The following is a 57,677-nucleotide window of genomic DNA, read 5'->3' as shown; positions in this document are numbered from 1 at the left end:
TCGGTATTTTTTGTTTTTTTGTTTGTTTTTTCTGGGAAAATATCTTTTCATTGAAAGGTGAATTACTGTGTTTTGTATGATGATTTATCAGTGTTGAAATCATGAAAATGTATATACTTCTGAGATAAGTCTATATTATTGGTTGAAAAAAACACATTATCAATCTAATTTTTTAAACAATGCAAGTTTTAACAATATAAATAGTTATTGAGGACATGAGAGTCATCCACAATCGCTAGATTTGTATGTGCTGATTACGTATGTAATAATTTCTGTGCTAATAAATATTTCTAGTAGATGTTTTATGTTTCACACTTTCTTATATATTTCCCATTGTTTTTATGTGGTATGTGTCGTATACACGGTATATGTCACTACATATATTTTTTTTAAAGAGTAGGTACTGTGTGATCTGTTTCAATTGTTTGAAAGAACGTAAATAATGGTTACTAAGCTGATTTAATTTTCATGTTTGAATTTGATAATATGTAATGATAATTAATCTACATTTTAGGTTGGCGTTAATTCTGAAATCATTTTGACTGACTTCATTGTTTTGATATTTTTTTGAATCTTGTGATTTTTTATTTTTGTGATTTGATTTTTTAAACATAAAATTTGATAAAATTAATCTTGTTTAACATTTCAAACATTTTTATAAAATAAATTCCTTCAAAAGCAATTAATTCAGGTAACACAGATCAATATCGGGGAAAAAAACTTGTCAAAATTAGACATGCGAAGTTATTTTACATGGTGTAATAATGATTAGTGACAGATTGGAATCATACTGTAGGAGGTATAAGAAGTAAAAAGACTTAATTCAGCGTGAATCGGTCATTTCAGTCTGATAACGCCTAAGTCAAGAGATTTTCCCGCTTCAGATACTACTTTTATCTTTACATATTTCGTTGCATGTTTATATCAGTAAAAATTCACAGTGAAAAAAAAAGAAATGTATGAGTCAAGACATTTTGACTTACCTCACACAAAACACAGCTCTTTGTCATGTTTTGACATTATTCAAGTAAACAATATATACATAAAGTTAACTCATCTTTCATAATAGATATCAATTGTACCAGGCTTATAATTTGATACGCTAGACGCACGTTTCGTCTACATAAAACTCATCAGTGACACTCAGATCAAAATAGTTAGAAAGCCAAACAAGTCTTAAGTTAAAGAGAATCGATGACCTAAATTATAAAACGTTGTGCCAAATACGGCTTATTTAATCTATGCCAGGGATAAGAAAACCCATTATTATTTCTATTAATTCATACTTTTGTAAACAGTTGATTTAAATGCAACCATATAGTCAATTTACATGTAAAAAAAAGTAAAATCACAAAAATACTGCACTCCGAGGAAAATTCAAAACGGAAAGTCCCTAATCAAATGGCAAAATCAAATGATAAAACACATGAAACGAATGGACAATAACTGTCATATTACTGACTTGGTACAGGCATTTTCAAATATAGAATTGGATTGAACCTGGTTTTATAGCGCTTAACATCTCACTTGTGTGACAGTCGCATCAAATTACATAATAAATGCGTGAACAAAACAGACATAATATGGTAAAATTGTCAAAATAGGATTACAGAAGTCGTCACCGTGTCACAAATTCAATTAGAACAAAAACAAACAATATTTAACAAAGAAGCACAATAAAAATCTATTAATTTAACAACCACATTCATTTCTTACTTATATATGTATTTTAAATCAACCCATAAAGAATTGAAGTATTTGAAGTCCTGTGACTGAATGGCAATGTTCACATCAACTCTAATCCATGTTAGCTAGGGAAGAATTTATACCCATACGTAGGATCGTAGTGAACGTTATGACAAAGATGACCTACATTGTTCTGTAAACAGCAATGTCAAATTCTTCAAATAAACAAGGTGCTCAAGAGAATCGGAACAAAAATTTGTTTCTCATTGTTGTTTTAGTTTGAAAATGTGAAATTTTAAAAATGTCCTAAAACATGTCAGAACCGAGGCGTTAATTATTAAACTGATGCACACTTAAGGGGAATAACTATCCACAGCTAGTGGTATCGTCCAAATGCAGGTACGTTAAAAATCACTTTATTAATGTTGTTCCTTACCCACATGCTGGTCTATTTGCTCTTAAAAGTCTAACCGACCGAAATTACAAAAAGTTGTGTTACTATTTATCGTTTCTTGTGTAATATTCCATGAAAGAATAAGTGACAGGTGTGTTTAAAGATTATATACTTTATATATTTATATATAAAAAAAAGAGGGAGTTTGAATCTAAGTGCAAGTATAATGAACTTGACGAATTTCGTGCCTCACTGAGATATATGTTCTTAACTACTTGTACTAAACTTTAACCGTGGTGATGTACTGACGTTTTTGTTCCTAATAGTTTTCGTTTCTTGTGTAATCTTTCATGAAAGGATTAATAACAAATGTATGAATTGATGAAGGAAATATCATACGGTGGTGCTCTTCTATTTTTTGCTTCAGTCCTTTAAAAGTACCAAATTTTGATGATTTTCCCATTTCTCATCAGGTTTTACCGATTTTAAGGCTATTATCGTAAAAAAATTACAGTTTCACAATTAAACTTTTTTCATACTTTCAATAAAGATAAACCAATCTGCATAAATTTAACTTAAAAAAAAACTATTGGAAAGGTGTTTATATAACAAAGTTTTATCATATTTTGATGCTTTTTCGTGCTGCCAATTTTGTATATACGTAAATTTGTAATTTTTCTCTGTTTTAAGAACAAATTGCATATTATTTCAACATTTTTGTTATAAATGATTGACAAATATTTATCTAAGAAATTTAAAAAAAGAAAAAAAGTGATATGGGATGTACACCTACCTGGCAAAATCATTTCTTGTACCTCTTCACCATTTTCAAAATATTTTGGCAAAAAAGACTGACTTGATTGGTAAAATAATTTGAAAAATTAATTAATTACTTAAAAACTTTTTGTTGTAAATACATAACTTTTTCGTAGGGTTAAGTTTAATTATCAATTTTTTTTAAATTCATTGATATTTTCCACTTATCATGTATCACATGTTTTGGAAATATTCCAGAACGAGATTTCAACGAGTCAGAAGAATACATCCTTAAGTTAATTTTATATGTTGTAATATATAGTTTTTGTTTCTTTTATTTTCTTTTATCGTCAACCTTTCTGTTTAGTTTTAAGGAATAAAAATGATAAATAAGATCAAATCAAACCCCACTTCTTTTTAAGATACTTATATTGATTTTGTTTTTGAAAAGTTAAACATTACAAAATATATGTTGCCATATATATACAGTTATAAGAACTAATGATCATACATTCTGTCGATATTGTTTACTTATACTTGAGCATTGCACTAGGTAGGACGCTTCTCAAACTTTTCATAGTGTGTTTAATCTATATCTGTTTGGTGTTTAATGATCGATTCTTTATTCTGATAGAACATGGTTTGTATATAATTTGTAATTGCTTTTGAACTAGCTGCTATTACTCTTGTTGCTTTATTGCTATTGTTTTTGTGTCTTTTATCGATCTTTTGCTTTGAGGCAAGTGTAAATGATATTAATACATGTAGTTTGTTCTTATGTTCTTACACCTCTGCCAGTATTCGGGGGGATGGGTGAATGCTCATATACATATTTAATTCACCCATATTCGACATGTGCCTGTCCCAAGTCCGAGGCTTGTAGTGCAATGGTTGTCGTATATTCATGTCTGATATATTTGTTTTCTTTTATAAATTATGTCATATGTTTTTTCGTTCAAATTTGATTCACTTTTATTGGGCTTTACAGTGTGTGTGGGTTTTTTTTAATGGTTGAATGCCGTACTACCACTTTCTTTGACTGATGGCTAGAAATCCCTTTGCAAATCATACTTAACATGTAAAATATGTGGTCACGTTTTGCAATTGTATGTAAGTGTGTAAAAGAGTTTGCAACATTACAACTATAACTATAACTATGATATGCATAAAAAAATACTATCTTTAAAAACTATAAATATAATGATCTTGGTGTCAATTCATCTGTTTTGATACATAGCTATAGCCTCTTTACCAATGGTTATCTTCAATATCTACAAAAGAGAAGGAACTATGTAAAAGTTAGAAAATTAGCACATTATATCACGACAATTTTATACTGACTACTTTATTTGTTCGTTTATATAGTGAAAATATTATGGGAAGATGATTCCTTCCGGTTTGAAAAAAAATGTATATTGTTCAAAACCGGATATTGATATCTGGGCTTGAATACACACAATATAATAGTTCCTACTGTGCATTACAATTTTGCCAGTTGCTATTCTTCAACATGAATTTCAATTGTAAGCCTTCAGAGACTTACCGAATTAAAGACTTAATGATTTCATAACCTTCTCACAATTAAAATGAATATTTAAAGAAGTAAAAATGTTTGGGTTTCGTCGCAGCAGCCATAAAACATATTGATAAAGATACATGTGATATTATCTGCTCGATAGTTTGTGTCACTGCATGGATAGTTTGATGAGCACATCAATATATATAATAAATGTATATTCTATGTTAATACGAAAGCAAATATGTCGGCTGTTGTTTGCTCTGTGGTCGGGTGGTTGTCGCTTTGACATATTCACCATTTCCTTTCTCAATTTTATATTAGAAATTTAAACAAAATAAAAGTTGACCAGTACAAAAATGATCGTCAATGGTGATATACATCTTTTGTTAATGTCGTGTAACAATCGGTCGTTTTCGATTAAAGGCTATTAACGATGAAGGGATGCCAAAATTAAAATAAATATTAATCAAAGACGCCATCATTTAAGATATTTTCGTAACCATAAAATATTGCTACGACATAAAACCACTAAACTTTGTAGTGCATCGACTACTTTCTAAATGTAAAAAGGGAGAGTGAAAAAACAAATAACCAATTCAAGGAAAATTTTTAATTCATGTTGGTTAGTGACGTCCTTCCATAAACCTCAAAAGTTTGCAGCCAGTTTTGTATTAAAATATATATAAATATATTCTATTTTGACTCTTTAACTTTCAAGAGTCTATCCTAAATTCAGGAAAATTGAATGGCCTTCCAAATACTTTTCGATCCCTTATATTACTGACGAGTCATTAATTGTCGAAATCAGGATATGGTGTAAAACAAATAGCTCCTCATTTTATTGTTTACAACCTTTGCCGCAAATTTACTGTTTTGTACTTAGTATTAAATTAATATAGAGATTACACAGTACGCTTAAATTTAAAAGAATTGATAAGCAAATCTATATAAAAAAAAATCAGAACTAAAAAGATTATGTAAGTTCATGGAGTGTATAAATAAACATGTGGGTCATCCTGGCTAACGTATAAATCATTTTGAAACCACTATATCATATATATATTATTTTGTATATAGATGCATATACATATTTTGCACTCTCTCTGTACCTATGTATCTGCAATGGTTATGAGAATAAAGATACCAGTTTTTATCCTTAATGTTATATGCATCATGGTGTCATGTAATGCTGTGTTTGAGCTTTTGAGTTGATATTTGATAAGGGAATTTTTTATTTGAATTTCCTTGAATTGGTTTTTTTCTCCTTTTCAAAAAGACAAAAAAAAGTGAAAAAGTATATTCTAACAAAACGCATTTGATTAACATGCCGAACAACTGATGTTCTTATACCCTGCTGACTATTGACGATTGCCAAATAAATTGATCACAAGATGTAACAAAAAGTTGATTTAATACCAAACAGAAAACAATAAAATGCGGCAAATATGGTAAACCACAAACATGAGGTGCTAAATGTTTTTACTTCAAATTCGGATTTCCACAATTAATGTGTCTTCGGTGATGTTAGGAATATGGCCATTGTTATATTATAGTTCGTTTCTGTGTGTGTTACATTTTAACGTTGTGTCGTTTGTTTTCTCTTATATTTGAGTGTGAATTCACATTACTATAAGACGTGTCACGGTACTTTTCTATCCCAAATTCATGTATTCGGTTTTGATGTTATATTTGTTATTCTTATCGGATTTTGTCTAATGCTAAGTCCGTTTCTGTGTGTGTTACATTTTAATGTTGTGGCGTTGTTCTCCACTTATATTTCATGCGTTTCCCTCAGTTTTAGTTTGTTATCCCGATTTTGTTTTTTGTTCATCGATTTACGAATTTTGAACAGCGGTATACTACTGTTGCCTATTTAGGAATCGAAACGGTGTTCTGAAGGTCATATAATTTACCTCAATTGAATTTTAACGAGTCAAAATAGGATGAACGGATTACATTAATCGGAGCGAAAATATAATACAAGCCCAAAATAAAAGAATATAAACAAGTGTAAATTGAAAACAACGTTCAAACCTATGATTGCGTTGGATAAAATCCGCAATTTGAATACGTGTGCATGTTAAAATATACTTGTTCACTCTTTTAGTCTTTTGGAAAATGTTTTTGTGCTATATATATAAATAAATCAAGTATAAATTGAAGACAGCGTTCAAACCTATGATTGCATTGGATCAAAACCGTAATTTGTATACGTGTGCATGTAACAAATTTTGTTGAAGCGGGGTCTAAATACAGCACATACAAATTTTACCATTGACGATTGTCGAACAAATTTATCACAAGATGTAACAAAATGGATCTCTATATTGATTTAATACCAAACAGAAAAACAATCAACTTGTGGCAAAGATGGTAAATCACAAACATGAGGTGCTAAAATATTTACACCATATCCGAATTTCGACAATTAATGTCTCATTAGTGATGTTAGGGATCGAAATCAAAACATATATAACGATCCTTTTAATCGTCTTAATATTTTGTCGAACGAATAACCTGCTAAATATGAAATTCCAGGGTAAATACAATATACGTAATATTTTAAAAAATTGATGATGTAACTGTTTTGTTACAAAACCAGGAGAATAAAATTTAAAGGGCAAACGGGGAGTGTTTCAAGGAGACGACAACCTGATCAAAAGACAGGAAACTGTTCGTGTCAAGAAGACGACAAACTGATCAAAAGACAGAAAACTGCTCGTGTCAAGGAGACGACAACCTGATCAAAAGACAGAAAACTGCTCGTGTCAAGGTGACGACAATCTGATCAAAAGACAGTAAACTGCTCGTGTCAAGGTGACGACAATCTGATCAAAAGACAGAAAACTGCTCGTGTCAAGGAGACGACAACCTGATCAGAAGACAGAAAACTGCTCGTGTCAAGGAGACGACAACCTGATCAAAAGACGGAAAACTGCTCGTGTCAAGGAGACAACAACCTGATCAAAAGACAGAAAACTGCTCAGGCTACCAATGAGTCCTCAACACAGCGAGAAAATCCGGCACATAGCAATATGCACAGTTAAAATTAGTTGAAAATTAAATCGCGATTAAAGGAGTAGGTCCGGTAAGGGCCGATTTCGGCCTCAATTTTCAAGTTCATTTAACGACAGATTTTAGACACTTTCTAAACACTTAAGTGTCTATTTCAATTGATTCAATTAGTTAATGGGAAAGATTTTAACTTAATAAGTCATTTAAAACGTCCCGATTCAAGCTTAAATATGAAAAATCTATCAAATATGCCCAAAATCGTCACTTTTCAGATGGTTTTTGTCAAAAATGTAAGTGGCCGCATCCTTGTTCATCCTCAACCTTTATATATATTATGTATTATCATCAAATACAACTTACATTTCAATATTATGAATGAACACGAATGCGGCCACTTTCATTTCAGACGGAAACCGTCTAAAATTTAATAAAATGCTACAATTGTGAATATTTCAGTAATTTAGCATGACTTAATGTACTAGTACCCGATATATGTGCATTGTTTTGTCAAAAACAGCCCATATTTATGTAGCAGAAGCATTCTACTTTGCAATAAATATCTAAACGATTACATTTTCACAATTTTCTAAAACTGCTATATTTTGAGGCCAAAAAGGGGTCTTACTGAACCTACTCCTTTGTTGTTTTTCCTGATTCTTGTGCTTGTAAAATAAACTATAAAACATATATTTATGCTTTTATTGATTATTTATTTATCTTCCCACCACAAAGAGGTACCTTTGATGATAAGATAATGAATCTACTTAATATCATGTTTAAGAATTTTTTAAATGTCTTGACCTAAATTTATAAAGTTCGATATCTTACCTTTACATGTACATTGATTTAAATACACCAAAGTTTTGTTGTGTTAATGTTATGATATGTGTGTGTGGATATTGTTTGATTGCCCTTAAATGTTAAAGAAAATAACAAAATATGGAATATATGGAATATATAAAAAAAAGAACATAGATCCCGGATACCCATCGTTCTATAGTGATATATGGAAGTCTTTGGATTATGAATCTGTGATTTGTTTTTGTACTCGTATGAAGCAGAATTCATTCAGAACCTTCTAAAAGACAAAAAGAAAAAGCACCTTGCGAAATTCTTTAATTTTACTTTCCGATATATTGATGATGTTCTGTCATTGAATAACCCATATTTCAGCCAATACTTACATCTCATATATCCAAGTGAACTTGAAGTTAAGGATACCACTGATACTAGAAGGACTGCTTAATACCTTGATCTTTTCCTCAATATTGACGTAGATGGACGACTTCACACGAAAATCTATGATAAACGGGACGATTTCAACTTCCCAATTATCAATTTCCCATTTCTCAGCAGTAACATACCCTCTGCCCCTTCGTATGGTGTTTACATATCACAATTGATACGTTATTCTCGTGCTTGTTCACACTATACGGACTTCATATACAGGAGTGTGCTCCTTACGCAGAAACTGCTCCACTAAAGTTATGAGGAGGACAGATTAAAATTGACACTCCGTAAATTTTATGGACACCATCACGATTTGGTGGATCCATACGATGTTTCGTTGACCAAACTAGCTAAGGACATTTTTACCACATGGTAGATTGTGTTTTGTCATAATGTCGTCTAATCTTTTAATTACCAAACGTGACTTATTCCCGATTGTGACTGTTTTGCCGAGTGTGAACTCGCATTACTATAAGACGTGGTACGGTACTTATCCATCCCAAATTCATGTATTTAGTTTAAATGTTTAATGTTATATTTGTAATTCTCATCGGATTTTGTCAAATGTGTTGACGTCTTTTCTATTATATTTATGTGTTATGGTAAAGAAAATTAATCACCGCCTTCATTTATCAGATTTGATTTCGTTCAAAGTAATCAGTACGATATTTTACGTTTGAAGTTAGATTCATAACAAACCTGACATAGTTTTATAATATAGTTAATTGCTACCTCAGTTTTATATTAATAAGAATTAAAATGTGCTTTGTTATTAAATGCAATATCAGTATTAAGTTCAAATATATAATCTTAAATTAATCCTAATTCTATCTTATTCATTCTTATGTAACGTCATTTTTCATTTTTTGATGATCTGTTTTACTAATTCAAATGACGTCATTTTTTCGTCATTTTTCAGTTTCAAATATGACGTCACTTGGCGTAGAGGTTTAAACGTATTCGGATGTGTCTACTTTTGTGTTTCAAATGTCTGGTTATGTAAATGTATTTCAGTTGTTTCCTGTAATTAGTTAATACTTCAGCTTTATCATGTACATCTTTTGTATATTCATTTTATTAAATTTACTGTTTGCAAAAGTATAAATTACTCTAAATTATAGGGATTTTCTGGTAACTTAACAGAAAACCCTTGCCGTTTTTGGCACAACCTTTTTGATCTTTTGGTCCTCGATGCTGTTCAACTTTGTACTCGTTTCGGCTTTCAAACTTTTGTATCTGTGCGTCACACATAGGTCTTGTGTGGACAAAATACACTTCTGGCGTATAAAAATTTTGAACTTGTTGCCTTTTGTTGGCTGTTGTTCGTGTGATTCTTTGTCAATTGTGTTCTCCAATTTATTTATATTGTAGTCCTGTGTTGTCATTTTGATGTTATATTTCATATGGCCATAAAAGTGCGAGGTTTGGCATGCCACAAAACCAGGTTCAACCCACCATTTTTTCCTTTAAAAATGCCCTGTACCAAGTCAGGAATATGGTCATTGTTATATTATAGTTCGTTTCTGTGTGTATTACATTATAACGTTGTGTCGTTTGTTTTCTCTTATTTTTGAGTGTAAATTCACATTGCGATAAGACGTGTCACGGTACTTGTCTATCCCAAATTCATGTATTTGGTTTTGATGTTATATATATATGTTATATTTGTTATTCTCGTGGGATTTTGTCTATGTGTGTTACATTTTAGTGTTATGTCGTTGTTCTCCTCTTATATTTAATGCGTTTCCCTCGGTTTTAGTTTGTTATCCCGATTTTGTTTTTTGTCCATGGATTTATGAGTTTTGAACAGCGGTATACTACTGTTGCCTTTATTTGTCACTTTCTATACGGGAGGGAGTGATAATACAATCTACATAAACGATTTTACAAAAAGCTATACCTTTGAATTGAATGAAATATCTTTAGATTCGGTAAAATATGTTCATACAAGGAACCAGAAGCATGCAGAATACCTCATGAAACGTCCAATAAAGGAATGTAAGTTTTGCCTGAATTCTTCCACAGGAAAGCAGAATGCACGGGGTGCATATGGAAACTTCATTCCTGAATCAAGCTATATTCACAAAGATTCCACAATTGACGAAGAAAACTACGACAATAGTATTCAGATGGAACGCTTTAACACAGATAATATCAGTGCTATGCCTGCATTATTTAACTATACAAATGAAGAGTTCTTCTTCACAGATGAATTTTTAAATAGTTTAGGAATTTCAAAAGGTAGGTGTACAAAATATCATACTATTATATACGTAAACGGTCGATCTCTCAAACATTGGACATACATACGAAAGTAGAAACTTTCATATGCATCTTGTCTAAGAACGTTTAAGCAATATTATCTTAGACTTTTTCAATGACAAATTAGCATAAAAACCCCTATTTTGTATTCGTAAGACCATTTTTGTTATATGCAAATGAGGCTAGAGATAATCTTGGAATAGAATATTTTTAAAAACTCATAAAGGTTTGCAGTTAGAAGCTTCTAGTAAAGTTAGTTACTGGTTTGCCAATATTTACAAGTACTACAAGTCTGTATTAAAAGATTGTCTTGGAAACTTCAGCTGACAGCAGGATAAGACGAAAAGTACAAATGTTTTATAACCCTTATTATCGTAAAGCTCCGGATTATCTATACAATCATGTTCGACCCTGTGTAAAGAGCACAATTTGCGAAATTACAACAATGCATCTGTTCATTTTCACATGTAATCCATTGCTAAAGAATAGTTTATATCATCAACTATAAGACTGTGGAATCATATCGATATGTCCCTTAGGGAAACAGATTCAGATTCTATCTCAAATGTTAACTGGTACAAAGATACCTATAATTCATATGTAAAATGAAACCTTTGTTTTCACTGCCCTGGTTTCAGAAAGATCCATATATGCACGAGAATTATAGTGCGTTGACTTGACAACATGTTCACCTTCTTCTCTCTGGAATCTGTTAAACAATTCAGGGCATAATGATCTTAATATTTTCTGAGTTAACGCAGAATTTGAAAATAATGTGAAAAATAGGCACTTTCTGCAGCAGAATTAGTTGATTTCATTTCGGTTTTCCTAGATTTCTTTGTATCAAAATAACATGACAGGTTTGTTATGTGATGGTATTATTAATCTATAACAAATATTAATCATATCTTCTTGCAGATGCTGGCAGAAAAGAGTTCCGTAAAAGGTCAAAAAGGTTGTTTAAATTTCTTGAAGAAAACATCGGCGATGAGGAACTTGTTGCAATAAGAAGGACTTTGTTGGATAACAAATTTACATATCTATTTGGAGCTTTGGACTTTTCGTTTGTAAGCGGGAGTAAAGCTGAAGGTCTCGACATCAAAGGCAGTGATACTGATCATATGTCTGTACTTGATTATACAGATGAAATTGATGGAAAACTTCGAGTTCGAGATAGCTTTCTCTTTGATTCAACTTCTGACACAACCTCACCTGGATATATCTCGATAAGACAAGTTAGCGACGGAATTATTTCTGACACAGTCTACAGTAGTAGCCAGTTTAAACTTGATCAAAAGAACGAGTTTAAATATATTGTTAGTAGTGTCATTGCAACTTACGAACATGGGCCATCAATATCTATTTCGAATTTGGGAATAGAAATCGACTTTGTGAATTGCTTAAAATCTGAAAAATGGCCACGCATTGCAGCTGAATTCACAAACAGATATAGATGCTTTGAATGGCCTTCTCAAGAGCTTGTTAATCACATTACTGCGTCTGGGTGTCATATTGTACCAAAGACATCAGCAGAAAATCAAAATGGCCATGAATGGAGATTATCATTTTCACAAGCAGAAAACGCATTAATAAGATCGTTTAACCACACCCAGTTAATGACATATGGTGCGTTGAAAATACTATTTCAAGAGATTTTGAATGAAACGAGATGCGATTATGATTGTGCATTTGCGTCATATATATTAAAAACAGCATTATTTTGGATATGTGAAGATCATGAACTAAGTGTATGGCAGCCATCAAATATAATGCTATGTATTACATTTTGTATTGAATTTCTGAGGAAATGTGTTAAAACTATGAATTGTCCTAATTTTTTCGTTCAAACAAACAATATGTACCTTGACAAATATCCAAAAGAATCAATTCTAGATCTTTTAGAAATTTTAAATGTAGTCAGCTCTAACATTTTGCGATTGATCTGGCACGCTCGAGCATTTTCAACTCTTAACAAATGTCAGCAGAATATTTGTGGCAAAGAATGGGAAATTGCTATTAACACTGACGCCTATCGTCTAGCGTTTTTGTCGAATCACAAACATTTTCTTTTACACGAATGGAAATATCTAATATGTAACATTGATTGTCAGTTTTCTATAACAGACGTACGTGATATGCCAATGCACAAATTTCTAAAGAAGCTCATCTTGTACCCTTGTTATCAGTTACTAAAATGTTCAGGTACTAAGACGAATAAACATGACTATGTTCTGAATAAGTTCATTTTAAAGTTTATATTGCGTGGGAATAAAGTTGACAAAATCGCGGCAAAACTGAATTTAGCGCCATGGTTTTATAACTATAAGAGATACGATGACTGTCTCCAATTACTTGATGTCGCACTTAAGTGGATCAGTAATTCTGTGTACTCTTTCGAATTTTCATCAGTGTTTCATAATCAATCAGTCACAAGCAAAGTTATTTTACAATCATATGGTTTCAGGCAAATTGCTAAGAAGTTTTATTTGGAACTATATAAAGTTCTCCCAAATTCCAACTGTGCTATTAAAGAGATAAAAGAATATATGAATTATAGCAAATTCAAGTCCAAAGCTCCGTTGGATAACATTGGATTATTTATGCATGCAGAAACTTATTCTCACTTTTTGCGTTTTTTATGTTATAATAAACAGAAAAGAATTCATGAACGTTCGATATCTTTAAGCGATCTACACCATGTACAATACTTTAGACAAAGTATCGTTTGCAAGTATTACAAAACGTGGAATATGTTATTGGGGAATATATGTCAACAGCTTATCGAAGAAAATAACGAAAATATAGATTTTGACCAAGTACATGAAAGTTTGAATACCGTTTTTCCGTTGGACATTCTTGCAGAATTTGCAATAAATACAAGTCAATTATAAACAAAGTATACTTACGAAGAAGAACTTAATATACTCTGCTTTAGCGGACTATAGAAAGTTGGAATACGTAGACAATTTGTGACGAAAAGTTAGGCAATGTACATGGGTTATACATAAACTCATCACAGATACCAGGGTTAAAAGTTTGTATGCCTTAGCTGGTTTCATTCAAGAGATCCATCAATGAGACACGAATCAAACAAATTTAGAACGTCAAAGAATATACATTGCAGATAGATATAAGAAGATTTGGTATGATTGCCAAATGAGACAACTCTCCATCCAAGTCACCATTTATAAAAGTAAACCATTATAGGTCAAAGTACGGTCTTCAATACGGAGCATGGTTTTACACCATACAGTAAGCTATAAAGGCCCCAAAAATGACTTAGTGTAAAACCATTCAAACAGAAAAACAACCGATCTAATTTATATAATAAAAACGAGGAACACTTACGAACCTCATCAACATGCAACTAAAACTTAACATCAGGTTTAAGAGCATAAAAGACCCAAAATTCCGAAAGGTTTTGCCAAAAACAGCTAAGGTATTTTATTAATAGGGTAGAAAATCCCTAAAATTACGAATATGTTTAATAAATAAAGGTAACAGTGGTATATCGCTGTTCAAAATTCTTTAATCGATAGAGAAAAATCAAATCCGGGTTACACACGTCTAATTTTAAGATTTTAAGATTTTTTTAAAAATATGTTAAAGTTTGATCAACATGATGAACTTCCAGTCTTTTTTCGATGTCCTATTATTTTAAGGATTATCCAATTTATTTAATGATTTATTTATTTCCTCTGTAGTTATCGTTTTATTACATATAAGGCTGCCAAAATAGACATTAATAAAATTTTTTTAATTATATTCTTTTACATTGTAAATTTTGATGATTTTGTTGACTTATGAAACATGTGAAAAGGGAACAACAAAGAAAACAATATAGAAAACATTTCATGATCCTAACACTCAACTTTAACAACCAATCAATCTCTCTCCAGGAATTGTACTTTTGAAATAATGTCATAACAGGATATTGAAAACAAGATATATATTTTTTATTTATCATTATCAGTATTTTGACATTATTTAATTCTTTACTTTCCAATGATATTCCCGCTTGCTGGAAATCTACAAATTAAAAAGGTATCATGATAATATAAATAATTATATGAACAGATGATTCAGGGATATGTTGCTTCAGAACAGATTTTTAACGAGCAATATCACGCGATGATAGTGGAATTATTCGTAACCTTCTATGTTTAAAAAAGTTATTCTTAATATAATCTGGTGATTCATAGAGGAACTCAAGAAAAGTTCTGCTAACAAACAGTGATTAATACAAATGAAAAAATCTGTATAATGTATGTGTTGCTATAAACGTTTTTTAATTCATTTGACCTGTTTTTTAAAGAGCAATTTGATTAGAAATGATCAGTCACTTAAGTTGTTCGATTCATTTAAAAAATATGTGAAATTTTGTTTTACCGTTAACAATCTAATATAAAAAAGAAAAAGAAAAATGTGGTAAAATTGTCTATGAGATAAATGTTCACAAGAGACCAAAATGACACAGACATTATCAATTACATTTCATCCAAAGTCCTTTGAAAATGAACAAAGCCCATACCGCTTTTTGTATAAACTTACTCCATTTCGCATATAAAATTGAATTCATAAGAACAATTAATATCGTTCCATCCGTTGCCTTTGTGATTTTTAATTTCAAGACAGTCCTCGTTACCATGTGCACTGTTCGGTTCATTGGGGTACCAGTTAGTGTATGATAACTGTTTCCCTGTGGACGCCCATACCCAGACTCCTTCTAAAACTTGATCTGTTCCGTCTAACCAATAGTCATCTGAAGAAATTTTTATTACCGATATGAAAGACATAATGATATGTTTCTTTTATATGTAATAGACAATAACAATCAAAAACAAGGAGTAAACAAAGAATCGTCAAACCAAAAGACATTGACATCAACAGTTACAAATAATATATAAGAAACAACACGAACTCCACTAAAAACCGGGAGTGAAATCAGGTGCTCCGGAAGGGTAAGCATTTCTTGCACCGTATACGACGACCGTCGTGTTATTTCTTTGTTCAGTTTGGTAATGATGGAAGGTTATTATGACTAAGGAAGAATATCATATATGATTTCTGACACACTTTTATCATAATGGCCAATCAGTTCATGATGGCGACCGTAAAACCTTGGAAGAAATCTGAAACGCATTGACTAAAACTGAAATTAGTTTATGAATAATGAATAATAGTTTATAATATACATTTAAATAATAAATTTCAAAAAGAATAACGACTTAAGTAAAAAAAAAATCATTATTAAAAATTAAGGTCTGAAATCATTTTTAAGCTAGATATAAAAACGGTAACCACTTCTTTCCTTATCCAATACATATACATTAATTGGAAACAAATTAATTAATTAAGATGCACATTTCGCAAGCGTTATCCTTGCAAATAATGACAATTGTTTAATCAAAAACTTTTTTCAATATAAATTTGTATGAACAAAAAGACATGTGAGCGGTATATGCATATACCTCTTTACAATATTTATTTGCTTTTCATTGTTGAGAGGAAACTTGTGTAAACACATTCTCATATTCACTATATATGGATAACAAACTACATACGAACAGTTCCAGTATCTCTGTCGATTTTATCAATTGTATCCACAAGAAAAGTGTTTTCTTCGCGAGTTTGAACATCAGCCAGTTGTGAGTGGTAGGCTCTGCAAAAGCTCTGAAAAATGCAATAGGAAAGTGTCAAGTCAACCTCACGACTAACTCAAACGGATGATAGCAATATACATTTCAATTTATGTAATCATGGTAACAGTAATCAGACAATTGCATCACGCGAAAGAACAAAATAAATCTACAAATCCAATGCAACATATTGAAAAAAAATAAAAAGATACCCAAATAAACCTGACGAAAACTCATGTATTAGTGTTCAAGATTGTTCTGCGAGTGATAACCGTCATATACACAAAGAAAAAAGTTAAGCACCCCATTATATATTGCATTATAGTTGTTTTTACCAAAAATATTAATTTGAATATCAATAGTGATTTTAACAATACCAATATTCCTCTAAAAAGATGTGACCATACAAGTTTGACTGGTCATTAAGATATTGACGTATCATGCACGTGAACCATGCCTCCCATGCAAATTAAAAAATACAGTTTCCCTGCGCTTCAAATTTGAGTATTTAACTCTGGCAATTTGAAAATTTTATTCGCACTCTGTGAACATGGTATGAAGACGAATATCGGAGGCTCAAAGATGGCAGATTATCGGCATGCGGTCATCAGGGTTATCTTTTAAACCTATTGGACGTCAGATGGGCTACCATTACACTGTAGTCAGCAGGCTTGTGCAAAAACACATCCAAACCAATAACGTAAAAGACTTGCCAAGATCTGCTAGGCCATTGGTGACATCGCAGCGTGAAGGCAGGGCACTGCAATGTCTGATTAGACGAATTTCATTCGCAACAAGTCCTGTTCTTTAAAGGGAATGGTTACTATAGACAGTGATGGTATGGGGATGCATCTCTCATGTCTGCAAATTGGACATGGTCACTATCCGAGGAAACCTTAATTGTGATCAATACATCAGAGAACTCTTCGGCCAGTAGTTGTACTTCATTTTGATAACAACTCATTAGCTGCAAGACATCTGTTAATGGATGACAACGATAGGCCCCATCGTTCAAGGGCGATTACCGCATTTCTTCAAGGCGAAACAGTATCTGTTCTTCCATGGCCTGCCATGAGCCCGGATTTAAATCCGATAGAGCATATTTTAGACACGTTAAGTCGTCGTGTACAGGCAAACGGACCACCTGTACAAAATTTACGTCAGTTGGAAGCAGCATTGCACCAGGATTGGCGGCAAATACCAAAGCAGGAAATCCGATGACTAACTGGAGGGATGAGACGCCGGGTTGAGGCCTGCATCCAATCACGTGGTGGTTTCATCCGATATTGATTACTGAATTGTGGATATCGTTAACAGACTTACAATGAACGTTTTCTAAGTGACTTGACATTAGAATCACGCATAACGAACGCAGAAGGTCCATACTTAAAATGGACATGTTTTAGTGTTTAAACTGGACTTGTGGTTTTGTGACAATCTATTCATTAAATTGTCATTATTTGTGTTGCAATTTTTTTTGTATTTCTTAAAGCTAGTGTAATGTCCTAACATTCTGCATGACTATTTTTGCCACCAATTGTTCCGGGTTCTCCTTAGCTTTATCGTAATATTTGTCGATTCGAAAAAAAACATGGGGGTGCTTAACTTTTTTCTTTGTGTATATTTCAATCCCGTATCATCCAGAACATGCATGCAGTATTTGCCACTTGACATAAAACAATTAACAATCGTCAACCAATCACGTCAGTTCATATACACAGTAACACAATTATAATGTTCCTTTTCTTATATAAAATGTTAAAATGAATGGCTATTATCTATTTTGAATTGATTAAACCATAAAACTAATTTTTGACTCTTCACAATTAATAATCCGCGAAGCGGATTATGTAAAATGTGAAGAGTCAAAAATTAGTTTTATGGTTCAATTATATATAAATATACTAAATAAATAAATGATTTGGAAAATACGTTGAAGGTATAAAAAGTCAAGAGAATTCTGAATGAAATTAGGTTCTATCCGGGCACTCTGGTTCTGAACCTTGGTTCTTTGGTTCGAAACCATGGTAACTGGTTCAACATCCGGGTTGTTTGGTTATAGCAACCCAACTTCTTGGTTCCATCTGGGTTCTATTCTAGATCATTCTAATGTGCCCGTTGAACTTGGAGAAGATAACCGCAAGTATCCGAATAAAAAGATAAAGTAGGTCAAAGACGCTAAAATTGTTTTATAACATTAAACATTTCAGCATCGGCAGTAAAGGAAGCTGTAAGGTATTTATCTTCTCTTTTAATTATTTTCATTAGGAAACTAGATAAAAATAAAGCATCGTATAGATTTTAAAAATACACCGAAATATACAGTATATTGAACATCTTTTTATTTAATTCAGTCGTTCTGTTTTCATTTATTTTTCTTTACTCATCCCTTATTTCCGTTAATATTTCTAGAAGTTTTAAAACGACATGTCGTTCAATTTGCCGACGATATGTGCATCTAGCCACTTGACCAGTTAACGACTTGCATATGTATTTGAACGATTGCATATTTATTTTCAAGTTCGACTGAATTTTATTTAATTGGCTTTGTAATAATGCCAGATTTGATAGAAATACATGTGAAGTATATGAAACCAATCGTTTTGTTCAAAACAAAATGTTAAAAGACATATAAAAAGAAAGAGATGATCAATTAAAGTTTGTAAGCTTTAATAAGTTGAAAAATAAGCTATAAAATATTACAAAAATGTATAGGTACAATAAATTTGTCAAATTTGAGACTCCTTGTGAAGGGGATGCATATCATCAATCATTCGCCCCCCCCCCCCCCCCCCCCCCCAAAAAGAAATCAAAATTAAGATTAAATATTTTTATAATAAAATTGTGTGTGTGTTAATGACAGTGCCAGTGGGATGAGTATTACCAGCACAATAGTCAGAACTTCTGTGTTGGTGCCATAGTAGAGAGGCATAAGGTGTTACCCTTGTCCGTCCTTTCCGAACATCCCAAAAAATGAGTCCCGTTCTCCTAACTTTAGTTTGACTCAACCAATATTGGGAAGTACTACAAAACTTATACACAATATAAAAAAGAAAATGTGGCATATGTGTCAATGAGAACTCTCCGAAGGAGACCAAATGACTCAGAAATTAACAACTATAGGTCACCATTCGGCCTTAAACAATGAGCAAAGTCCATACACAAAAATGCAATAGTCAGCTATAAAAGGCTACGAAATGACAATGTAAAACAATTCAAACGAGAAATAACGGCCTAATTTATGTATAAAAAACAAATATGTAACAAATAAACAAACGACAGTCACTGAATTACAGGCTCCTGACTTGGGACAGGCACATACATACAGAGTAAGGCGGGGTTAAATTTGTTAACGGGATCCCCACCCTTTACCTAATATGGCTTGAGTGCCAATGAGAACTCTCCACAAGAGATCAGATGACACAGGAACATGATAGTCACCCATAAAAGGCACCGAAATGACAATGTAAAACAATTCAAACGAGAATAGAAAAGGACAAATTTATGAACGTAAAACAAATATGTAACACATAAACAAACGACAAACACTGAATTACAGGTTCCTGACATGCGACAGGCACATACATACCGAATAATACGGGATCCCCACCATCCCCCTATCCTGGGACAATGCTTATTACCACACAACACAAAATAAAATTTGAAATTTGGTAGCGTCACTTTTACCGTTTATGAGAATTCGTGTCCCTATAAAAACATAGAAAATGCTTAATTTTTCGTTTCCGTTCTCTTAAATAAGTTTAACTCAATCAAACGTTATAAACCTTATACGCAATGCTTATTACCCCATAACACAGATCTATGAAGTTCGATATTGAGTGGCGTCACTTTTATTGTTCATAAGTCATTAGATGTAAGAAGATGTGGTACGAGTACCAATGATACAAATGTCAACACGGAGCCTTAAGATAGGAAAAATGTTAAATCTGCTGTTACCAACTTCAGTTTGCCTTTATAGCCAAATATTTTGAAACTTATACATAATGCTAATGGTCACAAAACGGTCAAAATAACGTGAATCCTGCATCTATATGTGGAAGTTTACTGATGTTTTTTCACAAGCAGGGACATCTGTGGCCCATTGACATATTTTACATTTAGCTTATTTACTTCCATTGAATTCTACTTCTAGAATTAACTTGCATATTTTTTCAGGATCTCGGTGCAGTTTGGTAACAGACAACGATATTTCAAGTTACATGTGACCAGCATAACAAAGTGTTTCACTAGATTGAGTTCTCTGTCTAAGTGTACTTTAAAGGTTCTTTGCATTGAGTTCAGTTTATTGGTATGCGTATACCTTCTGTGTGAATTTTTAAGATGTCAAAACAGACTATCCATATCTGCATGTCCATGAATTGAAATGAAATCTAAGGTAAAATGATTAAAACATTTTGCATTATCTATCACAACTGACAGCACATGGTGTTACTAAAGCAGTAAATGTTCTCTCTAATGGGGGTCTCGTTGGGGGTTCTGATCCCGGATCCCGCTTACTGTTTTATCAGATTCCGTATTCCGCTTACACTGTGTACGTAAGCAGTTCTTGTTTTTTTTGTAAATTCCCGTGTCCCGCTAGACTTCAATTCCCGTTTTCACGGCACAATAATTTGACTTTCACGTGTAACGCTTACAAAAAGTCAGCAATCCCGCGTCACGCTTAGACTCCAATGAGACCCACTCAAATTTTTCACGAAAATTAAAGGATTTAGTTTTCATTTGAACCTAACATTCTTAAAAATTGAGAATGAAAATGTGGAATGTGTAAAAGAGACAGTAACATAACAAAGAGCAGAAAGCAGTCGAAAGCCAACAGTGGGTCTTCAACAAAGCGTGAAAATCCCTCGACCGGAGGTGGGCTTCAGATTGCCCCTAAACAAAGTGTGTACAAGTTCAAACTCCAAAACATAAAACTGAACTTACAATTAAAAACATACAAGATCAACAAAAACAGAGACTCCTGACTTGTCGTCAAGGTAATTATACCAAGAGACACACCCAATATGCAGAGGTCAAGAGTCAAAAAGTCATAGTCTGGTCAAGAGTTCCTTATAAAAAAAACACAAAGCAGATTTTGAGGAAAGAGTAATCGTGCTACACAAAACTAACAAATATATCTTTATATATCTAAAATATATATAAGATGTGGTATGAGTGCCAATCAGACAATTCCTCATTTAATTCAAACAAAATATACAAGTTGTACATTGAGGCCAAAGGTCAAGCTCACATGAAGTTTCTATTGCCACTAGACTCACCAACTTATGACAATACATCTACATGCCACATATTCAGAAGCAAGATCAATTGAAAATTATATTTTGAGGTCAAGGTTATATACACACTGTATCCCGATGACACACCCAACGTGCATAGGTCAAGAGTCAAAAAGTCATATTCTGGTCAATAGTTCAAAAATATACACAGCAGTCATTCACGAAAGTTCACCATGGTACACGTAACAATGTCTTATGTCATGATGCACGCACTACACATGCCAAATACAGAAAACCTAGGTCAGAGACAGAAACACAAGCCATATAACTAAACTCAAATGGAACGGTACTTGTATTGCAGGTCACTACAATTGCCTTCAAAATAGAACATAAACCAGGGGCGGATCCAGGAATTTGGAAAGGGGGGTCGTTTTTAAAGACCAAGAAAACATGGGTCATGGACAGAAACAGAAGACATATAACTAAACTCAATGGAACAGTACTTGTATTGCAGGTCACTATATACAAGTGCATTCAACATAGAAAATAAACTCTCGCAACACTTCAAAGTTAAAACCGTCTTTCACAAAAGTTTGAGCAGGATTCTTTGCAACGATTATATTACCACTGTTAATTGAAAATCGGGTCGTGCAGTTATGTCAATAAATTTAAACGGTAAGATAAGACATTAAAACACTTAAAACTAGGGTTTACCATTAATTTCTAACCTTGCCACGTGATAGCACTATGGTAAACTGATAGAAACACATGATGCAGTCATGAAATTGAATATTTGCAATAGTACGACCAGAACAATACAAGACAGAGTTGCAAACAAATGAAAGTAATTGTACATACGAAATTTTAATCACAATGCACAAATAAGGAACCGTAGTTTTCATTCAATTTATTCATTTAAAATGTTCGCTCGCGTTAAACAATGGAAATTAACACTGTATATTTATATAAACGATCAATCTTGTAAAGTCAAAATAAATTATTGCCATTCATTATAAATAAATTTCTATCAAAAATAAGGCTCAAAGAACTTTTTATATTATTTATATTAACAATAACAACGCACACACATGTTGGCGTATGAATACACAACGTCAGAGTGGGCGTGTCACCATCACAATTGACAACATTGAAAATAAAACTAATAATTTAAACCAATCAGAAGACAGTAAAAACACCAAATTTATTTATTTCACGATGTTGATGTTTGTTTTTGATAACATATTGCAAAAAGCCAGTATCTATTTATCATAACCTTGAAATTAGCATGTAAAGTATCATTTCACCGCTGAAATGAGGATCTAAAATATGTGATCGTTACGATCCTAGAAATATTGTGTCAAAACTTTGACTTATTTCAACACTAGTCTATAAAATAAATGTAAGCAATAGAAATTGTTACTGAAAAATGAATAATGAATGGAGGCTGTGCAGTTTTGTTTAAATTTTTGTGTGTGTACTCTCCCATAAAATACCGATGAGTATATCAAATAATAAGGAGGAGAGCCTTGGTGTAGAGGTCAGCGCATCAGACTACAAACTCAAAGATACCTGATTCGATCCCAGATCCGGGGAGAAAATTTCAGATTCTAAATTTTCGGCTCTCCTTCGACAATGTTCGAAACCATTTGCGAGTATGGTTTTGAGAAACGATGCTTATCCATCAGAAGGGGACTATAAATGGTTGGCCTGTGTTAAGAGAGAGCAACATCTCTTGCACATAAAAGACACCCTGGTAGATTTCGAAAAAGAGCAGACTAATGCCGCTACAAGGGAAAGGGATTGTAGTTCCGACATAAGAAACATATCCGATATCATTTGTGAAACGGTTATTCCATAACGGTCAACCAACTCGTGATGGCGTCCGTAAAATTTACGAAGGGGTGATTTCAACTTCACTATTTGGAAATCTTGGTTTAATAGCTTCCTTGTGAGCAGCAAGCCTATATCAAGAAAATCATGATAGGAAATGCAAGCACAGGAATATCGTATCAATTGAAGATATATACCCCGTATGCAGGTGCTGCTGGAATGTTGCTACTTAGAAATGGAAAGTCCACTGTTGGAAAGCTGAAATCATCTCTTTTGTCGTAGAGTTTTTGTTTTCAACCGACCCTCATTTCTAGATGAAGGTCAAGATATGAGGCCGACTTAACTGTAGTATCCTTTATTATATCAAATAACACGGCGGGTTCCGTATACGGTGCAGGAAATGCGTACCCATCCGGAGCACCTGATTTCACTCTCAGTTTTTAGTGGAGTTAGTGTTGTTTCTTATTTTTTATTTGTGTAACTGTTGATGTAAATGTCCTTTGGTTTTGTGGGTCTTTGTTTACTCCTTGGTTTTGATTGTTATTGTCTTATCTCTAGTTCGATGGGATAGATGAGTTGTAATACCTTGTTTCCCAATGCAAACCACTCTGAATAAATATGCTTAAACTAAAAAGATATCTTGTTAAAATGTGTATATGTCGTGTACATTTTATTATTTTGTACAAGTTTTTACCTGTGCAAACACTTTGTAAGAGTAATTACCTGTATTATGCCATCATACAAGTTATAACTTGTTCAAAAATAATTGTAGGAGTAAATACCTGTACAGTTTCTGTTGGGAAAAAGATAATAACTAATACAACTCGCTATCTTTTAGTTTTATTTGTTTCTTCCTTCTATCTGTTTTTAATTAAGTAATAACTTCAGCAAACATGACACTTTGAGCATATTGGGCTAAACAACTAGGTGCTACTGGTGCAAAAGGACGAAGTCGTTGAAAGGAATAAATAAAATGAAACTCTTCTTCCAATTATTTTGATAAATTATTTTTTCAATGGAGGGAAATATTCAATTGTTTGCTGACAGTTGGGTTTTAATTATTATTTATTCGCTTGATTTTTTTAATGGAATTGCAAAATTCTTAGTCGTTCAGACCAGTGTCAGTTGTTCTCATGTGTTCATATGAAATCATCATACTCTTTATGTCAGCATTATCTTTATTTTTACGGACACATGACTTTGACGTTACGCACGGTATTGGTACCACTCAGCGTTACACGACGTTCCTAATAAAACGACGATTTTGACGTTGTTCCACGGAAAGTTTCAAACGTTGACCTTGTATTCTACTCGTGTGAAAATGCCGCTTAAAGTAAAGAGATGTTCGAAGTTGCTTCTTTATATGGTTTTATTTTTTCAAGCCGGTGCAAATGCAAAATTCCATTGAATTAAAACAAAATATTAGATACATGAACAATTTTTAATTTTTGCGAAGAATTGTCTGCAACAATAGCACAAAATGACAATTTGATGTCTTGTAAAATGATTTAAATATATAAAAAGTAGATGTGGTATGATTGCCAATGAGACAACTCTCCACAAGAGATCAAAATGACACAGAAATTAAGAACTATAGGTCACTGTACGGCCTTCAACAATCAGTTTCTTCTCATTTCTTAAAATTAAGCAATGCTCTTTCTGCCAGAAGACGTCTCCTATCTTTGCTAGTGACATTGTAAATATTTCGTTTCTTGTTTCTGTCTCTTTTCCCCAATTACACGTTTATATATGTTTGTTGTAATTTGGTAATATCGCTCCCTCAATTAACATTCAAATGCTTCTTGATTTGTCTTTGATTATGTGAAAGATGTAGGTAGTATATCGCAAGCTATTTTTCTTTTCATAATCTTATTTTATCAACACTTTAATCCTGGGACTATTATACTGTATACTAACGTTAATATAAAAGTCCAAGAATTTGGTTTTATTTAATTTTTCTTAAACAGTGACTTATAATTACATTATAATTCATATTATTTATTTTAACGTATAAGTAAGTCCACAATCTTAACATCAATCCCGATTTTATGGAAAATGTTAACTATATCATTATTTAAAATATCTCTAACAAAAAACTTTATAAAATGTGCATCATGTTTGAAAAAGAAATACGTGCTCTTATGCTGCCGTTGTCAACTTTCAATAATTTAAAGTTGGTCGGGGTCTTAATTATTTTTTTTTAAAAAGAAAATTAACGTTTTCATTGATTAAATTTTTTAAATCAGGATTGTTTTACCAGGCAAATAATTAAGAAAATTCATGTTATGTAGGAATTTACACATTTTGCACATAAATCAGGCCATTAGTTTTCTCGTTTGAATTGTTTTACATTTGTCATTTCGGGGCTTTTCATAGCTGACTATAACTTGAAGGTAAGGGTTTTGCTCATTGTTGTTTGCATATAGAAATTATTAATTGGTCTTATACGACCGCATCTTCTACTTTATTGTGAAAATGAGAACCGTGATTCTGTATTGTTTTGTTTTTGCTTTCGGAAACATATTTTGCAAGCTATCCTTTCATCTGATATTTTTTCACAAACTCAAGCTTCAACAAAGGGTCGGCAATCAATACTTTTTTTTTTAAATATTTGAAATTATAGAATTTGGCAAAGTATGGAAAACTTTTACACAGACCAATACCTACAAAAGTAACATCACAGATTACCAGCAGGTCGAAATCCGATTTTTAGTAATACAGCTTTTTTTCTTTACTAGATGTGATTTTTTTAAGTAACTGCTATATGTGCATGTTAACATAGTTCAGTGTTTTCTCAAGCGAACAACTATGGACCGTCAGGAATGCATTTCATGCATTTTTTATACTATACAATATTTTTGGTTCCGCGCTTCCATTTTCAACATATAACTGAGTATCGGTTTACACAAAATCTTCTTTGACATACATCTGATTTATTTTTATGTTTTCGGTTTCAATCTTTTTGGTTTCGTTTTTAAATTGTTTTAAAAGTATAATCAAAGTACTGAAGTACTGAACCTCGGATGACCGAAAGTTCTTGTGGATGGTCACAAGCACTTGTCTCAGGAAAAAAATCACATTTCTATACTGGAAAACTGAGGTTTATGTACAGAGATATATTTTTTCTGAGACAAGTTCGTGCGTGGATGATGAATAAATGACAAGGAATTCAACTTCACTGCTTTAATATCTATTATATAGGGGTGGTACAAATACGTATACTCTGGTTTGTTGTTATATATTATATTTATAATTGTATATAGCAGATACATGTATGTATAATTTTCATCCAATTGTATATCATTCTATTCTACGATTCTAATAATAGTGCAGTACAAGTGCATGGTGGACACTCTTCTATAACAATTCGATTTATCCAATAGATTGGATTTGAGTAGACATTCATATTTTCCCGAAAAAACTTTCTTGTGATATTCTTCCGCATGCGTTAAAACAATTTTTCTGTACGTGTGCATTTTTTAATGCATATAAATATTTGTAACGACATAATATTTTCGTATTATAAATTTCTGTTCTTATGAGTATTCATTGAAGAAGTGAATTTATAACAAGCGATAAGAAATGTTATTTTGCACTCGATGATATCCGCGTATTTATACGATCGGTTACCAGTCAAAAACGAAAGTCAAATCTCTATGGCAACAATACATCGGAATGCCCTCACGGTCATCGCGATGTAAAAATTAGAATTCAACCTATGTTTTGTGGCGTTCTGCGAAGATAATAAAAAAGATATTCTTTACACCGCAGATTGATTGGTTGATTTTTTTTTCTAGAATGAGTTGGGAGTGTCTGTAAATTAATACCTTGGAGCTAGCTGCTACATGTTTGTGTGCCATCCATCATATATGTCGGACAACTATTCTCTCACTCTCTCTCTCTCTTTCATTCTTTCTCAAATTATGGTAAAAGAAAAGTTTCAATTTCAATATACTAGTTTCATCACATGCCTATGTACCAGGCATTTCTGTTGGAGATTCGAGAAAATAATCTTCATTCTGCCACACTACTTCTAAATGTAATAACCTTATTTTTCAAACCCATATTGCTAGGTAGATGACTAGGAATCGTTCTACTCACAGTAGATAAAAAAAATGATCGTTAGCTATACTGAAATGTTTATGACATACAAGTATTTCTCTGATAAAACGTTTTGTTAAATGAGTCGATGCGACAAAAAAAAAATGATTGCACGTGTACTTTTTCTCATAATTTTTTTGTGAGAATTTTCATTCATGTGCATAGCTTCGAATCTTTTAATAGCAACGCTAGGAATTACAGATACTATCTGGCTTAGGAGGATAATTTAGAAGATCTCACTTTTGATCGCATTTTCTTTTTCAATGTATCTTGCTTTTATAAAGTGGGAGTGTGGTTATTAGTAAGTTATCTCTTTGTTATACCTCCGGGGCCTTGTCTTTATGAAATATCCGAGTTGAATATTTCGACATCTTATATGCATGAATTAATGCAGAACTGTATTTTAATGCATATTAAACGAGAACTTTATTTTATATAGATCAGACCATATCATGAAATTATGCTATGCCAAATATGCAAGAAAATTCGTATACATGTCAGTTTAACGTTATTATAACGCGAACGTCAAATTACGGTTACGGGGACATTTCATTGGACATCCTAGATCGTTTAGGATTTTCTAACTGCAACTCGAACAAAAGTACATATCATATCATTTTAAAGGAAATTAAATGTATTTTCCATTCATATCAGTTAACAGGTGTTAAAAAATTGAGATATAGTAGAATTTCGTTTGATAAAAAGCCTCTGAATTATTCTTTGTGTTATTTTGTCCATCGGGACATTTTATTGGACACGGGGAAAATGACGATGTTTTTAAAATAAGACCGCAGTTACTTAATGATGACTTCAGATAGCTTATTCGGGACATGTATAAATTTTCTGATATTATTAAAATCCATTTTCGTCCGTTATATCTTGTGAAAATGAAGACATAAAAAAAAATTACGGGTTGAGCAGCTAATTGGGACATTTTTTCTCTTTTTTATTTAAACTCTTTTGACGATCTTTCTTCTCTTAAAGTTAAAAACGTCTGTTACTTCATTTTAAGTTGAATGTATACAAAACAATTGCAAAATTTTTAACCATTCTACTTACTAATGAATCCGCATTGGGATTTTAAAGACTCACATAAAACAAAATTGTAACAGCGGGACACCCTTAAAATGACGTTATAGGCATCGAAATTAGCAAAGTTTTTCATTAAAAAATAGACAAAACACAAAATCATCTATGTTATTTATTTCTGTGGTTTATTTCCTTTCGAATGATATGCATAACATGGATATTTATTGTATAGGATAAGAGTTTGAATTTGAATAACCCGTCTTCTAACCCATATTTCCAAAGTGACACCAATATCGTGCGCAACGTCTTTGAGGTTGAAGTGGTCTATCATTCATAAATTAAAGCTCGAGCCAAAGAAGAATTGCCCTTCATTTATCTTTATGCAGATATGTCAAGCTACAAAATGTAAAAACAATTCAAGTGAATGGGTAAGCCACTTCAGCTGCTCTCTTTACCTTTAACAAGCGCAGTCTAGTGAATGTGTGACAGTGATCCTGATAGTACATGATTGATAATCAATATGGTATACCTGACAGTAAACTATTTGACTAAGTGTGTCTTGCTACTCAGAGGGTAAAGTTGATCAACTATACAATAATAAATAATTTTGTCTCCTTTGCAAAGGAGTTTATTAATTCCTGCTACATTCAAAACATCATACCATCTTAAGAATTATGTTTGAAGTGCTGTCTTTTTCGGACTTGAATCTTGGCTTCCTTTACATAACTTAAGGTATCTTTTTATCTTTAACAAGTGAATACTGAATTATTAGAAGATTGTATTGTCATTTCACTATTTATGTATTTCATCATGAACTTTCTTTTCTATGATGTTTTCCATTTTTATCCTTTTATTCCCAACTAAACTGTACAAATTGGCTACCATATTTATCAAATAAAAATTACTAAAATGTTACAAGTTTATACTGATGCACTTATTATAAATTATTTGATTGAAGGGAAAAGTTTGTTGTATACAGGAAATAGGCCAAGGTAGAATAATGATTTGTACAAGTTATAAAAATTGAGAAAGGAAATGGGGAATGTGTCAAAGCGACAACAACCCGACCATAGAGCAGAAACAGCCGAAGGCCACCAATGGGTCTTCTTTTCTCAATAAAATTGGACAAGAATTACTTGTAAAATTTTACTTGTACAAAATGTTTGTACAAGTAATAACGTGTACAAAAAAATAGCATGTACACGACATATATAAAGGACAAAGCAATTCTCCTCTTAGAAGGAAATGGTTGTTCGTGTGTTAAAACCAAAGATTTATAAAATGTGTTGTAAGTGATACAGTACCGTTTATTCAGGTATGCTTCATTTTTTTCTTGCGATCGTTGATTTTTCCCTGATTTATTTAGCAAATTTGTTTTTGACGTTATTTCGAAAACATAGACTTACCGCTGCACTAGCCCATGATTTTTTGGTGTCACTGATATAATAACACGAATTACCATAGTGGAGCCATCCTCTCTCACATTCAGAGAATACTATAGTAATAGCTAAAAAGAAAAGGCAACCTTTCTTAAACATTTGCTTGACTAGTATTTTTTAAAATTAATAATGAGCATCCGGTGAGCTGTTCGTGGTAACCTGTCACATGGAACGTTCAACCCTAAACATATATAGATATTGAAACTATATAAATGCATGATCGAATATTGTCAGAACCTGGTGAATGCCCAAATGAGATTGTTTCAGAATAGCAAAACCTCAACTATGTCTGATGGAGGGAAACAATCATTATTTAATCTTATACGGTAGTAAATATATTCGAGGGTCGATGCTTAAACCAAAATGAAAAAATCAATTAACAACAAAATTCATTTAACAACAATACATTACATTTAATAATTATATTACTATACAGAGTCATTACTATATTTATAGATTATCGTTGATTATCTAAACAAGCTGTTTTTATCACTTGAGCCGGTACGGCGAAAGTGAGAAAAGCAATCGAGTCCAGATGACCAATGATAATTTGTTATCGTTATTTTACCCATGACGGCGTTGTCCATTTCACGTCAATTTCATTAGCAACGCCAAGTATCCCCTTAGTTTCCAGTGATATTTTCATATCACTCGACTCATCTAAGAAAGAAAATTATCAGTCAGTAAGATCAAAGGACATTTTCGTAAAATAGCGATAAATATATATATCTGTAAATGGTACATTTTCTTATTCATTCACAACGAACTCTGTGCGGTTACCTTTGTGAAGCGATAGAAAAAATATATATTTGTATTTATTAAGTAGTTTGAATAATTATTACATATCATTTAACATCCAGTTGACGTGCACATCTGACCTCAAGTATAACCATTCAGCAGAGGTCGGATAGGATATTTTCCTCAGATGTTCAAATGCATATTTAGATAAGAAGAAGCTGCGATAGCGGTTCCCATTGGCTCTTTATGATGATTGATGCTTCCAACTTCCCACCAGTCAATGCTGCATCATATAACACCAGGCCGCTACAATTCTAACCAATGCGATCAAAATAAGCGTTAGTTCCTAAACTTTGGATATCTATTTATTACATTTGCTTTTTAATAGGGTCTGCGTTAGCTGAGTATTCTAAGTAGTTGAACTACTGCATCACTAGCCTGTCAACACTAAGGTTGAGAGTTCGAATCCAGCACGTGGAAGATGAACTCGACTAAAATATTGATTGTGTAGGATTGTAAATATTCCTACCGGTTGTCGGTGGTTCTCACCTGGCATTCCAGCTTCCCCTATCAATAAAAACGTAACCTCCGAAATATAATAATACTACTGAAAGTTGAGTTAACCACCAATCAATCGTCTACAAAAAGGCCCTATTTTTTTATATAGGATATAGACATATTATGATATAGTCAAAAATTACAATGGCTGTGTAAATGTTCGGACTTAATTTTTCTGTACAAAGACCAAAATTATTTGTAACAAGAATTTTTCCATAGTACACGGAGGCCACATTCGCACTATCATTTTTTATGTTAAGTGGACCGTTAAATTGTGGTCAAAACTTAAATTTTGCAGTTAAAATAGAAAGATCATGTCATAGGGAACATTCACCAAGTTTCAAGATGATTGGAATTTAACTTAATCGGAAGCTAGCTTGACTAAAATCTTTAACCAAAAACTTTAACCAGAAACGGGAAAGACGGACGGATGAACAAACGGACGAACGAACGGACGCACAGACCGAATAAACATAATGCTTCTAGGTGGGGTATAAACACACATTGAACAGAATGGTTGTACAAAAGTTAGCTAGCTAAATGTTTTAATTATTAGTAATGCAGCATACAGTCTGTTATAGTTCCGCATCGTAGATTTGTATACACAGGTGGTAGGTATCTTACCTACTCCTGCATGGGAATACAGAAGATGAAAAAGAGAACTGCATATATTTTATAAATTATACAAACTTTCGAAATTATAGATCTTTAATAATCTCCAACTTCGTACTTTATTTGGCTTTTCAAGAGTTTTAAATTCGAGCGTCATTAATTTGTTATTATTTACTTGTTTGTTTTTACACTGCGTTTGAGAAAAGGTTTAGAAGCATTAATTGCAATGAGTACCAACCTGACGCAGCTTGTATCCCTGTTTGAATATTCAGTTACACACTATGAATACCTGGTGCCGCAGTACAGAATGACTGGAATATTTCTCCTTCACTGATGCAAGCCATCCAGACAAAAACACTTACCAGATTATATTGTTGATTCCAAATTTATTGGATTCCGTGGTAATAGGTAAACTACGAGTTTAAATGTTCAACGAAGTACAAATTTTTTGAAGGTTCTTAATACAAACTTATTTTAGAAATTCGACGTAAAAAATAAATATCAAAGAAAATACAAGTTTTCCCCAATCCACAAAAGTTGGTACCCACGAAATGAATCAGCAGTAATTCACACTGTTTCTGGTTATGTTTTCAGTTATTCAAGTAAAGAACCATTTTAGGTGGATTTGAAAAAAGAGCAGGCATTTAACAAAAAGTCGTATGCATGTACTTTAGACTTTTTTCTGCAAACCTGTTTACCATTGATTTTTTTCATCTATGACATGCTGTTTATTGTTCCACTTCCAAAAGCAGACAGGCAAGCAAGAGACTTCAGTTTTCAGTTGTCATGGAAGTTGGTATAAATTGTATTTCCGTTGCACTTCGTACTGATCGTCTAACACTAAGGAGTTTGGATGTTTGCTTGTAAGTAATCTTTTTAGGGTAATTTTCGTTACTATTTTTTTTGTTCCGGAAACTACTTAACATAATGACTTCATATTTGATTAGCAGCTTGACAGTAATGATATGTTACGTTTGGCTATATTTTAAATCTGTCAGACACCTTCTCCTGTTTGCCGCTTATTGCTCATTGTTCAACGTCTCGAATGATTTTTTTTATTTCATAAATAGCCGTGTCCATAATTCAATCCAATCAAAGCTTAGAACACAAATGTGTTTCTGTCTTTATGCTGCATTCGTTTGAAAGCAGAAGGGATGCAAGATATAACAGAGGTATATAAAAACCAATGAATTGAGACCATACTGATAACGCCATGGCAAAATAAAACGATTGAAAGACAAAAAAACAAGACAGATAACTAAACATAGAAAATAATTATCTAGTAGGTTTTGGATTGTCTGAGAGATTATCAATAAAAAAACAATACACAACAAAATATTTAGAAAGCGTTACAACATGTATCACCCCTTCTTTTAAGTGTGATTCGTTTACTTAGTCTTTAGTTTTTCTATTTTGTGGTGTGTGTACTCTTGGTTGTTTGTTGGCCACACTTATATTTTGCCCCTCTTTCGTACAAATGTTTGTGGGTTCAAACTATATGTATAATACATGTTAAGATTATTTGAATATTTTTTGTGTATCTTTCTTCAATGACAGATGTTAGGTTTTAAAATAAAAAAGATGAAGCAAAACAAGTTATAAACAAGTATGTGTCCATAGTACACGGATGCCCCACACGCACTATTATATTCTGTGTTCAGCTGACGTGAAATTGGGGGAAAACTCTAATTTAGCATGTATACTAAGTTTCAAGTTAATTGGACTTCAACTTCGTTAAAAACAACATTGACCAAAAACTTTAACCTGAAGCGGGACATACGGACGAATGGACGGGCGGACGAACGGGCGGCGCTATAAACCAGACCCACCACCAACACCCAACACTGAATGCATCAGGGTTAAGTAACGATTTTCGACAGACGGCATATTTCTTAGATATAAAGAATCAAATTGCCGATATAGTCATTACTATGATAAGTAAAGCAAATTATATGACAATACTCACAACAAAGAAGAAAATTGATAATGAAAAACAGACTATACTCCATGGTGCCAGTACTTATTATCTTTTGATAAACATGTAGTTTTGAATCGATAAGCATAAAATGTGCACTCGAATGACATTGTGATAAGTGTTTCGACCTAATATGAGACCTCAACTATAAGAGGAAATAAATTCTCGTATTTAAATAACGATATGAGTGCATTCATTGAATTACAAATACAATCTAAAATCATGTTTCTAAAATTTCTTAAAGCGAAAGTTGAAATTTAAATGATTTAAAATCTCCAATTATAATAGAAATAAGAAGATATGGTAAAGTGTCAATGAGACAACTCTCCTTCCAAGGCACAATGTGTACAAAAAACTATTATATGCCAAAGCATGTTTGCTTGTAAGTAATATAATTATTTGGGGTTATAACCATTTTCAATAATTTGCGGTACATATAAATTCTTATATATGTGTCAAAGCATAACCTTTAATATTACAAATTTGCAATTTCAAACATTATTGTAGTTAAACGCAAAGCTACTAACCAAGCGAAATTTATTTTCATATCTTTCTTTGAGAAAGTTAATTATGAACAGTTTGTCATACAAAAACACTGAACCAAATCGTTACGATCATAGTATACTAAAAGCTGCTCGGTATGACGATTATACCACCTAATAAATGTTAGAAAATTATTCAAAAGAAACAAATGATTAGGTTAAATAAAGATATATGTGTGGTTCAAGTTACTCTACCTATCCTACTTTTTAGGGTTAATAAAAGCATACTCTCAAGATTTTTTTTATCTTATTTCATTAAGCACTTAAAAATCAGAATGTTGCTCCCATAGACTCAATGTAAAATCATTATTATTAAAATTAAAATCTTCCCTTTTTAAAGTTTTTTCTATATACAAATAATATTATGTCATGTTTATGTATCTAATCAGAAATTGACAAATGCAAATGTAAATGTTTATCAAATGTTTGTTCAAGAATACATTAAAAGATATCACGAAAACAAAACAATGAAATTTAATCAATTACTGGAGTCACTAAAAAGAAGTATAGATTAAAACATGATGCATTAAAATGTTGTACAACGGTATTTCAAGGTACATAATATATATACATATATACCAGCAGCTGATTACTAACGGTGACAAGAGCGCAATTATTCGTAATGCATTTTCCATAGGGTACCACTAGTGTTCCGTATTTTTTTCTCGAAGACTACACAAATTAGGGAAAAACGGGTAGCAGTTCCTGTTACTAGAAATGCCAGTGTTGCATAACAACTAAAAAAATATATAGGGTCATGCGGCTCAAATTGACTTAAAATGCAGTTGAAAAAGATCGTCTGCTTTTTTCGCTTAATGAAAAAGGGATATTTTTAATGGGTCCGACGTGCAGAAATGGGAGATATTTTCTATACTTCGTAAAATGTGAATATGATTTTCGGCAATTTTTAAACCTAATTGGATAAGCTTTCGATTAAATGTAACTAGAACATACCCGCGAAATCGCGGGAATTTAGAACCTGCTTAAAAGTATGTAATCTGTTGTAGGATGATTTTTTGTAAAAGAAGGAAAGGTATCAAAAGTATCTTAAACATGAACTGGTATCAATATAACGTTTTGAATTTTTCTTCACTTAAGTTTTGTCATGAACTTCATTGTGTAAAAATGTGTCGTTAAATCTTTAATAAAACATGATAATATAGGCTATTGTGATAAAACTGTATATAATTCAATAGTGTGATCGTTTTTGCTTTTTTATATATAGTTGACTTTTTACTCCTATTGTGGAGGTGTGCCTAGATTGGCAGAAGATAGACAATACAGATACAGTCACTCGAAATAGATTCCACTAATAAAATAAAGTTTACCTAAAAATCAAAATAATTCATGCATTCTGTAGATTTTTTTTATTCATTTTCATAGGGCCTGTGTCGTTAAATCTTAAATAAAACATGATAATATAGGCTATGCCTGTGTCGTTATTTACGTGACGATAAGTGAATGACAAAAATGATTGTGTTTATTTTCACACGGCCTGGGTCGTTGCTTACACTTGGGACAACATATAACGATTCAGTCAATGTGAAAATGGCTTGCATGAATCTTAAATAAAACATGATAATATAGGCTATGCCTGTGTCGTTATTAACGTGACAAATAAAACATGATAATTTAGGCGATGCCTGTGTCGTTATTTACGTGACGATAAGTGAATGACAAAAATAATTGTGTTTATTTTCACACAGCCTGGGTCGTTGCTTACACTTGGGACAACATATAACGATTCAGTCAATGTCAAAAAGTGCTTGCATGAATCTTAAATAAAACATGATAATATAGGCTATGCCTGTGTCGTTATTTACGTGACAAATAAAACATGATAATTTAGGCTATGCCTGTGTCGTTATTTACGTGACGATAAGTGAATGACAAAAATGATTGTGTTTATTTTCACACAGCCTGGGTCGTTGCTTACACTTGTGACAACATATAACGATTCAGTCAATGTGAAAATGGCTTGCATGAATCTTAAATAAAACATGATAATATAGGCTATGCCTGTGTCGTTATTTACGTGACAAATAAAACATGATAATTTAGGCTATGCCTGTGTCGTTATTTACGTGACGATAAGTGAATGACAAAAATATTTGTGTTTATTTTCACACAGCCTGGGTCGTTGCTTACACTTGGGACAACATATTACGATTCAGTCAATGTGACTTGGGACAACATATAACGATTCAGTCAATGTGAAAATGGCTTGCATGAATCTTAAATAAAACATGATAATATAGGCTATGCATGTCGTTATTTACGTGACGATAAGTGAATGACAAAAATGATTGTGTTTATTTTCACACGGCCTGGGTCGTTGCTTACACTTGGAACAACATTCTTATATAACGATTCAGGCAATGAATCTTAAATAAAACATGATTATATAGGGTATGTAATGTAAATTTACCAAACTTCTGGAAATATAAACGGAAGAGGAAGTTGTCTATGAATAAAAGCCGGGGTGATGACGGACACATATCCGGACTTCTTTTTTTCCGTTTTTCTCCCAAAATAACCGAAACTGAATAATCATAAGAATGGATGACAAATGCGACTATGCATGGTACATATAGGACATACAGTCACAATGATCAATTTATTGTGGAAGGAGGAGAAGCGACACCAAAAATGAGGTCTTCTCGTTTAATAGTATAGATAATATAGGCTATGCATGTGTCGTTATTTACGTGACGATAAGTGAATGACAAAAATGATTGTGTTTATTTTCACACGGCCTGGGTCGTTGCTTACACTTGGGACAACATTCTTATATAACGATTCAGGCAATGAATCTTAAATAAAACATGATAATATAGGGTATGTAATGTAAATTTACCAAACTTTTGGAAATATAAACGGAAGAGGAAGTTGTCTATGAATAAAAGCCGGGGTGATGACGGACACATATCCGGACTTCTTTTTTTCCGTTTTTCTCCCAAAATAACCGAAACTGAATAATCATAAGAATGGATGACAAATGCGACTATGCATGGTACATATAGGACATACAGTCACAATGATCAATTTATTGTGGAAGGAGGAGAAGCGACACCAAAAATGAGGTCTTCTCGTTTAATAGTATAGATTCCAATCGTGTATCAACCAATCAGAAGCCGTAAGGATTCTATTCTGAGTACCATCTTGGGGTAAAAAACTTGCCGGTAAAATGTAAACAAATAACTGCGCTCTTGTAACCTATACCTTAGTGAAAAAAATTTCCCAAAATTAAGCGCCCGAGCCAAAAGGCGCGCTAGCGTCTATCTAGATAATATCACATCTCAAAACATTATCTGATCACTCTCTGAATTTAAAGAACTAGTTTTTGCGCGCCGATCAGGCCAAAAATTGGAACTGATTTTTTCACCAAATATGGTACTGGTCAAAGAGACTTGAAGATAATGTTAATTTACTGGCCTAATTTTTCGAAGGTCGTCCAGCACTGATCAATCATATTGTCGACAAAACCGTTCTGATATGGAAAAGCTACATCGAATTTTGAAGAACGGCTTTATATGAAACAATTTCTTGAAAAATCACGTTTTTGAAACAGACTATAGTTTTTCCAGATTTTGCAAATATGATAATATTACTACTTTGGCAAGAGAAACTATTCTTGAACTACAATATTCAATGCCAAGATTAATTTTTCTACTTTGCAATTTAACTAAATCGTTGGAATTTGCTTAGGGACCCTTTTGGCCAATTTTCACGAAATTAACTTTTTGCTAGAACAGCAATTGAGACATGGTCATTATGGTTAAAAACCAAAATTTACCTTCAAATTCAAGATAAATACATTCTTTTTCCGGTAAAAACAGTAGATATCACAAAAATGTTCTATTCTCTTCATACTTTGTCGACATTCGAGCCCACCCTAGATTTATATATAGAAATAAATACAAATAGGAAACAGACTATAGCATGAATTCACGTTGATGAAAAGTCCATTTGACCCCATTTCTCACTGTTTCACATTTTTTCCGAGCATAATGACTATTTTTGATATTTTTCAAAGCCTTATTAAAAAAAGTGTCATTTCTCTATAGGTTACAAGAGCGCAATTATTCGTAATGCATTTTCCATAGGGTACCACTAGTGTTCCGTAATTTTTTCTCGAAGACTACACAAATTAGGGAAAAACGGGTAGCAGTTCCTCTTACTAGAAATGCCAATGTTGCATAACAACTAAAAAACAATATAAGGTCATGCGGCTCAAATTGACTTAAAATGCAGTTGAAAAAGATCGTCTGCTTTTTCGCTTAATGAAAAAGGCATATTTTTAATGGGTCCGACGTGCAGAAATGGAAGATATATTCTATACTTCGTAAAATGTGAATATGATTTTCGGCAATTTTTAAACCTAATTGGATAAGCTTTCGATTAAATGTAATTCCAATCGTGTATCAACCAATCAGAAGCCGTAAAGGATTCTATTCTGAGTACCATCTTGCCGGGGTAAAAAACTTGCCGGTAAAATGTAAACAAATAATTGCGCTCTTGTAACCTAACTGGGTAATCAGTGGAATAATACAGGAAACATCAAGAAAAGCTTGGTATTTTGAAAAAAATACTGTAACAAACATATTTGGTGAATAAATATATAATGTCGTTAAAAAAATAATCTTTATTTTCCTACGATACTCCCACTAGCTGGATATCTACAAAATAAAAGGTATTAAGATAAAATGAATAATAAAAAAGGACAAATATTAAACTTCTTCTTCACTTATATGTATGTTGTAATCAATAAAATATGAATAATAGTTTTTTTCTCAAAGAACTTTAACAAATTTCTCGCTAATTTGCAGTGTTAAAAATGATGAAAAGTACTTTAATATAAGAATAGTTGTTAAGAATACAGTTATGTTAATTAAGTTTGTTAAGCTGTTTTGATATTTTAAAACACTGTTTGATTAAAATGCTTATATAATTCCACGCGTGATTTGTGTGAATCGATCAGTTACTTCGACTTATAGATTCAACGTTAACATAAGATTTGAAGTTATTCATGCACATGTAATCATTATGTTAAATATTACAATTCTACAGGAAAATGATTTAACTTACTCCATTTCGCATATAAAGTTATCTTCAACAGAACAAGGAGCATCGTTCCATGTACCGACTTTATTCCAGTTTCCAATTTCAAGACAGTCCTCGTTACTGTGACTATTGCTTGGTTCATTATGATACCAGTTAGTGTAGGATACTGGTTTCCCTGTGGACGCCCATACCCAGTATCCCTCAATTACTTCATCTGTTCCGTCTATCCAATAGTCATCTAAAGATTGACTAATCAATGTTGTAATATGTATAATGATTGGTTTTCCTTTAACCAGTATATATAATCATAATTATCAACTGATAACGTGCCTTAATATAATTTGCGTGTAAATTTGAACTATATTTAGTTATTTATTTTATTTTCAATAGTGATGCACAATGTACAGTGCATCATAAGCCTATTTGGCTGGCTGAAAATTAATTGTATATATATGAATGTAATTATTTGTTATAATTCAGGTTGCACTTTAATATTAAGATATTTATTCATATAATAGTTTACATCTGGTGCAAGAAAATTGGTACCGTTAATTTTATCATTACCCTTTGATTACGTATCACGCATTGACTGAAACTGAAATTAAGACATTGATGATGTTGCATGACGGTTTACATGCATGTTACTTCAAAACGGGAACATATTTGACAGGGCAAACTTTTCAGATCAAAACAGACTAACCACGGATCCCTTAGATAATCGTGTGTCACTCTCCTGACACGAAGCGTCGGATCCGACTGGACGGTACTGCGTTTTTATGCATCTTGCATAGGACTCTCGACTTTGACAAGGAGTTTACTGTCGGACGGAAGAAGTCCTTGAATTATCATATCTCATACCAAAAAAGTTACAACTTCTTGCCATATATTCATTGAAAACATATAAACAAAATTAAATGCGAACCTTGCAAATCTTATCTTCGTAAACAAACTCATCATAGATACCAGGATTAAATTTTGAATTTACGCCAGACGCGCGCTTCGTCTACAAAAGACTCATCAGCGACGCTCTAATCCAAAAAAGTTAAAAAGGCTAAATAAACTTTAAAGTACGAAGTTGAGGAGAATTGAGGACCAAAATTCCTAAAAGTTTTGCCAAATCCTGAGGTAGAAAAACCTTAGTATTTCAAAAATTCCAAAATTTTGTAAACAGATAATCTATAAATATGACCATATCAATGATAATTCATGTCAGAACAGAAGTGCAAGCTACTGGTCTGGTGATACCCTCGGGGAATTAACACTACACCAGCAGTGGCATCGACCCAGTGGTTGTAAATAAATTCATCATAGATACCAGGATTAAATTTTGTATTGACGTAATTTTTGTCATTTTTACACTTAAATATATTTCAGTTGGTCTGGTTGTTGTCGCTTTGACACATTCCCCATTTCCTTTCTAAATTATATTCAACATGATTTTAAACGAACAAAATGACAAATGAGAGGGTTTTTTTTATATTTTATGTAACTCTTTACCATATTTATTTGCTCTTCATGATAGGGTAGTTAACAAAATCTTTTTCTTATACCTATGGATTTTAAAGTACATACGAACAGTTCCAGAGTATCTTTCGATCTTCTCAATTGTATCAATAAGAAATGTATTTTCTTCGCTAGTTTGTACATCAGCAAGTTGCGAGTGGATTGCTTTACAAAAACTCTGTAAATGAAATAGCAATGTGTCCAGTTGACCTAGTTTCAAATTTAAACAAGAGATAGCAATAGGACTTTAAACGTTCATTTTCAAAATAGCTGTAATCAGACAAATTCGTGACACGAAAAAAAAAAGACGAAAAGACTAACGTGTATTAACAAGATCAATACATTTTTTTCTCCAAAATACCCAAATAAACCTTGAGTAAACTCAACCACTAGTGCTACGAGTGACGACCATAATGTGTCAATGCATTCAGTTAATATACCCAGTAACGCAAATAACTCATATAAAAAATGTTCACGATTTGTTTTGATGATGGTACTTTTTGCAACATGATAGTATCTTTTTGTCATAACATTGAAATAAAAAAAATCGAAAATATTTAATGTTTATAACCAAAGAAATATTGTATAAAGATTTTGTCAAGTTTCAACACTATTAAAAACGCAAGCAAAGGAAACTTTAACTCCAAATAATTTAATGAAGACAGACTGAGTGTGTGTTTCTTTTATTGTTGAGTATATTGTCCTATTGTCCTAAAATATCAGCTATTACATCAAATAGGTTAATGTTATTTACAAAACAAATTAATACCCATTAAAGTTGTTTTATTAGATATCAAACATTATGTATATAACATATAGCTGAGAGGATTGTTACCCCGAGAAAACATTGTTAATTGAGGTGAATCCAAGGTTGACAATGTCTTTACGAGGGGTAGCAATCTGCTCTATCACCCTATCAGATATGTGTTATTTAATTTATTATACTGAATGTTCTGTTATTATTGTCGATTAAATTTCAAATTCAAAGTAATAAACTATGACATCTTGTACATAACAACCATCCGTATTTAATAAAGTGCACACTTGATCAAGCGTCTCCATGAAGGGTAATAGAGTAAATTAACACCCTCGTATTAGCCAATCAAAATCTGGCATTTTAATAAAAATATTTGTCGAACTACGGTGTAATGCAAATCAGTCATTGCAGGACAAAACAATACTTTATAAAAACAAATAGTTGATTATGTGTTTAACGAATTTCTAAAATGTAATAAAGTGATGTTGTACTGATCATGCAGTCGCACTTTATTTTTTTCTCATTGATTATTTTTTTTGTCATCATTTATTTTGCTAGTTTATTTCTAAACATAGACTCATTAAAGACGGTCCATTTTGGTATTAATATTGATTCACTCATTAGGTGTTTGCATCCGAAATATTTACGCATTCATACTGAAGTTGTTGGCATGATGCTGGTTATGTTACTCCCGGATATTTTATATTGGCATGCTACTTAAATGATGAAGACATAATCTTTCAATCAGTTTAATTGAGGTATAGAGCTGGCAGGTTTGTACTAGTAGTCCTGTATTGATGTATGTATCATTGTTATTAAGCTTTTTTGTTTGTTTCATCTGATTTCTATTCTGACATTGAACCCGGACTTCTTTTAACTGAACTTTATGGGCATTTTGCTGTGTGTTTCCTTATTCTACATTGGCTAGAGGTTAAGGGTTAAGATATCACAAAACATGTCAAACCCCGCCGTATTTTGTACCTGTCCCAAATCAGGAGCGTTAAGTCTTTGTTAGTCTTGTAGGAGTTTAAAATCTAGTTCATTTATATGTTTCGGAGTTACTATAACAAGAAGATGTGTTATGATTGCCAATGAGACAACTATCCACAAAAGACCAAAATGACACAGACATTAACAACTATAGGTCACCGTACGGCCTTCAACAATGAGCAAAGCCCATACCGTATAGTGAGCTATAAAAGGTCCCGATAAGACAATGTAAAACAATTCAAACGAGAAAACTAACGGCCTTATTTACGTAAAAAAAAAAAGAACGAAAAACAAATATATAACACCTAAACAAACGACAACCACTGAATTACAGGCTCCTGACTTGGGACAGACACATACATAAATAATGTGACGTCCATTTTCACTTAACTAGAATTAAAATTGAGAATGAAAATAGAGCACGTTTTTTTTAATGGAATAGAAGAAACCCGCCTCCGGGTTCGGAATTCGATGGCTGTAATGAAGACCCATTTGTGACTTTGAACTGCATGTTGTCTGTCCTTCGGTCGTGTTGATGTATTTTTGACATATTTCCTATTGCCATTCTCATTACACTTACCGCTGCACTAGTCCATGATCTTTTTGTGTCACTGATATAATAACACGAATTACCATGATGGAACCATCCTCGCTCACATTCAGAGAAAACTAGAGTAACGGCTAATAAAATAAGAGGCAAATCTATACTAGCATGAAAAATGTGCTTGACTAGTGCAAATACCACTTTATAAAGTTTGTCTGTCCGATGAGCTGTCCTTGGTTAACCTTCATCAGGAACGTTCAAAAGCAAATATATAAAGCCAATTATGGTAAATATAAATAAAACTTGAGGAGAAAAGAAAAAGGACGGTAAAATAATGTCCAAATTTACATTAGGGAAACTTTGCCTGATTGATTTTGATCATTAACTTCTAAATCTTTTCTACAATTACCAGCAAAACGAATGGATAACAACTGTCATGTTCCTGACTTGGTACATGCATTTTGTATAAAAAAAAAATGGTAGATAAAACCTAGTTTTATAGCTAGCTTAACTTTTCACTTGTATGAAAATTGCATTGAATTCCGTTATGTTGACAACGATGTGTGAATAAAACAAACAGACGTAAGAGGTAAAAATGTCAAAAATTGGGGCACTGCAGTCAACATTGTGTCTTTATCAAAATAAAAACAAAGTATTATGTTTATGACCAATAACCTATAAATCATACAGTAACCACTACTATTTCTTTGCTTAAAACATACTCTTTTTTTACATTGTCATTTCGGGGCCTTTTATAGCTGACTATGTGGTATGGGCTTTGCTCATTGTAGAAGGCCGTACGGTTACCTAGAGTTGTTCATTTCTGTGTCATTTTGGTCTCTTGTGAAGAGTTGTCTCATTGGCAATCATACCACATCTTCTTTTGTATATATCAATAAAATCATGGCGGATATCCTTGTAAAACGTATGCAAAAATTACTTATTTATATGCACTTAATAATTTGAATAACATATATCTTAGTTTCAGTTGACGTACATCTGACTTCAATTACAACGATTTAGCAGGAGTCGGATTGGATGTTTTAATACAAATGTAAAAACACAATATTTGGATTAGGAATGAGTTATGACGGCTGTTTTAATTGGCTAATAAATGATGTTTGATGCTTTCAAATTTCAAATATGAAATGCTGCATTACATAACATCCAGCTGCTCTGTTTGTTAACAAATGCGATTATAACTAGCGATACCTCCTCTTGAACATGAGCCATATGTTCCCTTTTTATCATTACTTTGAAGTTGGAAAAATCCTACTGATGGTACATTGCTTGATGAAATATTTTAAATAATGATTTTGTGGTTAAAAATTAATGATAAACTCTATTGTGTGATTAGGTTTTTTTTTTGTTAATTTTACTAGTTTTCATCATTAATAGTCTGTAGCGTCAGTTGCGAAAAACAAATAAAAAAAAAACATTTACTTATAAAAAAAGGACAATATGAATCACCAACAATTTTGGACTACGTAACAGACTACATAAACCACCAACACCAGACTCAAAATATATCACAGTAAACTAATGCATTTTGACAAACACAATATTTCTTAAAAGTAAAGCATCATATATATTATAACGTTACAAAATAAGTGATATGATGAATGCAAATTGAAAATTATCAAAGAAACCAGGCTAACAAACAAACAAACGCATCACTAATGCTCGAATCAACAAATCAAAACACCAAATCAAGTAGAAAGATGAGAAGCATTGAAGAACCAAACGTTTCCAAAGGTTAACCAAATATAGCAACAGAAAGGATTTTCTTGCGGGAAACACATTTAATATTTCGAACAATTTAAGTTTTATAAACAGTTAATTTATCTTTACATGCAAGTTAATTGTCAGTACTTACACCAAAGCAGAAAACTGATAAACGCTAAATACACCATGGTACTAGTACTGAATCTCTGTTTATAAGCAGATTTAAACAGATAAGCGTAATAATTTGCCTTAAATATGATAAAACAAGAAGATAATAATGAGAGACTTCAATGGTAAAGGGGTCACATATTAAGATAAGGATATCAATGCATGCATTGAATTCGGAATCATTACAATTTAAATTTGAAACATTTGAAGTTAAAATAAAATTTAATTTTATGTTTTTTTTTAAATGAATGTTAATAATAAACTCATCATACACACCAGGAGAAAAATTATTTTTCCGCCCGATGCGTGTTTCAGCAGCAGCTGTATAACAATATAAAAAAAAACAACAACAATCAGAAATCCCAAATGAATATACAAATAACAAATTGCATCAGAATGGACCATTCACTCTGTATTCATTTTGAATTGTTATCAAACGTTTTGAGAAAAGTGTTCATTTCTGCTTCATAAATGTCTCCAATGTCAAAAGTAACCGTCTATAATATTTATAAATGTAATGTTTAAACCATTTCTCAAAATAGTAAGCTGATACCAAAGTATTAATAAATAAGTTGATGAGAGAAAAATGCATCTTGATGATAGCAAAAAGACGAAAAATCAAAAACAGTTCCCAAAATGTACATAGAAAAACAATGATTCATTAGCATGTTCTCCACTAAAAACGGTGAACGCGCACAAGGTCTCCGTAAGATAGCAGTTTGTGTTGCACTAGCAGCATTCTCTGCCTTCGTCATGCTAAAATCCGTCGATAAGTAATAAACAATTACATAGCGTCAAAGATGAGGAATTGCCAGATTTCGTTTGTTTAACTCTTTATTACTTACTTACTTGAGAAAGTTCAAACATATAGACACGGAATTATTAGAGATGTGCATCAAACCAGAGGACAAAGTGGTTAACCTGTCACACAGTTTAACAGACGCAGGACATATTTAGGTTGTGTCAAAATGAACACAGCAACAGCAATAATTCAAAAAGCACAAAGTTACAGAGGAACAGAGTTTTAAAACATGTGCCACCGTTGAATATGTGATTTTTAGCTGTGACACATTAAAAGACAGACAGAAGTGATTTAATCTGTGTAACGGTTTCACCAGAGAACGGAGTGATTAAAGCTCTTCCACAGAAACCGAAATGATTTAAAATATGTATCCCGTTAAAACAGTTGAATGAGTTATTCAAGATGTTCTACAGTTAAAACAGCGACATGAATGATTTAAGCTTTGTCACAGTTAAAGAAGAGACCGCAGAGTTTAAGAGCTCGACAGGAGTAAGTTTTTCTGAATCGCACTTATAACAAAGACATGGTAAACTAAATATGTACCAAACAAAAAACAGAGACAAGAGTGATTTCAGCAGTATCACATTTGAAACAGAAATTATAATGATTAAAAGTGTGCCATATTTTAAAAGAGAGACAGCAGGGGTTTAAACTATTGCAGTTCAAGCGAAGAGGCGTAATTTAAGTTGTGTCCCAGTTGAAACAAAGACAGGAGTGATTTAATCGGTATCGCAGTATCCCAGTAAACAAATATACAGACATGATTTAAGCTGTACTGCAGATGAATTATAGACAGCAGTGATTTAATGTGCATCGCAGTTAAAACGTAGACAGACGTAATTTAAGCTGTATTATAGTCAAAAACAGAGGCATAAATGATTGAAGCGGTACCGTAATTAAAACAAGAGACAGAAGTAATATTAACTGTATCGCAGTTGAACCAGAGATACTGGAGTGATATAAGCGATGTCGCAGTTCAAATATAAACAGGAGTGTTTAAACTGTACCACAGTTGAATCGTAGTCAGGAGTGATTCAAATGTATCACAATTATAAACAGAAACAGGTGTGATAAAAGCTGTGCCATCATTTTTGATATTATTATATGCATATGTATGTTTATGTATGCCCGCCTAGCAAGCACATAATTTGTCCATAAGTATTAATGCTTGTTGTGGACTGTTTATCTCCGAGAGTATTTACAGTCAAGTACACAATAGAGAAAAGCATGTTAAAATGTTCAGAAAAATGTTAACGATATTCAAAATGTAATATTTAATGTCAAAAAGTTACTTCCACGTTCTTCCTTTTGTTCGCTTCTAACCAATGATAGTTTGTCCACCTCCGGGATATCTGCAAAAACAATGTTAAGAATACAAAAATAATACATATAAAATCCATCCAAATTGATATAAAAGATATCCTATTTGCAAATAAATATGTCACAATTTTTTAGTTACATCAATAATTTCACAATGAAGATCGATTGAGAATTTTACGACAAATGGTGATTTCACCTTTTCCAAATATTGAACTTTTTGTTCATTGTTTGTACAAAAGGGAAGAAGAAAATGGGCAAAGAAGTGTTCGTTTGTTATAATATATAAATAATAAGAACATTAAGATCAAATGTCGAGAAAAGATAATGAATTGATCGCCTTTATAACATTGCAATTCCTGCTGAAAGGCTTTATATGCCATTAAGTCTATATTAAGCTGTTTCTCATTTAAAAAAACAACAAGTGAAACTGCGAGCTACTGCTCACTGATGATACCCCCGCCGCAAGTGGATAATATTAATAGTGTAAAAATATGCAAGTGTACGGTAAACAGGAAGTTGTCGAGTGATGAAAACGCATCACACGGTATAGTTGACTTATGTAAATCCTGAAACCAAATTTCAGAAATCCTTGTATTGTAGTTCCTGAGAAAAATGTGACGAAAAATTTCAACTTGGCTATCATGTGTAAAATCATACAAGTGTTCTGTAAACAGGAAGTTGTCGAGTGATCAATCTGAAAACGCATCACACGGTATAGCTGACTTAGATAAACCCTGAAACCAAATTTCAGAAATCCTTGTATTGTAGTTCCTGAGAAAAATGCGACGAAAAATATTCATGGGACGGACGGACTGACTGACGGACTGACGGAAGGACGGACTGACGGAAGGACAGACAGAGGTAAAACAGTATACCCCCTTTTTTAAAGCGGGGGTATAACAAAAAAATAATTTAATGATATGTTACATTTGAACGTATGAAATAATTTTGTTCTTACTCCATTTCACAAATAAATGGCTGCGGTGTGGTACACACGTCATCATTCCAGTGGCCATCTTTGAACTCCAAGCAATCTTCATGTCCACCGCTATTACTAGGATTCCCTGGACACCAGAAGTTACCTTCTATTGGATTTGAAAATGTCGCCCAGATCCAATGTCCTTCTACAACTTGGTCGGTACCATCAATCCAATAGTCAGCTGAGAAGAATTTATAGAATCGTTTGATTTTAGTATTTAATATTAAGTATATTCTTTTACCATCAACTATTATTAAGGATGTTCGCTCCCCTTCTTTGAAATAACAAGATTTTGAAAAGACAGTATTTTAATAAAGAAACTAAAGTTATAAGTTGCAAAAACTTGTTTCCCAATCCACTATAAATAAATATGTTTAAACTAAAGAAACTAAAACAGAAGGAAAGAAGTAGGGTTCATTTGCTCGTTTTCGAGATATAAGCCATTGAACATTGGCAAAATGATTCTCTCTAGGTTTTTTTTGTTAATTTAACATTGTCACCTGTTTAATAACATATATGAAATCAAATTATACACAGACAAGTAGGGATAAGCTGGGCAAATCATTTTAATAGCACTATATGGATAAACCCAGAGGATTCAAAATATCTGACAGTAATGACACGCGCTTAAACATAAATATGATCGTATAAGAAAAAATTTTTGCCTTTCAGAAAAGATTGTTTGTTTGTATATTTCTTTTTCGGTTATTAGATACTGACACTCACTGTGGTTTGATTTTTTTTATCGTTTATTCCCGTAAAATATAATTCACGCAATTATCTTTTATTTTGAAATCTATGCGTCACTTAATTAGATAGAGAAAATTGGCATATAACAGTTACCGTTTGTTTGACAAACTCCATTTTGTGGTTTTTGGTGTGATGGATTGATCTTTGTAAACAGAAAGTTTAACGTGTCTCGATCGTCAACAACTGCAAGGTTCGCACTGAGCGCTTTACAGTCACTCTGTAAACAGAAAGTTTAACATACCGTGATCAGTTACTGCTTTTCAATCACTCTTCAAAAAAGAAAACTTAACATATCTTCAGTATCTACAACAGCAATGATAACACTTACCGCTTTGCAGACACTAGTTTAACCAAGTTTAACATGTCTTGCTCCTAAACAACAGCAATAATCGCACTTAGTGCGTTACAGTCATTATACAATCAAAGTTTAGCATATGTTGATTGTCAACAACAACAGCGATGATCGCACTTAGTGTATTGCAGTCACTCTATAAACAAAGTTTAACATGCCTTGATCGGCAACACCAGCAAGTCGCGCTATGTGTTTTGCAATCACTCTGTTGACAGTATTTAATATGTAATGAAGATATGTTTTAAATCTTCATTCTTTGTCTTGTTTTGACCAAATTTGTCAAGGGACAAAAATCACGGAAGGTCGATTTTTATAATTTTGAAGTTCTTGGATGTATAAGTATTTAAATATATTTTAGTGAATTATGAAAATAAACTCATCATATCTAAACCATGATTGAATTTTTGTATTTGCGCCAGACGTGCATTTTGTCTTCAAAATACTTATTAGTGACGCTCGAATAAAAAAAGTTAAAAGGCCAAATAAAGTACAAAGTTGAAAACCATCGAGGACCATAAACTCCTTAAAGTTTTTCAAAATACAGCTAAAGATATCTATTCCTGGGGTAGAAAAGCTTCAGTACTAAAAAAAAACTTTTCGATAATTGTGTGTCAAATGCACTTAAATTCTATATGAGAATCTAAACTTTCTGTCTCTAATGGTATCATAATCCAGTTAACAACTACGCATGTACTGGTATGACTTTGTATGGTAAGAGCATTGACCGAAGCACATTTAGTATGAAGTCATACTCAAACTGTGCACACGATCAACGCTTTCACATCCCTATAGACATGATAAAAAATTTAAAGGAAGCATTCAATTATTATTTCTAATACATTTCTTCTCTTTAATCAGGGGTGGTTGTTTCTTTGACATACACCCCATTATCATTCTCAAGTTTATGAATATACTATAATTTATTATATTCAGAGTAATAATAGGCATTTCGTTTGTTTTCCTATACATGGTTGTGACATCGTCATGTGGGGTACGTGCAGTCATGAATGTTGCATTTTATTGACCAATGAAATTATAAAGCCTCGCAATTGTCGTCAGTTAAAATTAATAAAAAAGATTCTTATGAAACATATGTAGGTTCAGAAAATTAAAAGTACGGTTTATTATGAATCAGACATGTAATGTAATTATACTAATATGATACCAACAGAAGCTTCAGGCCAGCTGAGATGGACGTTTTTGCTAATGTAATAACAGGATGCACTGTAATGGTGCCAACCATCCGGGCAATCGGCGTGTACGTCTGTTAATTAAAAAAAACAACAAGGTAACATGAAAGGTTATTCTCTCTTGTTATGCATTTTCCCCCTTGTCTTTTATTTTTATGGCTTTTATATATCCACTTCCCGCTGTTATCATCTTCTATTTTCCACATTATAAAAGCGCGTAACCGCCTTTTTATGATATCCACGTTTAATTGACCGGAGTTGTATACTTATGTCTTTGTATTTCGGTCTTTATTTTGCATCTGCAACTTCTCCTTACGGTTATTCAACAAATGGAAGTTTTTAACGACCTTAACTGGCTATACATCCCTTGCACGGTCGGCCCTTGCTTGTGCCATTTTTGCCATTAAATAATTAAAGTATTACCATATGGTAATTGATATAATTTTAAGGTAGTTCAGGGGTATACAAGAACTAGACCGATTATATGTACTGTGATTATACAATTCAGAATGGCGGTATACCCCTTAAGGTAGGTCTGAGGTATACCGCCAATCACAGTAAATAGTCGGTCTAGTTCTTTGCCCAAATCTGCAAATTTGGAGACAGATTTATTGTCAATTTATATAAAGAAAACTTAGTTATTCATTGCATTATCGTTTTTTTTTTTTTTCAAATACCAAATATTTGAGCTTTTAGCATTTTTCATTTTTTTCAAATAAGCCATTTAAGGGGAGATAACTCTGTAAGTACAACATTTATGCTGGACATATAGGGAAATTTCTATAATCTTTATTCTTGACGTTTTCTCGAATTGTTTTACAGATATCATTTAGGGGTCTTTTCAAGCTGAATATATGGTATGGGATTTGCTCATTGTTGAAGGATGTACGTTGTCGTTAAGTTGGTCTCTGTTGGGAAGTTGTTGTATTGGCAATCATACCACGTATTCCAATTTTTATATTTGGTAATTTTTAGGGTTGGGTTGCTGTCTCATTTGGGAGATCAGCCATATCTCCTTTAGTTTATTTGTTCTGATATTTTACGAAATTTCCAATCATTGGTATGCATCCTAATCCACAATTCATTAATTTAATTTGTACTTGTTGGCTTTATAAATATTTTGATATGAGCGTCACTGATGAGTCTTATGTACTTGGCGTACTAAATTATAATCCTGGTACCTATTTTATTGATAACTATTTAAACAGGGAAAACGAATACTGCCCTTAATGTCAAACCAAGAATAGCCCTTAAATGAGAAAAAATAAAGTTTTAAACTATCTTAAAGTAACCTAAAATTGCAATATACAATGGAAGTTTTTAAAAATCAGATGATTTATTTTCCAAAATATGAGAACAATACTTACAAACGAATGATAAGAAGAAAATTGCGTGCTTAAGTCCAATCATACTGTTGGAGGTTCTTGACCTCATGAAGATAACAGGTACAATTGATAAACGAGTTCAAGCAGCTAGTACCATTCATTTTGTTTCAAATTGAAAAATACCATCTTTCACATAATTCGAAATTCCATTGAAAAAATGTGTACCTTTTAAAAATTATAATCTGAAATATTTATATCTTATAGAAATCACTGAGTTAATTTTAACATGAGTGAGAGAAGTATTGGTTGTTTGATGTTGGTTTGAAGACGAGTTGTTACTCTTGAGCTATATCGCGGCGACTTAGAGGAATAAGCTTTATCAAAAATGGGAAGTAGACACGTTTGTCATAAATTCGAACGTCGTCCATCTGTTTCAAGATCGAGTAAAAGATAAAGATAAGAAGCACACTTTCCACTGAATCTCAGTAGTATCCTGGGTAATTTCAAGTTCACACAGATAAACGTGATGAAAGCACAAAATTGAAGTTATTGAGTGTCAGGGTTTTATCAATATACTGTGGATTCATTTGATTCGGGTGTACCAATTTTCGTAGATTAAAGAAAATTTACATGTTCGTGGATGTTTATAATTTCGTGGTTTCGGCGAAGTCTGTATACAAGCTTATAGAAAATTTGTTTAATTTCGCGGTTTATCTGTGCCCACGAACTCCAAGAAAATTAGTGTCCAACGAATAATAATGAATCCGCAGTATCTGAAATCGATGATGTAATTTACAGCGAACTTTGTGATTGAAACGAAGTGTGTGTTCGACTACGTACTCGATTGGATGATGTGTTATGACTGATCGTTTGTAGTCCAAATAAATATAAACTTGCCTTTCAATATCATCATTGTCAGGAAAATTGTTTGGACGAGTATTGTGAAAATAATTGCATAAAGTTCGAGATGGCATTTCAGTTACGTAAGGATGTCACTGTTTATGACATCCTGTTCTGTCTGTCGTTGATGGAATATGTTCGAACGTTGTTGTTCTGCGGTTTGCATGTTGTGTCAACTATTATATTATTTGTTTTTTGTGTTTATCTTTGATGACTGTTCTTGGGTGTTTTAGTGCTGTATTTGTATACGTACTGTTGTCATTTTATCGATCTTCTTGACATTGTCATTAAGCAGAAGGTCTGGCTATTTATCCCACCATTTTGCTTAAAATGTCATGAACCAAGTTAGGAATATAGCAGTTGTTATCAAATAGTTCGCTTCTATGCATGTTGGCTTTGTTTTTATGTACTTCAGTGTTCCTATCGTTCCGTTGTTTTCCTCTTATAGTTGATATGTTCCCTCGGTTTTAGTTTGTAACCCGATTTGCTTTCTCTCAATCGATTTATGACTTTTGATTAAGAGTATACTACTGTTGCCTTTATTAATCTCTACCTAAAAACGAGTATCTACGTTGTTTTCTTTTTTATGAAACATAATTGTTCCATATCTGTCCGTATGTTAAGAAAAACAAACCTTCCAGTTATTAAATAGAATGGGAAATATTGATTTACAGGGTAAAGGTGATATGATCATCTTTTTCTTTCAAACTACTAGTATATGGATGCGGATTACATATCCAGACACAAATATATATATGATTTGCATTCAAAGGAATGCTGATTTGATGGAACATGTTACCTTGATAAGAATAGGAACCAACTATTTACTTGACCGATATGTTTATCTGGATTCGTTAACTTCCTTGTTCTAACTTGCTTGTTTACCGAAGTCATAGGACAGTCCATACTTGGATACATTACTTAATCTGCGAACCGATCTGACCTTTGTTTAACTTGTCACTGCCGCGTGCTTATCGGAAAGCAACTATAAACATCCTTGTTTGAATTGAGGGAAAGACCATTTGATTACCGGGATTAGGTGATTTTGGAAATAATTATACTGGACTGATAAGAAGTGAAAATAAATTATTCTGCCCTGCAGGACAAGGTTGAAATGAAATGACAATTAAATATTACTGTGTACAATTTTCACAGCAGAATCGGATGAAAATGATCTTTCATACCCCTCCCCTCCCCTGAAAATCAAATGGTTGATCCATATTGGTACGGATTGACTCGGTAATTAATCAAACCAATGACGTAACACGCTAAGAAAACGAACAGTGAGATGATGAAACTGTACTGGTCTTAACCTCTTCTCCCTCTTCACAAATGTATGAAAGGTTAAGGTTCATCCTTATTACTGAGTGACATCTGAAGGACAAGGAGATTTGTGTGTGCAAAACAGGATATTTAAATCAAATAAGTTGAAATTATTTATACCAGAGACATATAATACATGTTTTTAGATATACTAATAAACAAAACACTCTCAAGCTACATAGATACAGGAAGTATGGTATGATGAGCAATGATGGGTACAAATGAAGCATCTCTCCATCCAAGTCGCAATTTATAAAGGTAAACCATTATAGGTCAAGGTACGGTCTTCAACACGGAGCATTGGCTCACACCGAACAGCAAGCTGTAAAAGGCTATACAGATTACTAGTGTAAAACCATTCTAACCACATAAACCGACGACAATCACTGAACATCAAATTCCTGACTTGGGACAAGTGCAAACAATTGCAGCGGGATTGAACGTTTTAATGGTACCAAACCTTCTCCCTTTTCTGAAACAATAGTATAACATCACAACATAGAAAGACACACTATATAATATCAATTGGAAGGCTTAACTGAATCAAAAAAACGTAGTAACACACATGCATACATAATAATCAAAGAATGGATATTTTTACTTTACATAACACAAATAGTTTATCATTGAAAGTGTAATGAGTCGCTTTTAAAATTTTATAGCTTTGTTTCTAGTATTCAAAGATAATCGGTTGCCAAAATGTTCTCGCTTGCAATGTAACAACTATTTTGAAATTTCAGTTACTAGCCGAATATTGATGCATATAATGCGTCAAAGCTTGAATATAAAAAAGAAGAGTTAGTATGAGTGTCAATGAGACAACTCTCCACAAGAGAACAAATGACATAGAAATTAACGGCTATAGGTCAACGTACAGCGTTCATATCCCATATCGCATAGTCAGATTTTAAAAAGACACGAAAACAATGCAAACGAGAAAACTAACGGCATAATTAAAGTACAAAAAGAGAACGGAAAACACATATGTAACACAGCAACAAACGACAACCACTGAACTACAAGCTCCTGACTTGGGACAGGCACATACATACAGAAAGAGGCGGGGTAAAAAAAATGTTAGAGGGATCCCAGCCCTTTGCTTACCTGTGACAATACAACCGTACAACACAAGAACGAACAATTACTAGAGGCTCTAAAGAGCCTGTGTCGCTCACCTTGGTCTATGTGAATATTAAACAAAGCAAAAGATGGATTCATGACAAAATTGTGTTTTGGTGATGGTGATGTGTTTGTAGATCTTACTTTACTAAGCATTCTTGCTGCTTACAATTATCTCTATCTATAATAAACTTGGCCCAGTAGTTTCAGTGGAAAATGTTAGTGAAAATTTACAAATTTTATGAAAATTGTTAAAAATTGACTATAAAGGGCAATAACTCCTTAGGGGGTCAATTGACCATTTCTGTCATGTTGACTTATTTGTAAATCTTACTTTGCTGAACATTATTGCTGTTTACAGTTTATCTTTATCTATAACAATATTCAAGATAATAACCAAAAACGGCAAAATTTCCTTAAAATTACCAATTCAGGGGCAGCAAACTAACAAAGGGTTGTCCGATTCATCTGATAATTTCAGGGCAGAAAGATCTTGACCTGATAAACAATTTTATCCCGTGTCAGATTTCCTCTAAATGCTTTGGTTTTTGAGTTATAAGCCAAAAACTGCATTTTACCCCTATGTTCTATTTTTAGCCGTGGCGGCCATCTTGGTTGGATGGCCGGGTCACCGGACACATTTTTTAAACTAGATACCCCAAAGATGATTGTGACCAAGTTTGGATTAATTTGGCCCAGCAGTTTCAGAGGAGAAGATTTTTGTAAAAGATTACTAAGATTTACGAAAAATGGTTAAAAATTGACTATAAAGGGCAATAACTCCTAAAGGGGTCAACTGACCATTTGGGTCATGTTGACTTATTTGTAAATCTTACTTTGCTAAACATTATTGCTGTTTACAGTTTATCTCTATCTATAATAATATTCAAGATAATAACCGAAAACAGTAAAATTTCCTTAAAATTACCAATTTCGGGGCAGCAACCCAACAAGGGGTTGTCCAATTCATCTGAACATTTCAGGGCAGATAGATCTTGACCTGATAACTAATTTTGCCCGATGTCAGATTTGCTCTAAATGCTTTGGTTTTTGAGTTATAAGCCAAAAACTGCATTTTACCCCTACGTTCTATTTTTAGCCATGGCGGCCATCTTGGTTAGTTGGCCGGGTCACCGGACACATTTTTTAAACTAGATACCCCAATGATGATTGTGGCCAAGTTTGGTTTAATTTGGCCCAGTAGTTTCAGAGGAGAAGATTTTTGTAAAAGTTAACGCAGGACGACGACGGACGACGACAGACGCCGGACGCCAAGTGATGAGAAAAGCTCACTTGGCCCTTTGTGCCAGGTGAGCTAAAAATCAGTTGAAAAGGGCTTAACTCGTCAGATGGATACAAATAGAAATACATATAACAAAAACATAGAGTGGACGTGGCCGGGGAATTGTACATCCAAACAATAAAAAGACATCAAGTACAGATCTGAGAGTACATGCAGTTACTGACAGCGAGTTAACAGCCTATAACAAATAATAAAAAAATAATTATGCATTTAAGACTAAATAATCAATCAATACACATCCAATGGATTTAGTAAAGACGTCATAATCAGTCAGAGAAAAACGTGAAGAAGTTGTCAAGACCGAAATGTCATTAAAAGTTTATATCCAAACTTTTGGGAGCGCACTATGGATAAGAAAATATAAGATTCTATAAAGAAAAATATTTAAATAAAATTACGTACGCCATTTATTAAAACCTGATTTGGTATTGTATACTATGGAATGTTTTGAAAATTGTAAAGGGCTAGTTACAAATTAAGCACCTGGTATATATTAATAAATGTCATCTTAGTACCAAGAGAGCTGGTCATAGGGGATATACAGGACATAGGAATGAAAAACATTCCTGTAGACCATTGCTAACAGAACAAAACAAAACGCACCCTTTCCAATATAACTACAAAAACAGATTGGGAAAGTTGGGGGAGTTTATTTCACAAGACTACGCAAGATCTTTTGGATTGTGATAACTTCTTTGACCCTACTATCTTATGTCTGTAAAAGCTGTTGTTTATCGAAGGACACGTCATTATTATGCCTGAGCTGTACATTATTTTCTTCTTTCTTTTATGTGGTAGTAAGTACAATTTCAATTACTCTTTTGAGAATTTTACAATGTGAGTGAGAAAAGTCGATGCATTTCAGTGTAACTGTCTCGTTTACATATACCTTACATCTTCTTTAATTCGTAATCGTAATCTTAAAATTATAAACGGATGATTTCCTTTGAAGAAAAAGATTTTACAAAAAAAGCGGTCACACGACGAAAACTATAAATGGA

General features: G+C 32.7%; 5 protein-coding genes across 6 annotated transcripts in view; 2 read left to right on the top strand and 3 right to left on the bottom strand.

Moving 5' to 3' along the window:
- Positions 1–10,439: 10,439 nt before the first annotated feature.
- LOC139491360 (uncharacterized) lies at positions 10,440–14,388 on the top strand. The gene is made up of 2 exons (XM_071278995.1): positions 10,440–10,841; positions 11,781–14,388. Exons 1-2 carry the CDS (start codon positions 10,577–10,579, stop codon positions 13,751–13,753), a joined length of 2,238 nt encoding a protein of 745 aa, XP_071135096.1. The 5' UTR covers positions 10,440–10,576; the 3' UTR covers positions 13,754–14,388.
- A 415-nt stretch (positions 14,389–14,803) lies between these two features.
- LOC139491364 (perlucin-like) lies at positions 14,804–34,125 on the bottom strand. The gene is made up of 5 exons (XM_071279002.1): positions 34,012–34,125; positions 30,105–30,205; positions 16,427–16,535; positions 15,414–15,624; positions 14,804–14,891 (listed from the first exon to the last, which is right to left on the bottom strand). The coding sequence occupies exons 1-5, from the start codon at positions 34,106–34,108 to the stop codon at positions 14,858–14,860; spliced, it is 552 nt and encodes a 183-aa protein (XP_071135103.1). The 5' UTR covers positions 34,109–34,125; the 3' UTR covers positions 14,804–14,857.
- Positions 34,126–39,167: 5,042 nt separating this feature from the next.
- On the bottom strand, positions 39,168–45,386 carry LOC139491366 (perlucin-like). The gene is made up of 5 exons (XM_071279005.1): positions 45,297–45,386; positions 43,457–43,557; positions 41,199–41,307; positions 39,651–39,864; positions 39,168–39,241 (listed from the first exon to the last, which is right to left on the bottom strand). Exons 1-5 carry the CDS (start codon positions 45,331–45,333, stop codon positions 39,208–39,210), a joined length of 495 nt encoding a protein of 164 aa, XP_071135106.1. The 5' UTR covers positions 45,334–45,386; the 3' UTR covers positions 39,168–39,207.
- Positions 45,387–47,374: 1,988 nt separating this feature from the next.
- Positions 47,375–52,149, bottom strand: LOC139491365 (perlucin-like). Of its 2 annotated transcripts, none has more exons than XM_071279004.1 (5): positions 52,074–52,149; positions 50,682–50,780; positions 49,258–49,381; positions 48,394–48,595; positions 47,375–47,467 (listed from the first exon to the last, which is right to left on the bottom strand). In XM_071279004.1, the coding sequence occupies exons 2-5, from the start codon at positions 50,757–50,759 to the stop codon at positions 47,434–47,436; spliced, it is 438 nt and encodes a 145-aa protein (XP_071135105.1). In that variant the 5' UTR covers positions 50,760–50,780; positions 52,074–52,149; the 3' UTR covers positions 47,375–47,433. The 2 variants fall into 2 exon arrangements, with proteins under 2 accessions (XP_071135105.1, XP_071135104.1); XM_071279003.1 differs by having other exon boundaries at positions 50,686–50,780; positions 52,074–52,143.
- A 5,180-nt stretch (positions 52,150–57,329) lies between these two features.
- LOC139491367 (perlucin-like) overlaps positions 57,330–57,677 on the top strand; it is a 5,794-nt gene continuing 5,446 nt past the window's right edge. Inside the window, exon 1 of the mRNA XM_071279007.1 lies at positions 57,330–57,473. Coding sequence (XP_071135108.1) covers positions 57,431–57,473 — 43 coding nt within the window. The 5' untranslated portion in view covers positions 57,330–57,430. The remainder of the gene's footprint in view (positions 57,474–57,677) is intronic.

Source organism: Mytilus edulis, chromosome 10, assembly GCF_963676685.1.
Source record: "Mytilus edulis chromosome 10, xbMytEdul2.2, whole genome shotgun sequence".
NCBI classification, from domain to species: domain Eukaryota; kingdom Metazoa; phylum Mollusca; class Bivalvia; order Mytilida; family Mytilidae; genus Mytilus; species Mytilus edulis.
The sequence above is the reverse complement of the archived record's forward strand: the minus strand, read 5'-3'. Positions and strand labels throughout refer to the sequence as shown.

Bases quoted from the DNA above. Each gene is read 5' to 3' on its own strand.
- LOC139491360 (XM_071278995.1), top strand. From the start codon at position 10,577: ATGAAACGTCCAATAAAGGAATGTAAGTTTTGCCTGAATTCTTCCACA. The intron at 10,842-11,780 runs GTAGGTGTACAA...ATCTTCTTGCAG, and splicing joins TAGTTTAGGAATTTCAAAAG to ATGCTGGCAGAAAAGAGTTC.
- LOC139491364 (XM_071279002.1), bottom strand. From the start codon at position 34,108: ATGCTTATCGATTCAAAACTACATGTTTATCAAAAGATAATAAGTACT. The intron at 30,206-34,011 runs GTGAGTATTGTC...TTTTCTTTTTAG, and splicing joins TATCAATTTTCTTCTTTGTT to CTATTACTATAGTATTCTCT. The intron at 14,892-15,413 runs GTAAGTTTATAC...TTTAATTTGTAG, and splicing joins AATTTTATATGCGAAATGGA to ATTTCCAGCAAGCGGGAATA.
- LOC139491366 (XM_071279005.1), bottom strand. From the start codon at position 45,333: ATGGTGTATTTAGCGTTTATCAGTTTTCTGCTTTGGT. The intron at 39,865-41,198 runs GTATGTACTTTA...GTCAATCTTTAG, and splicing joins AAGATACTCTGGAACTGTTC to ATGACTATTGGATAGACGGA. The intron at 39,242-39,650 runs GTAAGTTAAATC...TTTATTTTGTAG, and splicing joins AACTTTATATGCGAAATGGA to ATATCCAGCTAGTGGGAGTA.
- LOC139491365 (XM_071279003.1), bottom strand. From the start codon at position 52,140: ATGAGGTCAAGAACCTCCAACAGTATGATTGGACTTAAGCACGCAATT. The intron at 50,781-52,073 runs GTAAGTATTGTT...TTTAATTAACAG, and splicing joins TTTCTTCTTATCATTCGTTT to ACGTACACGCCGATTGCCCG. The intron at 49,382-50,685 runs GTTGGTATCATA...TTCTGTTTACAG, and splicing joins TCAGCTGGCCTGAAGCTTCT to AGTGACTGTAAAGCGCTCAG.